This window comes from Chlamydotis macqueenii, chromosome 1 (assembly GCF_036417535.1).
Source record: "Chlamydotis macqueenii isolate bChlMac1 chromosome 1, bChlMac1.mat, whole genome shotgun sequence".
NCBI classification, from domain to species: domain Eukaryota; kingdom Metazoa; phylum Chordata; class Aves; order Otidiformes; family Otididae; genus Chlamydotis; species Chlamydotis macqueenii.
This window is the reverse complement of record NC_141556.1, coordinates 123,735,455-123,807,543: the sequence shown is the minus strand read 5'-3', so window position 1 is coordinate 123,807,543 and position 72,089 is coordinate 123,735,455. Positions and strand designations below refer to the sequence as shown.

The window sequence follows — 72,089 nt, the reverse complement described above, 5'->3', positions numbered from 1 at the left end:
GTTGTTATCACTTTGGAAATATTCATACTCTTTGCTCAAAACGAGGTAGTCCTATTTTTCCAGACTCTGTAGTTAAGCCAATTATCTCCTTTTATATCATTAGGCCCCATTTTACCCAAAAATCTAACTGGACTTTGTCTTCCAGGCTGTTCCTTTCAGTCTTGACAGTGTTGCGAATGCTATTCATACTTTGTTCTCTGAGGAAACTCCTGTGGTCTTGCAGCTGGCCCCCAGTGAGGAAGTGAGTATTGCTTCATTTCTGATTCCAGATGTTCTAAATAGAACACCTCTTTCCACTTGAGCGGCTGGAGCAAAACAAGTTGATTATATGAAATATTTTGCATTGGAGGGAGATTGCAAGTGTGATTGATTATTAATATGTGACTGGAAAAACTAAAAACTAACCTCTATTGTTATTAAACAATGGCTATTCCTGCAGAGAGTGTACATGGTGGGCAAGGCAAACTCTGTATTTGAAGATCTTTCTGTCACACTGCGCCAACTGCGAAACCGCTTATTCCAGGACAACTCCATTCTCAGCTCCCTTCCTCTCAACTCCCTCAGCAGAAACAATGAGGTAAAAAACTTAATGAGTGGGAACTTTTTTCTAATATTCATAGTTAGCTTGTGCTTTTCCTCATTTTTTTCCCCACTTGCTTTGCCTAGCAGAGCCCAATCTTTTAAGTTCCTTTTTAAGTACCTCTATTGAAAGAGTAATTTCCTTCTAGCACGTTCTGACGCTGTAACAGACATAACCTGTTACAAAATACTGAGACTTGCAACAAAATGAGACTTCCCTAACTTTTCATCAAAGGAAATACCTGTTTCTTTCTTCCTGCCTCTTCTTGCAGGTTGACTTGCTTTTTCTGTCAGAGCTACAAGTCCTACATGATATTGCAAGCCTGGTAAGATTTTTTTTTTTTTTTAAACACTTTCCCCGTCTAATATAACAAACTTCAGAGATTTTATTAAAAGGTAGAGAAGCCATAGCCAGGACACTGGGCAACCAGTGATATATATTCAAGTATGTCATCAGTTGGTTGCATCAGTTTTGCATTCTCAAGCCATTTGTGTTGGCCTTGTCACTGATGGAAGAGAATGAGAACCTTAATCTGTAGTTTTTTGGTGGGAATTGTACTAGATGACCTTTATAGGTCCCTTCCAAACCAAACCGTTCTATGATTCTGTGATTCTTTTGTATTTGAGAATGGGGAATTCTGAGCTGCTTTTTCACCATACCCAAAGACATAGGAAGTGCTATTTCCTTATTTTCTTACTTGAGAAGTGTAATGGTAGTTAAGAACATGTTCTTTGCCCTGTCCACCATTTTACTTCAAAATATCACCGTAATATTTTATCTGAAAAGACTGGACTGACTTTTGTAGTGTGAATAGTGGTGGTGATAGAAATGTTCCAATGGAGGGGTGAGCTTTAATTCTGGTCTTTTTAAGCAAAAAGCTTCTTAAGATCTTTTTACTAAGAAGCTACAGTTCTGTTGCTGTAGTTTAGGGTTTGTTTTGGGTTTGGGTTTTTTTTTTTTTTGGGGGGTGGGGGGGGGGTGTTGTCCTTTAAGCTGAAGCCCTCAGCTACTTAAAGTGAAAGAAACAGTCATGAAAAACTTGGAAGTTTGCTTTAGGTGAAGGGCTGGTGGAGAGAAGTGGGGCTTTTGAGGAAATGAGGCGGGACAACTTGGTTTTGTCTTGCAGACTAGAAGTGCTGTAGTTAAAGTAGATGGGAAGATAGGAACATGTTAAGTTCCTTGCTTTCAGAGGCTGTTCTCTTGTGCAAGCAAATGTCAGTGCTGCAGCTTCACACCTGTATAAGTGCAAGAACATCACTACTCTCCTTTGAGATAATTTGGATTATATTGGTTGGATTTTATGGCAATGAGATGATTCTCCTTAAGTAAACTACTTCTGTACATGGACAACAGCAAGGTAGAAGTTACAGCCTACTCAGTGTTGCAAGTGCCAGCTTCAGTGGAGGGAATGGTAGTATCCAAGTATTGTAGTTACGTATTTTTTTCCTCTAAGTTTTATTTCTATGGCAATTGCAGAACAAGGATTCTGATGTGAATAAGTATAATGTTTCTTTTTAGTAGAGCACTCTATTACATGTATATAGCCTCATGTTAGGAATAGATGTTACATGATGGTCGTTTATTTTTTTTTTTCTGTAGAATAAGGAAAAAAAAAAACAATTGTGGACATAATCTAGTTAAGTTGGCAAGAAATTCCACTTCCTCATCAATATGGCATATGACTGTGGAAAGTGAGGCTGGATTAGTTCCAGCAAACTGATTTTGTGAATGTGTTTTCTAAGAAGTAACCTGTGTACGAATTACTTTCTTTCTGCCCTCAATGGTGTGCCAAAGCTGTCTCGACACAAGCACTTAGCCAAAGATCACTCTCCAGACCTGTATTCTCTGGAGCTGGCTGGTTTGGAAGAGGTTGGAAAACGATATGGGGAAGACTCTCAGCAGTACAAGGATGCTTCTCAAATTCTTGTAGACTCATTGCAAAAGGTATGCTTTCTACCTAATAAAACTCACAGGAATACTAAGGAAATAATTTTTTGTGTTAACTACAAAGGAGTTAGTTTATTGACTGTTTTCTACTTTGAATTGTCACTTTGTAAGTGAAGGCTTGAATGCTTGTTTTTGTTTGGTTTTTAAAATGCAGTTGTTCAGTTATAAAAGTGAATGTTACAATTTGTCACTCTGGAAAGTGTTGACGTGATTCTACAATGCGTTAGGTATTTTGCATAAAAGAGTAGGAATATATTGAAACCATATATCAACATGACTTGATATGTTTGTTTTTTCCTAAATAAAAATCTTGCACGTAAAACCACCAATAGGTTTCTCAAAAACTCTCAGAAATGTGAAAATATCCAAGGGTACAGTGGTTAGTTTTCCCTTGCCCACAAAACTCTATAAATCTAAATTTCAGGCCTCTAAAATAATTAAATGCTTTTCATCTATTAATATGCTCAAGAAAGTAATTCTTTAGCAGGCCTTATGTAATGGTTCGATAAAATCTTTATTAAGACCAGACACTTCTGAGAGTTTTAAAAGCATGACGGAAAAGTGTAAAAGCATGAATTTACTAAGCCAAATAACTGTTTTCTCTAAACATTGCTCTTTGACCTCTTTGCAGTTAAGCAAATATATTTGAATACTGGACATATTAGTCTTTGGACCCGACTGAAATATTCAGGTTCATAACTTCCCAGTGGAAGGTTGGGAACCTAAATATTTTGTTGAAAGTGACAGCCATACAACTGGGAAACTGAATGGTGATGGGCTTTTTGTGAAAGGGATGAAAGAATGAGTTTTAGCCCAGAGAACAGTCATTAGCTGCAGTCTGATGAACAGTGGTTGAGGGGTTTTAAAGAGATGTTGTAAACCAGGTGAAAGTTGGCACTTTCTTAGTGGAATTCTAAAACTGTGTAAATTTTTACAACTTTCCATAAGCTGCCTATTCCTAAAGCTGAAATCTTATGGTTTAGTACATCTTGGTAACAAAACTCTGCTTAATTCCTGGCTACAGTGTAGGTTTTGAATTAAATCACTTTTTCTTTTCCAGTTTGCAGATGAGATGTTTAATCTGTATGGCGGGAATGCAGTAGTAGAAGTGGTGGCTGTAAAGGCATTTAATTCTCCCCTCACAAGGAAGACTCGCTCCATTCTCCAGTCTTCACAGGTAGTAGATGCATGTTTTTCTATATATCATTTATTAAAAGTGATCCAAACTGCATCAGTTCTTCACTTGAGCGTAATTTATTTTTTTTAAGGACTAGAATACTGACCATGGTTTAAGCATAGGTGCGACAATGTCAAATTACCTGTCTTGATCTTCACTTAATCATATAGTAATTTAGGTTGAAGAGAGCCTCTGGAGGTCATCTGTTCCAGCCTGCTGCTCAAAGCAGGATTAATTTAGGAGTTAGATCAGGCTGCTCAGGTCCTTGTCCAGCCAAGTTCTTGAAAAGTCCATGACTGGAAGTCCCAGTGCCTTTCTGGACAGCTTGTTCCAAAGTCTTAACCACTGTCACTGTGTAAATTTTTTCCCTTAGGTCTTGTTAAAATTTGCATTTCTGCCGTTTTCTCCCCAGTACAGTAGTGCATGCAAGTCCTGCCTCACGAGTCGGGAAAGAGTAGTTTTCCTTGACTTGCTGCCTACACTCCAGGTGCAGCCCGGGATGTGGTTGCCCTTTGTCACTGCAGGGGCACACTGCTGACTCTTGTTCACCTTGTCCACAAGGACCTCCAGGTCCCTCTCTGCAGAGCTGCTGCCCATACGATCAGTCCGCAGCTGGTCAGTCCCCAGCCCGTGCTGTCACGTGGAGTTATTCTGTCCCAGGCGCAGGACCTTGTGTTCATCCTCATTGAATTTCATGAGGCTCCTGTCAGCCCTTTCTTTTGGATTCCATTGATGTCAGTCACATACTCACTTTTGCATTTTGTGCCCTAGCATCAGAATTGTCTAGACAAAAATGCATCTCTCCTATTCAGGTTGCTTAGATTTTTGATGTAGTCAGAATGTGTTTTCTATGCAAGCTATCTTTGAAGTAATAATACACTTACTTTCTTTGTTACAGAGTGAAACAGAAAATCCATATAACCTTGCCTATCCATATAACTACAACTACTCTGTAATCTTCAACATTATTCTGTGGATGATGATAGGTCTTGCTTTAGCTGTGATAGTTATCTCCTACAACCTCTGGAACATGGATCCTGGGTATGACAGCATTATTTATAGGATGACAAATCAGAAGATAAGAATGGATTGAACCACACTGTATTTCAGCGCGAGGAAATGGTGAAGAGTAAGGTCTCCTTTAAATTGTGCAGGAAACATATTCTGACATGGTTATTTGTGGAATTTTTTTAAAGGTGTATTTATTTCTAAGTTTTTTTTTTTTTTTTTCCCCTCTCAAGCCTATTTTAAATGTTAGTAGTAGCACCAGATGGGATTTAGAAATTGAAATCTGCTTGTTTAAAAAAAAAATCCTGGAAGTAATTGTTATTGGAGTAACATCATTCCATTTTTTTTATCATGTAACATGAATTTTTGAAATGGCCTGTACTGCCTGTGACTGTGTGCAAAACAGAGAAATTGAAATTACGATAGCAAGATGTTGTTTGAAACTTTTACACTGGAAGATTAGAAATAATAGCTAAATTGTTGTGTTGTATATTATGAACCAGTTGTAAATGTCTGATGTAAATATTTGTAATGGCTACATGTTAACTTCAGAGAGGATAGTAATTATTCTTTAGTAAAATATGAAATACAGAAATATTTCTAAAATACTATGATTCTAGTGGCACAAATGGCATTTTGATGTCGTGTTGTTGGCTCAGATGTGAGCTGTAGACAGAAGGATCGGTTACCCAGAAATTTAATGATTTGAAGGTAAATAGCACTAGTGTGCCTGGTCTATATAGTGGAGAGTCTGTAAATATTGAAGTAGCACCAGTCTGATCGTGGTCTAATGCCACATACACTTGAAAGTTCCTGTTATGATGCTTCATATTCCTTCCATTTGTGTTGATGTTATTATAAATAACCTAAATCAGTTCTTTTTGATAAGAGTGGACCAACACTTGATTTAAATATACCTGGATTATAGTCCTGCTTCAGCCATTCAATAAAACAAAGAACAGTTGTCCTGGAATGCATTTATTCTTTGGGACTTCATAGGTGTGGCTACTTCTGTAACCGTTCAGTTTTAACTGTCCTTCAAAAGCAAATGTTGGAAGATCACCTTGTATGGATTAATTTCCCTAAACCAAACAGTGAGTGTTGTTACAAGAAGCTGTAAATCTCTGTCTTGAATCTTTTTTAGAACTAACCACTCTTTAGAAACTCTCATTTGCTCTTGTGGTAAAAGGAATTCTTCTGCACTACTGCAACATGAATGGGAACTGCTTTTATCATCATGTCCTCTAATGTGCTTAACTTTCCATTACAAGAGATGTGTTCCACTTCCAGAAAAGATCTGCTCTGTGAATTAATTTGTTGTTTACTGGGAATGTCAGATTTGGAGGGGTTGAAGTTGTTCATGTCTTGCAGATCCTGGACGATGCTTCATGTTGAATTGAGTAATGTGCTGCACCTTTGGCCAAGCGTAGGAAATCAAGTTTAGTATATTTTACAATCACTTTAAATTACTTTTAATGGCATTTGTTTTTAATCACCCAGATTAAGATCAAGGAAGAGTTGCACTGCCAGATTCTCTGCATAGCTTTGACGTGACAAGAATGTCTAGTCTAATTACTGGGCATTAGCAGTATTTTAATGAGAATCAAATACATCTGATGAAGCTGTACAAAACTTGATTAAGAAGACAATTAAAATACAGCTCTATCATCCTGTTCGATAGGCATGAACCCTAATGTTTTCAGTAAAGTCTATATGATGTTTTAAATTTCTTGACTGTTTTGAGATCACTTAATATGGAAGGCAATACCCCAGAAATTCAGCAGGAAGCGCGATCCATGGCAAGAAAGCAGGCAGTACCTTAGTTGTAGAATCTCTCCAACTAAACCATACCCTAAGAAAAATTACCTTTGTGTCAGGAGGAGGAATGACCAGTGCCAGGTTACTCTCAGGTTGCATGGACCAGTTTGCACTGAAAGGTTAACAAAAACAAAGGTAAGGCAAAGTTAAATGCTCTGAGAATGTTTTGGAGCTTGCATTGTTTTCAGCTGCCTTGGACATAAAGCAGTTGAAATAGTGAGCCACTGTATGGGATTCTGCTTGTCCTAAACAATAGTAAGAGTTTAAAATGTTGAAATACTCTTTAAAAAACAATGCCACCAGTAGGTTCCCTGGTATTGTAAGTCATTTTTTGAAATTTTTAATTTCCCATTTACAGTTTTTAAGTCTTTTTTATGTTAATGCCCTTATTCCTTAAGGAGATGCCTAAGCTCAGTTTCTGAGACTTGTTGCTTGAACATTCTGGTCAGTTGCAACATCTTTGCTACAACGTACAGTGATCACAACATGTGCTAAGGTGACCCTGCATACTATTAGAAATTATGAGTTCAGCTCTGCCGCAAGAGTAAAGCTGCTGTAATTAATTAAAAGTAAATGGGAAGCATTATTGTGACAGACATTTTCTGAAGAACCTTTCAAAGAGATTCTCTCATATGGAAGAATGGTGTCTCTGAGGTAAAAATATACTACATTGTGATTCTGATAGGCCAAGCACTGTAGCTTGATTTCCTCTTTTAGCTGTTGTTATCAGCAATAAGTAACTCAAGGTGAAGCTTTGTAGGGGTGTTTCAGCAAGGCCTTTTAAGGAGGAGGAAAAGAAGAAAAAAAGGGGTAAAATATGTTGTTCGTCTACTATCTAGTACTAGGACTTGCAGTGCTTTTGCAAGATGAGGCTCTCTGGGCTATGGGTTCTTCTTTTTAAACAAAGTGAAGTGTTTGCCTGAAAATTACTCATGCTATAGACTTCCTGGTGAGGATTTACTTTAACTTGAGCTTCTATATTGAATTAATGCATTCCTAGTTTAGTTAATTCAGAGGTTTAATCAGATTAATAGTCCACTTCAGATACCTGTGCAGAGTTGCAGAGGAGCTACTTGTTTAAAGTGTCTGTATAGTTAGTTGTAAAACTTTAACGTCTGCATGCCAGGTGTACCTATGTAGCTATACGGTAATCAGTCTCAAGTTGGCAGTATAGAGTTTGTTTAAATGCTGAACCTGCTGTTGAGGTGGTCATCCTGTCAGCTCTGTTTCAGCTGCTTGCTGCTGCTGTAGGCTCCAACTTTTTTTACAGCTCGTCTTAGACTACTGCCACTTTCCACCATCTGTTTGAAGGGCACAATTTTTCATTCTCCTGTAGGCACCCGGCTGGTACTAAAAGATGCTTTTGAGCACTCTTCTGTGCTAGTACCATTGTGGAGCAGAAGCTGCTTTTTTGAACCACTCTAAAGCCACCGGGCTTTACTTTGGGCTTCGTAAGTGAAACATATTATATTGTACACCAGTACTGGTCCTTAACTGATAATCAAATAGGCAATTGCAATACTCATCCCTGAGCCAGGAATAGCCTTTTTGTATTTAGAATTCGATTAATTAGAATAAAAGTGCTGTCAACACCGTTAGACCTGCTATTGATCATTCTCTTTAATCTTCCCAAGAGTATAAATTGTAAAAAGATTCATGTGATATGGCAGAAATTATAGTGCTGTATCAGGTACAGTGCTCTCTGGAAGATTTAGGATGTAACTGCTGCAAGGAGTGGTGATCTGATCACCAAAGAGAGGTTTTCCTTGGGGAACTTGGTGTCTGGCAAAAAGGGTGAGATACATTTGATTGGGTCTGCTTCAGAGCCTAGTCATGTATTGGCCAGTATTTGGATGGGAGAGGTCAGACAGCTGTTCTCATGGAGTGCTGATATTTCTGAAAAAGGAGAGAATTCTGAGTCAGAATTGAAAGCTGAACATTACTTTTGATATTTAGATTGAAAAGAGAAAATCCGCTGTAAAATAAAGGGTTCCTTCAAGAGTCAGTATGCTGCTTTTTCTAGATAATCCCCCGAAGTCTAAACTTGGCATAAGGGAGGTATAATCTAGGCTTTGCACATGCCTCAACTTCCCAGACTTCTCTGTGGCAGGCATGGCAACTTTCAAAGTACTTCCAGCCAACGCACTGCTGTTGCAACACACAGGCAAGGGAAGCCTAAAGCAGATCTGAAATGTATAAATGTTATGTTCAAGTCTGAGAAAAGTGGAAATGAAGAAACAGTGTTCAAATGCAAATATTGAGCAACCTTGCAAGTCATTGCTGGTATTTATAGGTCAGCCTTAATGGAGGTGACAAGGACACTGCCAGTCTAGCATAAGGAGATAAGCATCTGTCTCAAAACAAAACAAAAAAAAAACCCCACAGTAACAATGACATTTTGAATCCCATACTGACACGTTTTTTTTTGCTATGGTGAAGTGGGTGCTTTGAGCTAAAGTTCTTTAATGTTCTCTAGAAAAAAATGAAATTTCATGCTCAAGTAAGGGTCAGGGACTGTCCTATATTTTAAAATTTTACCTTCTGAAGGCCCTGAACTGTATTCTTAATATTTTTCACCTTTGTAGAGGAGGAGAGGGGATCCACACAAGTATTGCAGGATAGAAAAGGAGGCAGATCAAGGAAGATGGAAGTGGAACTATAGGATTTCAGATCTGGCAGAACAAAAGAAACTGGAATAAAGGGGGAACCCAGAAGTTTATTTCCTTTCCTGTTCTGCCACTAATGCAAGGTATTGCAATGGAGGAGCTACACTTGCAAGGTCCTAAACGATAACGGGCTTCTACAGCTCACGGTGTGAAGGATGGAAGAGACGTGAGTGAAAGCTAGTCAGCGTACACAGAAGCTGTATCCCTGCAGGGGCAGGGCTGGTACGTGGTGTGTCACTGGATCGGAGAACAGAGATGCCGACAACTCCCTTTCTGCAGAGCTAGCACAGACTCTGGCACTGCTTGCAACCACAGACCGCAGCAGGTTGCTCCTGGGCAGGTCTTTGGTCTTGCTGTAAATGACAGCAATCTCCTGGTCCAGTGACAAATTTGTGTCCCTTCGCTTGTGTTCTTTTTTTTGGGGGGAGAAAACATCTCCTGTAGACAGTGGAGCACTAGCAGATAGTACAACACTTCCAATACTTCTCAGAGACTCATGCCTTGGCACAGTGCAGCTGCTGTGAAATCACTGTGCTGTTCTTTCTACTCAGACTTGTGTAACACGTCCTGCCTGACCAATGGTGAGGTACAGAGTACAGAAAGCCCAGGTGACCACTTTCTTCTCAAAGAAACAGAGCAGAAACTGTTGGATGGCATGAAGCCACGCATCCAAAGAGCCTGCTCCAGCGCACTCTCCTACCTGAACTGCTGGAAAACCAACTGCTACAGATGGTGTCTGTCTATGACAGGCAGGAGATGGGTCTGCTGAAAGGCTGGCTAAAACCAGGAATGGACAGGCAATGCTCTGAAACTGCAGAGATTCTGATAGATGTCTACAACAAAATTAACAGGAATTCTTTTCTAGAACAGGTCAAAAAGACATGCTAAACTGCATCTGTACTCAAGAATGGTTGAGGACAACTTTTAGAAGATCAATCCCATCCTTAAATAGGGACTTACCTTGCCAGTGTGCTTTCAGAGTTTAAAGAGATTCTTCTGTTGCTAAAGAACAGCTTCACACTAAAGGACTCTGGCAGTCAAATTTGGTAATGCCATTGATGTCACCCAATATCACCAAAAATACATAGCTAAGCTCTTGGTGTGACTACACATCATAAATTATGTAGAGTGCTTCATGAAGGAAAGAAAATTCATTATTGCACCAAATGTTTTTATAAAGGTGATCAAGTTCCACTTAAATTTTACTCCAGTGCATGAATTTATGATGACAAATTTACATGCCCTTAATCTAGTGAGCATATGCTTTTCATTAGGCAATGGGGATAGAAGTGGAATGGCTAGGATAAATTCACAGTAATTTAGCTGGTAGCTTATAGCCAACGCTGTAAGGCCACGGACTTGAAAGACTTCCGTGCTGCCTACCTACTTATTTGCTTAACCTCTTATTTTAGGTACTTCCTTAAAATGCCATGGTCAAAGTACCCGAGGAATTGATAAAAAAAAGTCTGTCGTAATCCCCGTGTAGTCAATTACAGCATTTGGAACACAGCAGAGCTAAACGGGAGCTCTAACTACATCCTACAGTAGGTTATCAATCAAAATCTTGACTAATGTACAGCATCAGCTTGGAAAGATAAAAGCCTTTAAATGATCAGACAGCTCTCGACTCCGAAGAATCTATTTCTGTCACTCTTAGTCTTTGCTGCAGCAAAAAAAAAGAGGGAAAAAATTACATAAAACCAGCTGTACCACTTATTTTCAATCAACCCATCTCAAATGTTTCAGCGAGTTAACAGAGCCAAGAGGAGGCGGCTCGACTCCACTGCCAGTGCTCCCCATCGCTGAGCCGCCACTTCCACAGCTGCTGGAGCACATCTAACTGGGGCAGCCAGCCCCAAGAAAGTCATCAGCTTTGCCGACAGGTGAGTTCCTTCGTATAACCTAAGCCATGCTGGTGAACGTGCAGCTCTGCCCTCTGGGAGTCTTCAGGTTGGGAGCGGAGAGACTCTGTTTCCTGGCTGAATGTGGTCTTATTTCCAGGGGAAGTAAAGTCAGAATAGCTCTGGGTAACCTGAAAGGAAAATGTGCTGGAAAAAGGAAGAGCAATCAACTGTCAGTCACGCAGAGAAGCGGATGGGGTAAGGAGGCATTAATGGAAAAAGCAAAAACTAAGATAAGCACTCTCTATGCATTGGTCTTGATCTCTTTTGTGCACGTGTGCGTGTACACACACAGAGTTATATTGCTCTACAAATGAGATGTTGAAGAGTTTCCTCTCCCTATTAAAAACATCACTTTTATTTAAAAGTGGAAATATTTTTACATTCTTTCCATATTTTAAAGGAGAATTTTTTTAAAAGTATGCTCAACTTTGTGTAAAAATAAGGATTTATAAACTCAGAAGGCTTATAGGAACACATCCACCTATAAAGATATCCAGTAAAAACATCTGCAGGAAAACTGCGCATACCACTAACATCCCAAAGGTGATGCTGCCTACCAGAAACTGGCTTGACATGTGATACTTCTGGAGAAAAACAAAATAAGCCTACCAAAAATAAGCACAAGTGAATCAGGAAAATGAGCACTCAGGGACACAAATAGCACTGTCAAAGTATAATGGCCTCAGTGTCAACCTGCAGCACAGTGGTTGCTTTAATTTTGCCTTTGTCCCCTAACTAGTGTTTTTTATCCAAGGGACTGGAAGTGTCGGTACTAAAAGGAATACAGAGGGAGTAGGCACAAAACTAAAATGCTATCTTCTGCAGGCAGCCGCTGATGCCGCAGGATACGTGCCAAGCCTGTGGTCGCCAGCCCCCTCCGTCCTCTTTCCAGACTTTTAGGGAGCCCAGGGGCACAAGCTGCCAGCGGCCCCCACAGAGCCCAAGCGCTGCTGAGCACAGGCAGCCCCCAGCCCACTGCCACCTCCTCGCGCTTCCCCACCACCCTGCTGAGAAGCAACTTGTCCCAACAGCAGCGGAAAGCCTGAAACTTTAGAAAAGTCATTTCAGGGCAGTGGTCCCTCGAAGTCTGCCTTCCCTGCCATCTCAGGGCGGAGGCAGAGCCTCCTGTGCCCCGGCGAGGAGCTGGCTGGGCCACAAACCGCTCCATCCCAGGAAACTCGCTTGGGAAAGCAGCCTCTGACGTGTCGCAATAGGAGTTGTGATCATTGTCATGAGACCGGCTTCCTTGTCTTGAACGGACAAAGTCAATTTAAACATCACAAACAACCATCTGCATTTTAGTTCCTCCTCTGCTTTTTTTTTTTTTTTTGGCTTTTTTTTTTTTTTTCTGTTATCCCAGAGGTTCCCAGGAGTTCAGTCATACAGGAATCATCTTTATTTCTTCTTTCCACCCCGTGTTTGGGGTTTGGGGTTTGACCTGATTCTTAACAAATTCCACAGCTGCTGAGCTATTCAGATTGTTGGCAACGGTAAAACAATTCCCGGTTGCTAGTGTTTCCAGCGCTGTCTAGGAGTCATTAGTTACTGTAGCCTAAATGAACTATTTGGCAGAGGGGGGAAAAAAATTCTTAAAACCTTAAGTCTTTAAATTCTATCGCCTGCCAAATTCCATTGCAAATTTCCCTGTAAAATGCAACATAACCTTAGCTAGAAAATAAATACATTTATATTCTTATCTTCATTTTTTTTCCTCCTGAAGCTCTTCTTTTCCAGTCTCTGTTAAAATTTGTTTTCGCTCATGTTTCTGTCTTTCAAAGCTTTGTCGCCTCTGCGCTCCTGTCCTTCAAGAAGTTCTTTATAATCTGCATTTCTTGCAAGCGTTGGAGTAGCACAAATAAAGAAAAATATTCTGATGGAACGAAGCATTACCACATAAAGTACATTATTTTCCTGATATCTGGTGTCTAATGTGAAACTGTGTCTTCTCTAGCCAGAAATAAACATTTCTGATTTTGGACTGTCCCATGAACTGCAAAAACCAACAGTGGTTAAAATGACTTTAAAAGCGCAGGCTACAGGTCGGAGTCGGGATCTGGAAAAGCCCAGGCTACAGGAAACACCTGAAGCAGGGTACGGTGCTGGCAGGTGGTTTAACAACTCCCCGTGTTAAAACCACTCAGGCTGTACCCGGTCAGCTCCGGGACTTTTCCATGTGAACGGATGGGAGGGGACCATGCACAGGGTGGGCATTCTTCCTCAAAGTAGACAAGGAGAACAGAAGCACAAAACCCCTCCAATACGCAATCTTGGTTTTGAAATACTGAAAATATTCCATCTGAAGGGACACTTCTGTGTCCCTACTGAGTATACAGCAGAGCCAGATAGCAAGTAACTGGGATATATTAAATAGTTAAAGGAAAAAAAAAAAAATTTCCATTTTCTTACAGATTCAGGTATGTTGCAAATAACCATGCGCTTGAAAGTACTCATATACATTGAAAACCTACTACAATTTTAATGAAAATACGTGGAACACAGAGAAAGCTAGGCTGAAGGATATTTTTCCCCAGAAAAACCAACACTTCATTTAAAGGAACATTTCTACTGTCATCATAAGAATTGCTGTTTAAAAAACAACAACAAAAAAAACCCCAATAAAAATAACCCACTTGCTAAAGGTAAAATGAGATTTGTTCTATCAAATAATCTGTAGCAGCAGAAGCGTGGAGGAGGACGAAATGCCACGTTTGCTAAAAGCTTTATTTTAACTCCTGCGCTGTGGAGGAAAACAACCGGGAGCTGCGCAGGGAGGAGCGCTGGAGGAAGCTGATAGCCAGACAATAGCAGAGACTGTCAAAACCTGTCTTATTCAGAGCAGGAAAATGGAGTTCTGATAGCACAGGTTTTGTAAGAGCATATCCAAAATTAACGGTCAGAACTTACTAACATGGGCGGTGGTTCACAACTAAACCCCAGCTGTTATTTGCTTTTTGTTCCTAAGGCTCCCATGTCAGCTTCTGCCCAAAGACTTCAACATGCAGGAATGAAGTAGAGGCATTACAGGGGGAAAGAAAAAAAAAGAAAAGATCCAATTTATCTGTGCAAAACATTATCAAAGCAGTCAAATACAGCCAAATTTGAGACGATGCTATGAGGACCAGCAGGTGGGTTCACCTAAAGTAAAAATTGAGGGCATGTGTGTGTGTGTGTGTGTATGTTAAGCATCCTCCCACAGCTGGAAACTGAAGGGTTAAACACACCTCACTTTCAACCAGAGCTACATTTTTATTAAAAAAAAAAGACAAGGAAATATTTCTCACAGTCAAAGTGTTTATGGAGTTCAAAAAGGCTCCATGCCCTCCCGGGTCCAGACCCGTTCTTGCTGAGAGAGGTCTCCTCAGGTGCGCTCCCACGGGTGCCAGCCAGAAGCAGGCTCCTCAGGACACCTCTTGCTCAGGAGAATGATGTGAATTAATGCTCCAAAGCCGGCTTGTTCCTGCACCGCTTGCATGACCTTCGTTTCATCGTCTTTAACTTGCGCTCCGCCAATCCCTGAACCAGGCTAATGCTGCCTATTTTAGCATGCGGGGCACCCTGGCAAAGGTTTGGGATGGGATGGAGTGGGTTACTTTTATTTATTTATTTACTTAAATGCCTGTGCAACTCCAATGGGGAGGACAATTGGGAAAATCAAAGAGAATTGGAGTAAGATTTTGATGTCTTTCCTTAAAAAGTAAGGTGTAAAAAGCAATGAAATAAAACAATGATACAGGCTGGTCAGCCTCGCTTTCTGTTCATTGCTGATTAGCACAATGTTGCTACATTCCAACTTGCGGAAACACAATGATGTTCACATTGAAAAAAATAACCCAAACAACAAAATCCAACCCCAAACCTCCGTACCCCCCACCCCCAGCTGTCTCCATGGGAAGTAGAATTTGCATAAAAATATTAATTTTGTAATAATTCCATTTAAAACATTTTAAATGTTAAAAATTTTAAATTTCTTAACATTTCCCCGAGGTCTTAAATCACACTGTGTAGACATAAATAGGCTGTCAAATAATTACGTTTGCTCCAAAACCCACTAATGACAGGTTGGCTTTATTATTTTTCTAAACTGTTTCCTTGTATAAGCTTTGCTGGCTGAACTCCTCCGGAGCCATAGTGTGATACATGTAAAATCTTGACTGTAGGACAAAAAGCTTCAAGAAACTGTAGGATGGGAAAAACAGCTGAGCAAAATAAATTCCTTTCTGGTTAACGGAGGAGCCCTGCTGCTGGCAGAGGCAGGTAAGAAACGTCTCTGAGCGCTGCATAACTGCATAAAGGAACGAGAGAGCAGCTCCCAAATGCCACCAACGGAGGCAAAGGCGACTGCCTGAGGCGTTCTCTGCAAAATCACCAAGCTGGACCAGAACAAGAGAGTTGTGAGAAGGTGGAGAACATTTCTGATCCCTTTTGGAGGGACTCCAAGTTCATCACATGGCAGCCTAAAAAATCTGCAGGCCTTCGTCAGCAAATACTTCGTTTAAGCTCAAACAGAGAGTCCTACGGAGTGATTTGCTTTTCTGGCCTCTCTAAAGTGATAGACTGAGTTCAACAGGGAGGGACCTTCTCAGATAGCCTCTCCTGCTCTTTTAGCTCCCTTGAAGTCTCTTCTTTATTAATTACTGCTCTATTGTATTTACTTGCATGGAGATCAATCAATCAGCCTCCCATCTCTTCTTCCAATCCACCTCATGGATCTGCCTCCTCCTCCTCATGGACAATCCAATCCAATGATTGAAGCTGTCTGTGGCACGAAGAGGAGAACAGAACAGGCAACGCCAAACCAAGAGAGACGTTCCCGCTCCCTCCTGGTTGCAGGGAGGGATGTCCTGGGGCCTGGGCTGGGGGAGCGGCCATGGGGAAGGGGAAAGAGGGAAGCAGCCAGGTACAGTCCCTCCACGCAGCCCAAGGTGGGTCCTCCCCGGCATGTTGAACAGCCCTGGGCCTGCCCATGCCACACTGCTCCCTCCAACTCCCTGCGCTCCTCCTGAACTTTAAGTGTTTAAAAGAGAGCTGTTGTTTGGGTGGGTTTTGTTTTTGCTGTTCTTACATGAGAACGAATCAAGATGCTTCTAAAATCACAATTTAAGAGCTGCTGCCTGACTGTGCTGCTAACCCTGCCCAAAGGGACTGGAGCTCAGAAATAAGATGGAAAAGGGGCAGTTTTTTCCTTGGACACTTGCAAATATCACCTCATACTCACAGCTTTCTGTGGCTGACATCATCTCTGTAGCGCACCACCGAGCTCAGAGCAGTGAGTTTCTCCAAAAGCCTCCTCAGGGGACACTGGGCGGACTTGTGAGTTTAGGCAAAAGCACGTAACTTCAAGATGGAGCCTGCCAGGTTTATAAACAGCATTTTACAGTGCATTTGCCTGCAATGGATCTGGATTTGGAGACACAGGAGGCCACTGCCAGCCCTGTATTTCTCACTCAATGCAAAGCAGAACCCCTTGTTTTACCTTTTTTTTTGTTTGTTTTTTGTTTTTTTTAGCTGCACAAGCAGTCAGACCTCTGGCACCTTCTGCAATGCACACAGTGAATCTCGGGTCTCTCTTACAAACCCTTTCAGCCAGGAAGAAGAAGAAATTAATTTCTGCAGGGTGCACCAGTTCATTGAGGTTTCTGGTCCCACAAGGAGAAGGTGAAGAGCGGGAGCAGTGCCACTGCAGGGCCATGACCGCACTGCATCCGGCACTGGTACTGCTGCCCCAAATACCCTGCACAGCACAGGGCTGTACAGTAACTACGTATTACGGAGGAAAAGAGGACTCCTTGGAAATGCTCTGGTTGGGATGACCTCTGTGACTTTCTGCTGATGTCTGTCTCTGAGGCAGTTGTAACAGTTAAAAAGATGGAGGAGCACTCCTGTGCCCCATCAAACTGGTCCAAAATCTTTCTTCTGCCCACAAGCTAGGCGAACCCATGCAAAACACCCCACATGGCTGATGGGTCACCTTGGGCCCCAGCTGCGTACTCTGTCCAGCATCAGGACCTGACCAGGAATGCCACTGATGTTTCAAGGTCATGTCTTCTGAGGTAAATGAAGCAAACTGGAATAATCCTCTTCCAGGATGCCCAGAATGTGCTGTTTGCTAGTCAACAGCATGTTTGAATAAAAGGTGGATTCCTCCAGGCTTAAATCTTTCTGTATTTGAGCAGCTGACTCTTCAATAAGAGCTGAATGTGGATGGTACCAAGCTGTGCCAAGCCGTCCAGTGAGCAAAGAGGTGGGGGCTGTGTAGGCAATATTTTTTTTTTTTTTAAGCACTCGTCTGCAACAACACAAACACAGAAAAACAAATGTAGAAGTGTGTAGAGGACAGCAACTTAGAGACCTGATTTCAGGACCAATGAGCATGCTTTCAAATCTAAAACGAATTCAAGTTGACTACGACCAACCATGTAAAGACCTTGTCAATTGGAGCATAGAAAACAATGAATTTCTTTCTAAAGCTTGCCCTGGTTCCCACTTGTGAGATACCACGAAAGGAAAGGCACCACCCAGCACAGCAGTCGCTCCCAAGATAAATTCCAGCCCACAGAAATCCAACGGAATTTAACACTTCTGAGCATCCAGAGCTATCAAACGCACGTTATGCCTGTGCACTGAGCACGGAGCTCTGTGAAGGTGAGGGACTGCACCCAGAGAGGGACAGGACCCAGCCTGGGTCCTTGGGACAAACGGCCCCACTAACTTGCACCCACACTCATCCATACCCACCCTGAGCGAACTCAGCTTGGGGAGAGCTAGCCGGAACCGCCCGGCGCAGAGCTGGGAGGCTTGATAGCCTGTAGGCTCTGCGGGTCAGCACGGCAAGTGTCGAGTTCGCTCCTTCTCCAACTTTTATTTATCAGGGGAAAACACGCTTCAACTGAGCCCACGCTTTGGAAACTCCTGTTAAGCAGAAAATTCAGTAGCGTGACAGCTGCGGGTTCTCAAGAGCTGCCTGGCAAAAGCTGAGGGCTGAGGTTTGGTTCTCCCAGCTGACTGCTGCAGAGGGACAGGGGGAAGAACACAAGAGGTCTTTGTCCATGGCAGCAGCTGCCAGGAGGGTGCTGCCGGGATGGCCGCTCAGCAAATGGCTTCTCATACGGTGTCCTGACACGTTAACTGAGAGCTGAGCTGGAAAACTTGAACTCAAGAGTGCAGAGTGGGTGGAAAGGGTAGAGCCAGGTTCAACTACAGGTTAGGCCTCAGCTGGTGGAAAAGCTGGCAGCTCTCCTCTGGGCACTGAGGTGACAGCTAAGCAGGACTCATGGCTAAGAGGGGCTCAACCAGGCTGCTTCAGTGTGGGGGGAAAGATGTCTTAGTAGTGTTTGAAGTTAAGTTTCAGTTTTCACACAGTAACGTTACTAATGCAGCTGTTTTAACATAGCTAAGTCTTTCAGAAATGGTCTGCTTTGCAGGCTGCCCAAACAGTTAAGGCATACACCCACTTAACCTTTCTTTTACAAGCTCATTGGTGCCACGTGTGGACAAACACTTATTTTCCTTGCAGGTTTTGACAGGAGAAGGGCAGGGAATAGATTTAGTTAAACAAGATCTACCTGTCCTGCCAGCTGATGTCTTAATAGATCGGTAAGTCTAAGTGTTAGCTACTCTTTAATGGCACCAGTCTGTGATAACTGCAATGTCTGTATTGCCGAATTGCTTCTGTGGAAGCGAACAACATGGCTTCTCAGCTGCGTGGGAAAATCACAACGCACTCCTATGATATTACGGCACTTCACGAGCAGAGGCCTGATAACAAGTGTACCTGAGAAGAGCAGCCCTGCAGAAAGGGATCTGGGGGTGCTGGTTGGCAACAGGGTCAGTGTGGGTCAGCAGTGTGCCCTGGCAGCCAAGGGGGCAACTGCATCCTGGGGTGCATCAAACACAGCGTGACCAGCAGGTCAAAAGAGGCCTTTATCCCGCTGTATTTAGTGTTGGTACAGCCTCACCTGGAGTACTGTGTGCAGTTCTGAGCCCCACAATTTCAGAAGGATGGGAAAGTCCTTGAATGCATCCAGAGGAGGGCAACCAAGCTGGTGAAAGGGCTGGAAGGCACGACCTGTGAGCAGCGGCTGAGGACTCTGGGCTTGTCTAGTTTGGAGAAAAGGAGGCTGAGGGGCCACTTCATTGCTCTCTACAGCTTCCTGAAGAGGGGAAGTGGAGAGGGAGGTGCTGAGCTCTTCTCTCTGTGAGAGCTGAGTGACAGGACGCGTGGGAATGGCTCAAAGCCGCCTCAGGATAGGTTCAGACTGGAGATTAGGAAGCATTTCTTTACTGAGACAGTGGTCAAACACTGGAATAGGCTCCCTAGAGAGGTGGTCGATGCCCCAAGCCTGTCAGTGTTTAAGAAGCATTTGTACAATGTCCTTAACAACATGCTCTGACTTGGTCATCCCTGAATTGGTCAGGCAATTGGACTAGACAAGATCCTTGTAGATCCCTTCCAACAGAAACATTCCATTCCATTCCACGTAACCTCAAGGAGCAAGGTGGGATCTCCTGTGCAAAGCAGCACGGGCAGCTCCCAGCCCTGTGCCAGGCTGGCTCCATCCCTGTTTTGCAGGATTGGCATTGCACACATCTGTGCCAAAAGTGCAGCAGGGCCCAGGCTGGCCTGCAGCCGCCCCCTCTCTCCCTCTGCTGCAAAAGCAGCTTCAAGGGGCAGGAGTGATTTTCTCTGCCTCTTTCAAAGGCAACACTTACCATTTGCCTGCTGCTTTGCAAGCTTGCCTGCTGCTTTCAAGGCTTTATTCATCATGGAGGAAGCCTCAAAAATAAAGATGCAGAAAGGAGCACGCTGCTTGATCGATGGGGTCCCTGCCAGCAGGCAGGTGGGGTGGCTGCAAGCAAGAGCTGGGGGTTTGGCGCTGGACTTCCTACCCACACATACCAGGTTACAGCAATATGTAAATTGTAAATGCGAGTGCTTCAAGGCCACAGTGTGGGGTTCCTAAGAATAGGGTAGGACTCCTCATTTATTTTTGATGAGGTGCAGTGACCTTGAGAGGGATTAGATATCGGGGAGGCAGGTGCATTCCCAGGCGCAGCAGAGGACATCTCCTCACCCAGACCCACTCTGCCCTAACACGTGGCAAGGATGTCAGCCAAACCCTTGCCCACCTCAGACTGCCCTATCAGCACACCACTTTTTTTGTAGTTTCTGACAAATTCCCCCTTTGGCCTCTGCTCCCTGTAAGAAAGCCTCAGGTGCAGCTGAAACTCCCCCACTTGGGTATTTGCAGCCTTGATAACAGCCTTTAAAAAGCATGCGTGGTGGTGGGGAATCATAGGAGGAGTAAAACCAGCCAATGAAAAGCCTGAATAGGGTTTTTCGCTCCTATGGGAGCCAGCCCTATTTCACAGAACAGGGGTAATTTTCCCCACAGCACTCTCTTATGCAAGATGGTCCAGGCTGCATGCAGTGGGTCTCCAGCAAAGTGCGAGGGGGATGGTCCTGCTCTGGGGGGGGCTCTGCCTCCAGAGGCCCCTCCTGACTCCATTTCTTGGGGCAGGAATTTGAGCTATCCGGGCTTAAGCTGCCGTAGCTTTCTGTTTCCATGCTGCTCTGCACAGCCCTTCCTCACTCAGCATCTCTTATCTTTCGGAGCAGCAGGCGGACGTTTCCTGTAAAACCTATTACGTGGGGTCATTTCCCAAAGAAGTTAATTACCGTTCTCAAAAAATGTGAAGGGCTGGAAGTACGACGGGAGAGCGTCACGCAGCCACTGCTTCCCGGGCGTGCGATGCTCCTGGAGGCAAAGTAAAGTCTTAAAAACATTCCCAAAAAATTATGATCCACCCCTTGAATGCTGAACCACCAGAAGCTGTTGGAGTGCCTTAGGAAAAGCCCTGCATATCTGAAGTCAAGGTGATTTAGCCTAAATAAGAAACTCTCAATTATATTGCTGTTGCAGGGTTACACAGCAGTCGCAGCTCTGTAACTACAGTCTAGATGCTATGCACGGTTAATACATTTCAGTTACACCTTAATATTTTGAAATACATTCTTACCTTAAAAACATCTGAAATTCTGCCAGTACGTAGAAAATTTGGGCCATGGGAACAACTATATCCGTTTGAGCTAAAATAACCAGCATAGCACAACTTCTGAAGTGACATCTTTGACAGTTCAGTCATAAATCTGATTAAAATGACCCAAATATTCTCCTAGTAGTCTATCTGCTCTTTTTCGTACAGAAGATTTTGCTTTAAAATGCCCACTAACTACAGTAACCTTCAACTAATAGATGAAGCTGAGCACACGCTTAGAGACAAACTACAGCTCTTGAAAGAAAAACAGCTTCTAGTTGTAAGGAGCTTTGTTTTGTTTCAGCTGCTTATTATTAGAACTTGTTTCCTGCAATCTTTGTAAACTCAGTTAAAACATCTGCAGTCTCAACAGCAACCCGCAGGACACTCAAATGTGTAAGGATAGCAAGTAATTTAAACTTAGTTTCAAGCAAAACCCCCTCCAAACCTCACCTTGATTCAGCTCTTTTCTGAGTGTTTGCAGCACTCAAAAAAAGCCTCTCCCCTCTTTTCTGTATTAAGAAAGCCTTTAACACAGCTTGATCAGTATTTGTTATCCGGAAAGTCACAAAAGCTATTGCTTTTTGGCTTTTTGGATAGTTAAAAAGTTCTGTGTTCCCATTTTACACTGGCTAATATTGCTATGCTAAATCTGCAGATCAGAACTGCTATTTTTCTCTAAATAATTCAATTTCTCTCAAGCTTACCCCATGGGAAGTTTATCAGAAACAATCTATGGGTGCCACAGGATGTGGAGTCACTGCAGCGCTTTTAGTGAAATAAATGGACAACCAAATCTCCTGTAAGGTTGAAAATCTACAAATAGTCCCAATGCACTAGGTGGATATAACATCTGGCTATCAGAAAACTAGACTGAACACATGTAAAACAAACTTAAAACTGCACTTGTAACATGACAGATGAAAAAAAAAAAAAAGTGCTCTCTTCCACTAAACTTTGCTTTTGGGACAGAACAGATGTAGCTCCTTACGACTGTAAGAAATGAAGCATTGTTTTAAGTACTGGCTATTTATATAATCAGGAAAATTAACAAACTCTTGTTTTCCTACGACTTGGAACAAATCAAACCCACAGAATAAATAAACAAGGTTTTGTTTTGTTTTTGTTTTAAGTCGGCAGCACATGTGTGTGTGGGGAGATAGTGTGTGTATACAGAGATTGACAAGTAAGTGTGAATACAAGAGAAGTGGCCAGTGGCTATGGTGGAGAGGAACAGTTTAACGATATACAACATCCAGTTTAAGATTTTTTTAATCCAGTTTATTAAATATTGCTTTTTGGGGACATGTTTACAACAAGCCCAAATAAATTGTTTAAGGATTCAAAGCAGTCATATTAAAATACAGCTTCAATATAAAGTTTGTCACAGTTTTACAGTATTCAAAAATGACAGACCTGCCTTAAAAAAAGACTATTACACCAAAACATAAGAAAAACAGAAAAACAAACAAGTTTGGCGTTTTCATATTCTTTATAGTATAAAACAGAATATTAAATCTATTACCAGCAAGCTGATACTTCAATCTATTACCTAGTCTGAAGTGTCTCCCATTAAAACACACTATACAACAGCACTATACAAAAGTCGTGGTGATACTCATTTGATGAAAGTGCATCCCTGAAAAGTTTGCCAGTTTATTATAGTTAGCTCTTAAAAAAAAGGTAAAATTAAAACGTCCTCTTTTAACCGAAGGCTTTTTTTTTTTTTGGGCTTTTTTTTTTTTTTTTTTTTTTTGCTGTTTTGTCTCACTGTCAGCCTTCTTTTAAAAGTGTCTAGGGACGCCCACCAGGGGGCAGCGTAAGATTAACCATCAAATCACGAACGGCTGCAAATATTGTGCATTCACCTGGAACAGGGAAAAGAGACAGGTTAGCATCGCGCCACAGACAGCCCTTCACGCTAACAACCTCGCGAGCCAGCGCGCTACGCCGACTCCACAACCACGCCGGGCACGGCTTGATGGGACGCTGCGACCCGCAAATCCCAGCGACCTCCGAGGACGTTGGGATTTGGGACAATTTTAACTGAAATAGCTCCGGCTTTCTCAACAGGACCTCTCTTGTTGGTCACGAAATTGCAAGAAGCTCTTAATTTTTAATAGCTTTGGAATGTCAGGTTGAATCTATGCTAGAATTTGTCATACGTGCCACTGCGATCCAAATTTTTCTGTATGTTATTAATCAAAAGTACAAAGTCTTATATAAAAACTTTTTCAAGTTCTATTTGTATTGATTAAGAGCAGAAACTGAACATTTCAAGACTCGAGTCTGAAACAGCTGGAAGACATTTTCCATCCTAAGCCCAGTTTTGGAAACATTTCTAATTCCAAGACTGGGCAACAGTCATAAATCTGTTTCTTTCAACCAAATTGCTCTGGCTCTACCCTTGACATCTCAACTGAAAAATAAAATACAGAGCAAATGGACTTTTGTTTCAAACAGCTGAGATTCAATACAGAGAGGAAAAACCAACCACAGCCGTCTCAAGTTTTGAATACCGGCATTTTTTTTGACAAAACACACACACACATTCTGAAATAGCTTTAAAAATGTTAAAACCAACAGAATCAAAAGAGTTTAATCAGAACAACAAAAGGTGAAGTACTAGGCAGCTGTGACTCATCTACTGTTTCCTGATAAGAGAATACAATTAATAGCCACTATTGTACCCTGGTCACTGCAGGTTGAATTTTTCCTGCATATTTCAAGAAACATCAATTAGAAGACATTGAATTTTATTGCTGAAGCAGCAACAGTGTGAGCAAAGAGATAAGAGCAGAGCCTGTTGAGATGCATTAATCCTAACTGCCAAACTAGGGATTCCCAGGATTATTTTGGGCAAGTCATTATCATATCAAGCTACAGATCTGGGCTAAACACCATCCACTGCATCACTGAAAATCAGACACTGAGAAATGCTTAGTCGTGAAGTGCTTTAAGAAATATCACGAGTCCCCTGAGCAACTCTCTCAGGGTCACCACCTTCAGCATCTGTAGACTCTCACTTCCTCATCAGATTGATGTCCACTAAATAATGCAAGTTGTAGACTTACAGCTCAAGTTTAACCCTATTATTCCAGGGCACTGAATCCATCTCTGAATCCATCAGTTCATATAATTATTTCCCCCAAATAAAATATATTTTTTTTCCCATTGGAAGCACAGGTAAAGTGCTCTCAGAAAGATAGTGCACTCAAAATGAGTCAACATTTTACTGTTACACACAGCAGAATGTGTTTGCCCATGGATCTGAAAAGAAAACTCTTCCAAAAGAACTTACTTTTCAGGCACTACCATTTTATTAAGAGGAAAATGAAGCTGAATACAAAATACTTTCTCTCAAAGAGAGAAAGGTAAAAAAGATACAGCCAAAATGAGGCAACACTGATTACGGGTTACAATGAAAGTGCCAGTAATATCATACGTGCATGATGGGAAGCCCTAGTCCTTTCTAACTGAGACGGTGAAAGATTCACTTAACCATGCAAATTGCAATTAGTGCTACAGAAGAGCTAACGCAGGTAGGGAAATCCTGGGTACAGCACAACAGCACCAGAGGAAAAAGGACAGGCATCTGGGATCTCCCCTGTACTGCTGTTGTAAAAAGAATGCTCCCAACTACCTACTTTCAACTGTTAGCTCTCCTATCACCTTTAAATGGCAAAGAAAAGAAAGTAACTTATTCTCTTTTATAATATATAATAATGTAAGCTTTGACAGTAAGAACACAGGAAATTGCATTTCAGGTGTCCTCAGGGATAATCCTGCTTTGGATGGGTGGTGGTGGTGGAAACAAATAAATAAATAATCCATACAGGCTCATTCTTCCTTTTAGAAGTCAGAGGAAAGACTACTAGAAATGTCCTCTGTTCAGCTAGGTACATTCTTCTTTGCCTGGATAAGGTCCTGCTTGGGGTCACAAGCTCTTTTTATATGCATTTTTTTTCCCTGTCTATACTCTGCTCCCTGTACCACATTCCCAAACTACTTCAAAACTTGTGTGACAAAAATTGTCTATCCTGATCTATCTAATGATCATGAGAAGACATCTCACTGGGGATACTCAAGAGCAGCTTTGACAATTACTCCCTATGCTGGAGTATTTTGTAGAGGGTTTACCTTAAAACACAACTCAGTGCACTAACAAACAGCAAAGCAAGTATCTACCCTAGGGGAACACAGTTGGGAAGCACCTTCCAGAAGAAACACCTGAAGTTTAGTTAATGTACCTTGACATGAAAGTGCTATACAAACAACAGTTCTGTACCACACACAGAACTCCTCCTACAGGTAATGCCACATGCCCTCAAGGCTGTTCTCTCTCCTATTTACCTACACTATTACTATATGTTAAACAGAAAATGCATGTTAATTTAAATCTCATCACAACATATGCATATCCACACCAATTTAAGATGAACATTGCTCAGGTTCTAGCAACCGAAATAAACCATCAAGCATAGTTAAAATTACCACATAAGAACGAGATGAATAATTATACAGAATAGAAGTAGAATTCAACCTCTGGATTCACAACCTCAATCTGTTCACTAGGTTACTGGAAAAAGGCTTGTTCTTCAGCATGTAACTACAGCAGAACTGAAAGTTATTTTCTTATGAGCCATCTGTGTACTAGGACCCCAAACAATTGCTTACGGACAACATGCTGCCCAAAGAACCTGCTACTATTGCTCAATGTTTCAGATATTAAAAAAAATAAAAAGCACAACAAACAAGAGGGAAAGCAAAGCACAACGTTGCTCACAGTGCACTACCTACGGGCCAGTGAACATTCAGAACAATCTATTTAGCTCAAACACTTGACAGCACATTTAGTGGACAGAACTGTATGCACCCCTGTTAGTGTACACACTGACAAAGGAGTATACAATCACTCCAATTACTTTTTAGTCATTCACAGAACATGGACAAGTTCTGTTTTTTTTAACATCCCTTTACCGTTAGGCTCAGTAACTTCATAATCAACCAGGAAAACTGACACTTGACCACAGCATATTTCTTGGACTCATTCTGGGCCCATTTATTAAGAAATATGACTCCTACTATACAGCAAGAGTTGGGCCAAGAAGATATGCACTCTATCACTTGGGCAGAACAGCAAAACCCAGCCTGAATCATCAGTGTAACCTTCTGCTGTGTTGTCAGTACTTGCTATTAAGTTATGTACTGCCTGTCATATCAGGAGTTTGTAATCACTAAAGAAGTATGAGAGAAATCAAGAAGAATTCAGACTTAAGAGAGGTTTAGTTTTACACTGGAGATTTGTCACAGATGGCTGGGTGAAGAGAATATATCTACTGGACATGTACAGTACCTGGTCGTGGTGAATTCAGTTCAGCAAACCTCTTTAGAATATTGCTAACCATCATTGGAGCAGCAACAGAAGAGTTCTGCTGCCTGGGAATGTCAGCCTGTTGCGTTGTACCCGAAGCCATATCATAAATAATTGGGACAATAATACTAACAGCTTCCTGTGGAACTGTTGTTTTCTGTGTTAGCTGGAGCTGCGGGTAAAAACAAAAAGTTTGTTAAATCAAACGACCGCATACTTCAGCGCTACTTCCAACACAGTTAAACAATCTAGGCCTAAAACAGCCTGCACTTCCGCTCCTTCAGTTTTCAGACATTCTGTAACAGAGGAGTTAGCAACCAGAAGCAGACTATTTTCTTCTCAAAAGCACCCTACAGTGAGCATTGCCTCTGAGATGACATCAGCACACATTTGTTTTAAATATCTCATTCCTGCTATCCTTTCCCAGTACCACTAATGTGGATATCACTTAATCTAGGTGGTTAGCGTTCTTGTTCAAAGAAGAACAAAATACCCAGAAGCTGAGCGCTTGAAGATAACCACAGCCCAGAGGCCGTGTGAACTTTATATATTGTCAACATCTCTCCAAGAACACAAAACATGAAGAGTTGCTGTGCTTTTATAGGAGGGAGAATAGGCATACTAACTGAACTCATTACAAGAGAAGTATGCAAATCGAGGCTTCCAAACAGCAGAATGTTTTTGGCTATTACAGCTGTCAGAGATAGCATGCTTGTATTTTGCTACTAACCCGTGACGATTTCAAAGACACACAGCCCACAAAATTTTAAACCAAACAGCTCTACTTACAAAAAACAACATTTTAGATTTCAGCACAACAGCAGGTGTTCCTGGAGGCGCAATTGGTGGTGCACTGGGAGGAATTGTTAAACAAAACTGCACGTTCCATTTCAGCTGACTTGCCTGGTCAGGGAACTGTTTAGAAAGAGCAGCACAGAGAAAGAACAGCAAAGGTCTCACGTCAGTGACATACATGGCTATAAACTAGGGAAATGTTAGAAAGTAGAATGTGCCTCTCTAGCTAAACTTGCAGATGATGTCACATTTAGCATATCAGAATAACTCTGAAAGAATTGAGCGTAGGGTAACAAGAATACAATGAGAAAGATTCCAGTCAGTCTATGCATGTGCCTATTTGCACAGTAACGTGCCTGCAGTTTCTCAAAAACATTGGTTTTAAAAGAGCAATTTTGGGAGTTTCCAAGAGAGGTAGTAGTAAAATGAAAATTTCTTTATTAACACTAAATAACACATACATAAATCTAGAGAAAATTATGTGTTTATAAAGACACACCTTTTTAAAAAAATATAACAACCAAAGTTGGGTGAACTAAACAGAATGGTTAACTTACCAGCTCAAGTTTCATGATGTGTACGCAGTCCCTGAGGATATGTGTTGGAGCTCCTAGTAATTTTGTGAAGGCTATTAGGGTGTTCGCTTTAAAAGGCGGTCCTGCAACCTAAAGACAGACGCTATTTAGTACTGCCTATTTAGATAATAGTTATATCATTTAATATGGTAACCAGCATGCACAGCTGTTGTTTTTATATTTTGCAGCCATTATACATGCCAATGAAAGTCAGCAATAACACTCAAAACACCACCAGAGATTAGAAGCAATGCACAAAAATGTAAACATTAATGATCTGAGTACACACCCGCGTTTCAAAGAACTTCTCCAAAACTTGTAACTCCTCCGATTTCCACTGTCCTGTATTTTCAGGCGTTACTTTCAGTTGCAAGGTCTGGTTGGTTTTGGGATTGAGAGCAACCCTGCACTTCAGTGCCTCCGTCTTAAACATAATTACACCTGGTTCATTGGAGTTTATTAACTGTAGCTGCATAAAAAGAAGTATCACATTCAGTCACTCATTAAACAGCACGAACACACACACACGTACGCATTCACTCCCAAGACTGTACTGATCAATCCAGAAAGAAATATGTGGTATTTGCATACAGGTAAAATTGCCTTGAGAATGAAGCTTATTCAAGATTTGGCTTCTTTCTCTGTCACTGAATCAATGCCAAAGAAGTGAAGAGGCACACATTGTCTGTCCCAAACCCTAAAGCAACATTCATGAATGAGTAGCTCAGTTATTGTCAACTTGTAACTAACTTCTTGGGCACTCCTGCCAAGGAGTGGCATCCATAGTAACCCTGTGGCTGTTCTAGCTGACTCCCAATGGACATGCTAAACTCACAGAAGCCACAGCATCTGAAAATCTGGTCATAGTCTTGCTATCATTTCAATTATCAAGTTTCACCTAACCAAACAGGCTTCCCACTTCTAATTTGTGGGGAACATAAGTGGGACTAAATGCTCTTTCTAAATTTTGACACCTTAGACTCCAAGATTCAGAAGTACAGCACAAGTCCAACAGCAAATACTTATTATATTTGAAACATTTCACTTTGTGCCTGCTTTGAAAAACATGGAGTACAGAAGCATGAGAAAGAACAGCTGTGAAGCCATACTTGCAGGTCAATATTGAAACAACCTAAACCATACCGTTTCCTGCTGTATGATCCTCTGAAGATGCCTCCTCATAATCACCGATCCAAGAAATCGCTCAAGAGGGGAGCAAAGATAGCTGCCAGCTAGTCCTGGCACGAGCCCAGGGGTAGGAGAGGGCAACAGTAGAATATTCAAGGCACTGTGGGTGAGGATTGTAGGTATGGATGCAGCCCAAGAGCGCTGAGGTAGTTTACGAGGTGGAGGCATGCTGGTCGGCATTGCTTGGGAACCTATTGATATGGAAAAAGTTCTTGCAGTGAGGAAGGATTTAAACTGAAACCTATGATATCTGTTCACTTTATATGTTGTCACTATACAGGCAATGAGTTCTCTGGACAAAAGCTTAATCTTTCTTATTTAATAATTTGGCTGCCTAGTGATAGGCAACAGACAGACAAAGTAAAAAAATTAAGAGTTTCAACCCTCCACCCATGCAAAGAGTCTCAGTAATGTTAAAATCCTACTCCCTTTTCCTCTTTCTGCAGCATGCCGGCAGATAGCAGGTTTGTACAACAAACTCAGTGCGATGTAAAGATGGCTAAATCAGTCGTGCAAGAGCGGCATTACAACTCTATGTGAAAAGTTAGTATTTCAGAAAGCAAATATGCCTATCATTGCTTTCATTCCAAAAATTTTTCTCTCAGTCATGGAGTTCAATAGTTTAAGACTAATTTCTTCAGTGCAACAAGAGGTATCAATCCTGCTGAGGTTTACACTGTATGACTTAACTTGTTTTCCAATTTGTTATAGAAGATTTAAACTAGGACAGAATAAAGGCTTTATTTCCTTAGGTATTTTACTGTACAAGGGCAGTAAGGACTGTTAGGTTTACACACAAAGCTACCAAAAAGAACAGGACTAGGAATGTTAAACATGAGTGTTTCACAGTCGTAACACTGATAAAGAAGCCTACTTGTTCCAGCTCGTGGGGAATGAGAGGCATCTGGGACAGGTGAATGAAGGGAAGGGTTGGCTGGTGACATTCCAGGCATCCGTGCTGCTGGTGATGGACCAGAGACCTGGGGAGATCCTGGCCAGTTCCCTGCACGCTGACTGGGTGACATCATGGTGTATGGTGAGCTCGGGTCTATGGTACCTACAGATGTTACAAAACCATTATTATTATTATTATTTTTTTTTAAGTACAAGGTTTTCTAATCTAGATATCTAAAAAAGGCTTACCAAAATCTGTAAAGCATGAAAATGCCTGCAAGCTTTTAGACTACATTTTATAACCATATAAAAAACATAAGGGGGGGTGTGTGTGGAAATCAAGATACAGACTTAAGAGTTTTCTGGTTGTATTTTTTAAAAAGTAAAATGAAATTGAACGCTAAGGCAAATTGGCACGTTCAACATGTAATGAGGTCTGAACTAAAGAAAGCACTTGCCCTATAGACTTGGACTTCTACTGTTCCCTTAATAAATGACAGTCTCAGCTAGACTGTTCCTTATCTATACAGTATCTCACAGTTATCTCTGCAAAACTATCTTTGGTTTTATACCCTGCTATACAGACTGAACAGAACAAGCTGCTTAAACAGTCTGTTGTATATCTATCTCACTTTGTTCATCTTGGCAGTTAAACTGGTGTGCTAAAATTATCATCTGAACTGTTCTTTTATTGTGATCTATGGAATGGTTTCCAATGCACTGTGATTACAACAAACAATTGTTTTGGCAGCTTTCAAAAAAAAAGAAAAAAACTTAATAAAGAAAAGAACCAAAATGCATGTTGCTCACATATAGGTATGTCAAACCAGCAAGACCTTGACAATGTTTTCAAATAGCAAGTATTCGAATTTCCAATCTGTTACAGTTATTTTTCCAGGAAATGTAAGCAGTGAATATATAGTAACTAATCTAATGAGAGACAATGCTTGTTAAAAGCTGCAGCCATTGTTCTGCTACAAGACCACATGGAATTTCCCCACATTAGTAAGCAGGAAAGAGTGACTGATAGTCAATTTTTAAAACGTTAGGAACACCTCAACGTGCCATGCAGCTACTTTTTACTACTATTAAAAGCTACACCCACATGGATGAAAACAGCTACTTAAGCCAATTACAAAACACTAATTTTTCTCAATTAACTTAGGTCTGCTCCAGAAGACTTAATTTCATGAAGTACATGTGCTCTTCCTGTCAGTATATACACACCTGCCAGTAAACAACTCACCGTGTGGGCTGGCAAAGTTAGCTGTTTGTCCCATTGTGATTCCAAGAGAGGAAGGTGAAGGAGTTGGACCAAAAGATGCTGGTGATGGTGCTCTTAAAGCCCCGCTGGGTGAGCTCGCAGCATGCAAATTTCCTAATCAAAGACAATATATCGCTCAATGTACATGTCCCATTTTTTTTTGTTAAAATTTTTCCTATCAACTGCTACAGCTATCTCCTTTTTAGGGAGACAGCAAACAAAACTAATGAGAATTTGCTTTTGCACTCAAAGGTTGTATTTTGTACATGCATGAACTTTATATTTTCCAGACTGATTCACCACACAGAGGAAACTTTCCAAGATATTTGACTTGAAGAATGGCATTTCCCCCCTGCCCAGCCTTTCCTCAAATTTAAATATTTTCAGCTGTTGTGCTCTAACAGCTGGGAGCAGAAAGCAGAGCTTTGGTGATGAAAAGCTTTTCTGAAGAAGCAGGTATTTAAAATTAACAGGTTTTGATCTGAGCAAGTTGTAAGCTGTAAGAATGAAACAGTCCCAAATACTACACGGCTAAAGACGACAGTTTCACAGATTTTTCTTTTTTTTTTTTAGCATCAAAATGTACTTTCCAGAAGTACATGCATGGCAGGACTTTGCTTTGCTATTTTTCCACAATGCACCTTGCATTCTCTTGGCTAACTTGGAGCTAAATATAGTTCAAGTAACAGAAAAAGCATGCACGCACAAAGAGCTGTGTGTATACTTCAGCACATGATCAGCACACAAACTCTCAGCCATCTTACCTGGTGACTGTGTGTGCATCATAGACGGAGATGGTGTCACTGTGTTGTGATAGGAGGTGGGTGGGGAAGTAAGAGGATATGCTCCTGATGCTCCTGTCTGTTTTGCAAATGGCTGAAATTGTCAATACAGGACAATGAAAATGCTTCATGATTTTGTACTAAAACTAAAGTTAAGTATGTGCAGGAGAACGGTAATGAGAGCTTGATCCCCACCTATGAGATCTTACAGATCCATCAACATAGCTGTTTGATTCTCTATCTCACTTTGTTCAGTGCTCACTATTTTTTTCAGTGACTTTTTGCAGTTTCTCCTCAAGACATAATACCTCTGCACCTCATTCCTTTTTATCTGCCACCCTATAACAGCAAAGGCTCCTGACTCTCCCTCCCATCTTTTATCTCAAACAGTCGTTTTCTCTCCCTCAGTCCTTCCCTTCCAAGGCAGCAGGTCTTGTGTGACCTTCCAAAGCTGCTGTTCATATGCTATGGGCTGTTTACACTGGAATGAGAAATGGTAAAATAAATTAATGTTTTGCCCCAGGGGGAATTGTACAGCAGAGCAGTTTTATAGCCTCCCTTTCCATTTTTTATTGCTAATCCTTTTAGAACGTAAGTTCTTAGAAACCTACAGTTGTGGAAAACAATAAACATATCTTATTTTGCCTGGAGGGTACCTGTTGTTGCTGCGGTGGCTGCTGGGGTTGAAGCTGTGATATCAAAGAATCCATCATGTCTCCTCCAATAGGAGAAGGTGGGTTATCGTCTTCATTTACAGATCGTCTTCGTGCATCCTGATTGCTGTCAACAAACATATTCAGGAATGTCTGTGGAAAAATCAGTTTTGTGAGCAATTTATTAAATGTTATTACACAAATGAGCACTGTATTTGCTGAGCTTTAATACTATCTTTATCAGTTACAGCACATAAGAAACAGGCAGGTCTCTAGAACTACCTACTAGTGGGCATTCATTACATACAGTATGAATAGTTTGCAAAATACATCAATTCAGAGCTTCTCAGTGGATAGTTAAGCTTAATTCCCATTTTCTTTTTTTTTTTTTAAAAAAAAGGAGTCTTGCATCGCCACCAAACAAGAAACCTTGTTCATTAACATGAAATATCTCTAGTTAATTGAAATACCAACATTTTTATTTTTTCCTTAAAAATAAGGAAAAGCCTATACGTGGAAATAGTGGTTCCAGAACAATTCTTCAGCATCCAGAACCTACTGGGCTGTTGTATCACACCTACAACAGCCCTGTTTGGGTGAGAACGCCCAGGTCACCTCCTTCATAGCATTCTCTTGTAGCCAGATGAATTTGACAGCCCTCTCGAATTACTTCCTCCTCTACCTTCCCAACTTAATTCTTTTATATTTTCCACTGGTATCTACAATTCCCTTCCTCTTCCCATTAGCCTTCTACTTGGAATTTGTGAAATAGGTAGATGTTTAGGATCAGCTAAATGCAGAAGCAGAGAATCAGTGCTCAGTTGCAACTGTCAGAAGAAAAAGAATAGCAAACTATCCTGTTTCACAATGGGTGCCACTTTCCAATATTTCAGTATAAGTAGCACTGGTACAAGCTGCCTTCAAGCTAAGGTATTCTGTCAGTGTGCACAGATTCACTTTTCAGGAAGAGCGAACCACCACCATATTCAGAAACAAAGCCACAGGCTCCTGCCACATGCTGATGGAAACTATTTTAAAAGAGAAGTTTGAATCTTGGAGCATCTCCTCATCTGCAATGTATGAGCACTGTCCTGCCACACAACAGTATGTGAGGAGCAGTTGTTGTTAATCCTGAGAGAATATACCTAGCCTAGCCACAAAGCTTCAGCAAGTTTTAACAAAAGGATGCCTGAAGTAGCCTCTACATTATTTTATTACACAGGTAAGAAAAAAAAAAAAAAAAACAAAAAAAACCCCACAACCCTGACACTTGATGCTAGTTTTCTTAAAGGAAATGTTTTAATTCAAACTATTAACAAATCTACTGATAAATCAGAAAATTCCTTCTGTGCTCACAATTTTGGAAGGACAAAAAAAAGCTCCTCACAAAACAAAGTGTCACAAAGCTCTTCACATCAGATCCCTACTTCACGTTAGAAGCTCATTTATTTACAGCATGCCAGAAAACACAGAAACGGTCACCTTTAATCCAGGTGCAGGGTAAAAGCCTTCAACTATTTTGCTGTTGTCAAAGAGACTGTACGCCCCATCACGTATCGCTACAACACCACGACTCCGGCAGTAGATGTCAATGCAGTACATATTCCTAAAAGCCAGCCTGATATGCGTGGGTGACTGTGGCAGAATTGAGAAACATTGATAGGCAGTGTTCGTGCGTTGAGTCAGACCCAGCATGGGCACAGTTGGAAGTTTGTTGATGGCATTTAAAGGAGCCTGAGTGTCAAACAAAACCTGAGAGAGAACAGATATGGAGAGATCAGGTAGCTTACCTTTAAGTAGAGGTCAGGGAAAACGGGGCATAGAGGGGAGACAATCTTCCCCAAGCCACTTTCTGCCAGTGAGATCCATAAACAATCACAACACATACATGCAATTTTTAAGAGAAGAGTTTAATCAGAATTCAGCTCTTAATTATCTTGCACTTTTCTTCAGAGAAGTTTTAAAAACGTTACCTGTAACAACTGCACCACGTTTGGTGTTTTATTAAACATCTCCTGGAGCTGGTGCAGAATTGTGTTGTGACAGTTACTGCAACCTGAGTTTGGGCCAACAGTTCCCAGTGAAATGTGGAACTTCTGGAGTATGGAGTTCCACTGAATGCTGATCTGCAATGTCAATAACATAAAATGGTCTTGGAAACTAGAAAAACTATGAGGTTATAAGAAGAAAGCTGGTCTACTTCAATTTTTTCCCCATTTTTCATCAAACCTCAACAGATTCCTAACTCATCTTCCCAAAAAGTTGCTGTGGTTGTGACACTTTAAAAAGTGGTTAGCTTTAACATACTTGTAGCTAGCTGGATTGCTAGCAACCACAAAACTGAGGAATTATTTTAGCAAATCAACCAAAAAGAAAGTAAGCCTTTTCTGCCAAAGGTGAGAAAGAAAATTAAACTTGAGAGATTCACGCAGCAGAGAACTATTAATGAGTTGCTGGAGACGGACTGTTTTTCTCAGTCGTATCACACAAAAACAAGAACTGGACATGCTAATATGTAAGGAAGTGACATGCAAAACCCACGCTGCTACTCTTGCTACTTATTAACTGTCCCAATAAAATGCACATAGAAATACTCCTAAAAAATTCAGCTTAGAACATGAACACAAAAACCTTCTAGGAAGCAAATTTCAAGTGCATTAGCTACTTTGCATCACTTGCACATAAAATCATATTCTTAGTCTGTAATAAACATGCAGTTACTTCCTCCTCTACCTTGCATTTCAGGCAAGGGTGTGAGGAAGTACTCAGTCAGTTATCAAAGTAATTAATAAGCTGTACATTCAAATACTACAGAATAAGCTAGAGTTCTGAACAAGGGACCAGCACTGCTACAAAATAATTAGGACCACCTAATTTGAAAGCACAATACTACATTTAAAACTTGGTTAAAGTCCTTTCTTCTACAGCAGAATTAAGCACTCTGCTTATATCCTAGCACAGCAGTGACCAGAAGCAACACTTCCCATATTGTCAGAAAAAAGGCTGCCACACCTGCTTTCATCATTCAGGAGCACACAACTCCTTCCCACAATTTAAAGCACCTTAAACAATTCTCAAAAATTCTGACCACCTCACAACTTAGCAATCTGGTATCCTCTATTTCTCTCTTTTCTACGTTAAGCAATATTAATTCTACAATAATGTAATACAAGGAAATATTTTGTAGCACAATTCTGAGAACTCTAAGCCTACCCATTCTGTTTTCAAATACACATTTTAAGTGCACTTTGGAGTTACTTACTGAGCTCCCCTTGGTAGTTCCATAACAAATGATAAGTTTTCGGTAATTGTAGATACGAACTTCTGAAAAAACGTTTAAGTGGTTGGGTATGTCTTTGAAGAGAGGAAGGAAAAGAGTCAGAGTGAGAAAACCATAGTAATCTGTAAACATGTAATTTTAATGAAAAGCAGGTGATTTCTGTACCTGGTAAGGATCGTGCAAACTCCAGGACACATTCATACAGCCGAGCGATACTGCTCCAGTCATTAAGGAACATGTCAACAACTTTGCGACCTCCAACTGGCTCAGATAACTGGTTTTCATATGTCAGGTAAACATGACGGGTTGGTCCTGCAGTGTCAGGCAATGGTAAATATTGATTAAACTGCAGTTCACAGACTACAAGTGAACTGTAGCAAGCGACCAGGAAGTGTATTTAAATAATAAAAGTGCATAATCTCAGCAGTCAAAGTTTTGATGCAGGTACATTGTGGTTTATTAGAAATCTTAAGAGCAGATACTTGTCCAACAACACCAAAACATTAGAACTACTGGAACAGACAATGTAAACCACAAAGAAACAAAATGTACCAGTCTTCCTAAATAAAACTCACCTTGCTCCCTGGATGAAGTGCTATTAAGCGGACAGTTTGCAAACACCAGCTCAGCCACCCACGTGCGATTATTTCTACCTTGTAATCGGAAAGTGCAATCAAGAAGAGATCGGTCCAGAGCCTTCTGCGTTTCCTCATTTACACCTTTACAGGGAGGAACTCTATTCATGAAGAAAAAAGGATCTCAATTATACACAGTAGTTCCAAAACTAAAAGTACTACCCTTTTAACATTTCCTGAAGGACTTCCAGCCTAGGCACGAAAGAAAGAACAAATCAACAGCAAAGATAGCTGGATGGCACAGTGAGATATTCTATTCCTCTTCAAGAACTAAAAAGCACTTTGAGGTCAGACCAATTTTTATATGGATTCAACATCTAAAAACTACAAACTGTTAAGGAATCAATTGAATCGCCCTGATCTCCTAGTGGAAGTAAGAGCACACTGATACAAAGCTTTTATACAGAGAAACAAGCCAAAAAAAGATGAAAGTAAGTTCTGTGGCAACCTGAATTAATAAAACAGTTCGCCTTCTAGAACAAGCTCACTCTAAATGCAATGAACAACCTGGCAGTTATCTTAGTACCCACTAATTTATTCATAGCCCAACATCAGAATTGAGCTCAGGGGACAGACTAAAAGCTTAAGTAAAAACATGCCAAACTCTTTCAAATCCTTGACAGTCTATCCAGAAATTTCATGTACCACCGTTAACTTCATTTCACAAGTTCTCACTATTTCTTTGCTAATGTGCGAAGTTAGAAAGGTAGGTCCTGACGCATTTAGAGACTGATGTCTTTATATCACTGTACATTTCTGCACCACAAAAGAAGTTAAGAAGGTTTTACTCTAGAATTTGTCTTTTTTTTTTTTTTTTTAATGTTTAAAAGTGATATACTCTATTTTAGTTCATGACACAATCCAAAGCTTAACTGGTGAGGCTTGAAGTAGACTACCAAGAATTGTGAAAAACTGGATGGACTGCCAGGTAGGAAGCACTGTTGTCAAGAGTAGGTCCAATTAGTGGCTGGTTGTGGCTCTCATTCCTCGGGCTTAACACAGATGCCAATACTATTTAACAATTTCAATAACCTATGTGATGCAAGGGAATAGCAAGTTTGTAGATGACACCAAACTGAAGGGAGCCCTTAAAATGCTGGAGGACAGGGCTGCCACTCAGAGAGATCTCAGCTGGCTGGAGAAATGAGTTAACAGGAACCACATGAAGCTCAATGAAAACAAATTTAAAGTCCTGCACTTGGGCCTAAATAACGAGAAGCAACAGCACAGTGTGGGGACTGCCTGGCTGGGTAACAGCTCTGCAGAAAAAGAACTTGGGGGCTTGGGAGAAAGACTGAACAGGAGCCAGCAGCGTGCCCTTGTAGCAATGATGGATTGCTGCATCTTGGGCTGTATTAGCCAGGCAACTGAGTGACTACTTCTCTCTAGCCAGCATTTGAGACTGCTGCACTCAGGGAGGGCAGAAAAAACATTGCAGACCGGAACATGCAGCTGATCAGCCCCTGGACCAGATGACCTCCACAGGTCCCTTCCACTCTTAAATTACTGTATGATTCTCAGATGTTTCCTCTACAAGTTTTTTACCATGTAATTCTCTCTTATGGGATTCCTTGCATTTTCCTCTGGAGTACCACATACTGGTAATTGTCAAATAACACAGAGAGTATGTACGCCTCTGATCCGATCTAAAACTGCAATTACATGTCACGAATCATCATCATACCTTCCTTAGCACTGTCTGGCTTTTAGGATTGAGGACTGTCAGACTGTTTCTAGGGGTCCCTGGTTTAGGCTAATGAAGGAAACTAATTATAGCCAGCTCTGTGTCTACTCTTATTTTCCTCTTTCTCCAGCACTGCTTCACATGAGAGTGCAAGATACATAATAATTAAAAAACACAAACAAAAAACCCAAACCCAAAAATCCTCCCCCCACCAAATATTTTTAGTGTTACTCTCCAAACAATCCTTTTTTTCCTCTCAAGCATATGTACAGTAGTAAAATGAAACACAGGAGCATATCTTCTTACTTTAATAAACGTATTGCATGGCTGAAGCCATCTCCTTCTACTTGTACTCCTTGGTGAGGAATGTCCATATTAGATAACTAGGAATGAACAAGAAAAACGTTATCCCAAGCAAAATATCTGTAAATTTTTCAAGGATTTTTTTTTCTTCCCCCTAAGGGTGACAGATGTTTCACATCCTCAAGCACTGGAAAGCCAAAAAACAGTGTGCAAATCTGGTATAAAGTTGTTTCCCACCCCCTCCCACAAGTACATCTTTCACCCTCTCCTTTTCCCTTTTCCCTCAGCTTTTCAAGCTTTTTACAGCACTTGGTACTAGAGAACCAGCTCTAACAAGACTAGAGCAACCCAGTGTAGAACACCAGTCACCCAGGCTCAGCTGGCTGGGGAACTTCAAAGTGAACACATGACCACAAGTTTGCCAAACAGTCACATCTAGAGAAGAAAATCAGGGGTAGTAGAGGGGAAAAAGGAAACAAAATATTTTTTAATACATACCTCCATACGAAGCCCTATAAACGGCATATTTGTATCACACATGGCTACAATATGAGCTAGCACTTTATTGAAGGCACACATTTCTCCCGACCGTTTTGGTTTCTTAGGTTCTATGGAACATGGATCACCAGATAACTAGAATCAAAATAAAGACAAATGTACTTGCACGAAAAGATGTCAGAGAATAATCCCATTCATCCAAGTTTTAAATGAATCACACCCTCAGCACAAACTGCTGAAAGGATCTGGTCCACTTCAGGACTGAAGTAATTCAGTTAAAGTAATTTTATAATCGCCTCCTTCCTTAAAACCGTATTTACATATCACTAAGCCATGTCAGCCTGATTTAAAGAAGTAACTCCTATCAGCCCCTGTGCAAGTCTTTCAAAGACCGCATCTACATGGCACAAAGCATGTTACGCAGATACAAGTGCTCTGCATATACAAGCCACTCGAGCTACCTCAGGCCAGCACTCTGCATTGGCTCTTTGGAACAGCTGAGAAAGCCTGGCATGAATTAAAAGACAACTGTTGCAAAACAGTTTCCCAGTATCTCCCTAGGGAAGCAGTCCAGAGAACCAAGCCACAATGCAAGTAAGATGTCAGCCGCAGAAACTTTTGAAACGGTACTACTAAAGCTGGTGTTGATGCTCAGAACACGTGTTTCACTTTCACACTCTTAACTACCCAATGATTTTTGAAGCACATACCTTGCGCTTGACACCACTTTTCATCTGTTTCCCACTTTTTGTGTCTAGTACCAACTCTTCAATGTTTGGTTTGAACTGCTGTAGTAAAAGTGCAGTAGCAGGGCTGTCATCTCCTTCAGCATAGCTCACAGAGAGGAAATGGTACTTGTACTCTAGTTCTGTGGGGTTGCCAGGAACGTCAAACATCTCTACAACCTATGTTTAAACAAAGCAACAAATTGAGAAGATCCTCAAGCTAAGAGTATGTCTACATCAGTTCCTATCCTCTCCTCCTCAAAGAAAAGACATTAGTCTTTTTCAATATCTTAATACTGTGGCTAGGAAAGGGATTCAAGAAGAGAAGGAAGACTAAACTTTCAGGAAACATAGAGAGAATGGGAAAGTTGCTAAGTAATCAACTTTTATGTCCCCTCCTCTCCACAAGCCTGACTGCTTAACCAACCCACTGAATGAGAGGGGAAAGTCAAGGATTACATCAATCGCTTGGTTCCTAATGTCAGACTGAACAGTACAACAAACTGTCTAGTATATCCGTGACTGGGAGCAAAAGCAGAAGCATTTTTCAATTACTTACAATGTAGTACTGTGGAAGGCGAGTGAGTTTGATAAACAATTTGTGTTTGGAAAGGTTTCCCACTGGATGGCTAGCATAATTAGCTAGTTGAAGAGTTTCACTGCTCACTGTAGGCAGATGTTTTATAGACTGTTTGCAACGCTGCTGTCCAAGCCAGAACCTTGCATTGAAATAAAGGTATTAGTACCCTGCGACTGTTTTACATTATTCTAGTACAGTGCTGTTTAGAGTATTAGTGTCAAATTAAGTTAGTCATATTCTAAGGCAATATTTAACATTGCTGCACAAGTTATATACAGAAAATCACACAGAAAATGTTCTAAGTTTGTATTTTCTTATTACTATCTTTTCATATTGTCTTCAGTTTGAGTAACAGACAGATGTTAATTTAAGAAAAGCCCTGAAATTATTCACTGAAGGAATACATAAATAAATGTTTATACAGCACAGTACGAAATGACGATACAAAAAAGAATGGGCAAATTAAAAAAAACATGCAGATCACAGTTCTTTTACAATTTGGAATACTTTATATACTATATACTTATATAGAAAATAAAATATTTGTTCCCATGTGCTGGTAAGCAATACAGTAAGAAAAGTTACCAAAGCTGGACATCACTCTGGATTATATTATAAACAAACTCATTCACCTGAATAAGTTTGGACATGAAGAATCACATGCAAGATATTAAATTTATTCTAATATTTGGAATTAAACTTTGCCCTACGCCAATGGATTTTGGCTATAGTGGCAAGGCCAGAAAGCCTAGCTAGGCTTGAAATGCGTGGCTGGGTTTTTCAGTCAAAATTCCACTGAAAATAGCAATGGAAAGTGTGGGTGCTCAGCATCTCTCCATCATGACACACCACGTTTATTCTCATAGATACATGTTAGATATAGCTGTCTTAAAAGACATTTTCTGGGACTGCTTAGCTTCCTCAAAAACTGCAGCACTACTCAAGCCATTATCCCAAGTACATTATTCATAACAAAGGGAGGTTGATTAGTTTCTCCAGGGTGCCAGTGCTTCATGCGTCATCGTGCTTCTTTTAGAAGCAACATTGCTCAAATAGAGGTTTCACCCTGCAATTAGCTCAGAGTACTGGGAATTTCCAAAACGACAGAGCAGGTGGAACTTAGTTTTCATGCAGATACAAACTGCATTTGTATTATTTGCTACAACCTCTTATGGGAGCCAAACATATCTTGTGCTTAAATCTCAGGGCTTTATAGAAGGATGATTAGAGATTTACACCAGCAAGGGCTGAACTGTCAGAAGATAAACAGACATTATTTAAATCATCCTAGGCCCCTTCCTGGTTTTTCCTCTGTATTATGAGAAGGGAGATTGTTCTTGCTGAGAAACAAGTAGAGTTCAGCTGTAGAAAGAGAGTGGAATAAAGAAGATAGAAAATGAACATGAACACAAAATAAGATCCTCAAGAAGCAAGTGGTCTGCTACCGACAAAGTGAAAAGACTTCAAGCAGAGTGTGTGCACAGCAATGCACGAGGCTACGTGTAAGGGGGCAGACTAAAGGAGGACTATGGAATCAACTCCAAGCAAAAGCATAATTGCCTCCACCCATTTAGAAGAGATGGCAAATACTCAAGGCTGCTTAGAACAGCGAGAAAGTACATCCCCTACTGTGGCAGAACACAAAGCCATAAAAGTGTGATCATCCGAAATACAAATACGGTGATTCACTCTATGCAAGCTAAGTGAATAATTCAAGTCACTTACTTAAGCTGCTGGAGCCAAGGAATGATACGCTTCATATCATCATTAACAGACTTCTCTATGTCATCGAGTGTCAGTTGATCTGCAAGAACATTAGGTGAGTGAATAGTCTTAACATCTGCTCTTCAAACAAAATTTTGACCTTTTAATGAAAGCGTCTCATCTAATTTAACAGACAATGAATCACAGAATCATAGAACAGCCCAGGTTGGAAGGGACTTCAAAAGATCATCTGGTCCAACCTTTCGTAGGAAAGGGAGCTTGATGAGATTATCTACCCGATCGCATCTTGAAAACCTCCAGTGATGGGGACTCCACTACGTTCCTGGGGAGGTTGTTCCAGTGATTGATTGTTTTCATTGTAAAAAACTTCTTTCTTACATTGACATGAAACCTCTCCTGGTGCAATATGTAATTGTTGCCCCTTGCCTTCTCCATGTGGCTCATTGTGAAGAGAGATTAAAATACACAACAAATGATCCACAATGCTTGTTAAACCACAGCAGTATGCCATTAGGCAAATAAACTAAAAGAACTTGCTTCCCTTCTTTTCCTAAGTTATCAGAAATTTGAAGTTAAGACTTGAACAGTAACTCAAGATGTATAGAGTCACATAACACAATTCTCAATCAGGTCCATATGAAATGACTGCATACATTAACAGCACAACCCAGGAATCATGAGTCATAAATACGCATTGTGATGGTGCCTAACAATATTTAGTCTGTTGTCCTCTTAAAATATACCTAACTGAACTGCAGCTCTTAAACACAAAGATCCATTTCTTCGTTCCTCAAACTCAAACACCTAGATGGTGACTCAGGTGCAGTGTTTATTTGCATTACTCTTACTTATTTACAGAACTTAGCAGATTTGACAATTGTTCGCACAAAATTACCTCATAATGCAGGATTCATGCGAGTTATTAAATACAATCTGGTTTTGCACCTACTTACCAACACCATACAGCATCAGTTGAAACATTCCAGAGTGGAGATCAACAAACACATGCAGGCACTCTGATCGACCACATGGTTCCAAAATTGGAATTACAAGAGTTGGAAGAGCCGTCTCAATGAATGCTAAACAAAAATTGGTGTTAATAATTTGACACAAAATTCAAGCTCATCATATTAAAACTTACCCCTTTATCATCACAAAACCTGTTTGTTTTTATAGAAGCAATCTTCACTTGCGTATTATTGCACTCTTAACATAAACAGGGAACTGAATATAAGAACTTCTCTGTGAAAATAGTGCTAGTAACAAACCAATGAGAAAAGACAGAGCAAATGTGAAGGAGATTATTAACCCCTGAATATCTTTTATCTCATTGTTTCATGATTATAAACTAAACCCAGATCCCAATAGTTTCAAAAACAGTTTAAGCAAAGTCTCATCCAAAGCTAGCTCAAGACAGTGAAGGATTTGCTTTCAATGCTAAACATGTACAAGTTTCACAGCAGACAACTTGTAACCTCTCAATCCAGACTATAATGCTCTACCAGCTTAATCTATCATACTGCACTTAGAGGCATGAGTATTTTACAATTATCAATGCATAATAATATAAAGCTAAGTCTTTTTAATTCTGAACACATCTCCCTTTATTTTTTCATAGTTTTTATTTAAATTAATGAAAACAAAAAACATCAGGGAAAAAGGAAAACATTCCTAGGCACAAATGAAAATTAACTTGAAACAAACTTCAGTAGAAAACACATACAATTGTCATTAACGTTGTAGCTCTTAAGAATGGCTTTCAGCTCCTGGAGTTTTTGATGAGATCTTGCATGGACACTGTCTATTAGGAGTTTTTCTATTGACAGGTGGTCAATCTGTGAAAAAGGAATGTACTTCAGCAAGTTCAAACTTCATATGTAAACTTTACGCATTAGCACACTGGAACAAAACTACTTAACTTAGAGAAACAATCACTTCATAAATAATTTGCTTAGAACTGCGATGAAGCAAGTAAACTATTAACTTGAGTATTTGGATAAAATAAAACAAACTAACACAAGATTCTGTCTGTGCAGCAGACAGTGGGAAGGTTTTGAGAGAAGACTAGAAGAAAATATAAAAGAAGTTTCACAAACTATGCTGTTACCACTCCCTGAGCAGACCTACATGCTCTGGATCAAGGCTGGAGTACTTTCCAGCTTAGCATTCATCCATTTAGAACTAGCTTAAGCTAAGGGGAAAAAAAAAAAAAATCAAAACCAACCACAAAGAAACCACAAAACCCCCCAAAACAACACTCTATTAGAATATGGTTGCCTCCACACAAATATGTATGTAGCTGTAGCATGAAATACAACACGCTAGTTTTAGTCCTGCTACGGGCTCACAATGCAGCGAAGCTGCAGTGGCAGACACTGAATATGAGTAACCCTACTGAATCCAGGAGTATCTAGAAGCTTGCATCTAGAGGCTGTTGTACTGCCAGTACTGAAGCTTATGCCACTACTTATATTCACTGTACCTTACATCTGCCATCTAAATTAAAGCATTTGCATTCATATCTGTTCACATTACAGTAATATTTTGCATAAGCAAAGCTACAGATCACTGCAAAACCTTTTTCTAGTTAACCTCACATTGCTTTGAAAACTGTTCAAGGTGAATCAAACTCAAATTTTATTCTAGCATAAAAGATAAATGCAGAAGAGGTTTACAGCAGAATGGAATTATACAGAAGTTCAGTATATGCCTTCATATAAACCAGAAGGACCTTCCCCTAAAGACTAGCTTTCCAAGACAAGGCCTTAAAAATAAAGTATTTATTCATCCACAAGAGCATTAACTCATAGCAGCTGCTGAGTTGAAAATCTTCCTCACAAACAAGTGACTACAGGTTCTAGACCTACATCCAATTTTCAGTAGGTTAATGTATAATAACCTGCTTAGACAAATGTATTTGTTCTTGCCAGTGTTCTATATAGTAACTTAAATAAAGAGAAACACATTGTGCTATCTACGTCATTACAGCTGAGCTCATTATTCAAACACTAGAACAGCAGTGTACATACCATAACTGATAATTTTTTTTAAACTCAGAGCAAGTAGTTATAAAGGGAGCCAGTGTTAACTTTGATAAATCTCAAATTTACAGTGGCCTCCTATCTTAACGTACAGTCTGCAGACTTGATTCAGTGAGCTTAGATTGCATCAGCTCCAGTGGAACTTCAGCAGATGTTCTAGGTAAAGCACATTTTCCCAGTTTTAGGAATTAATACAGCATCTTAACTAAATTAACTGTATATTTAGTAGCCTAAATATGCTAATTCAGGCTATTGAATGAGTAAATTTAGTATACATTTACTAGACTAATAGTAGAATTGCTACTCTGGAAGTGAAGTAGAAGGCTGCTATGCTCCACCAAATTTCCCACATTCCTCTGGAGCCCAACCATATGAAGTTCTTGACATTCACCATATGGAGGCTTATCTGTCAGACTTGGTAAACAAGAGGCTCGAATACAAAGTATGTACAATAGGTGAAGGCTATCATCAGTAGAAAGTTCTGTATGACAGGTAAAGAATCTGAGCTGAGGAGTTTTTCCCCTGTGGAAAAACTGTACTGAAAGTTTGAAAACACCACCATTCACTCCAGTTTATTAACTCTCTTAAAAAAAAACAAAACACTGTAAGAAATAATGACAAACACACATCCTGATATATCACAGCCAGACTTGCTGAGGACCTTACAGAAGACTTATTATAAAACTTAGAACACAGTTCCTCTTACATATCACTAAGATCTAGACTTATCACCAGAGAAGCCTTATCCAAGCAGGAAGTTGACTGTAGTTACTCATTTTGGACCATTCTAACAATAGCATCTTTAACATATAGGAAACTGAACAATACAAAGGCACATTCAAATAGGCCACATGACATAATCTGGTTAGTGATAATGTACAACCAAGCTTCACTAAACATTTGTTAATGTTAACCAGTAAGCCTCATTAGCTCTTTTGCACAAGATTTCCAAATCATAATGTGAGATTTTCTAAAGTGAATAGCACTGCTGCGTAGCCAAACTCAAGCGACAGGAGAAAGCTGATTTTCAGAGGAAGTTTACACAGCATCTCCAAGATAGGAAAGTGAAGAACTGACTCTCTATTACACGTTTCAAGCCAAATGCTAACCTTAACTGAAATTTTGCTGTTGTTTCCCCCAAGCCTCAGCGTTGTGTCTCATGAGTAGTATGCGATGCACTTACAGTGAAGTAGGTGTAATTTTTTAAGATGAAGCCATGGTCAATAATTTGTAACAACAATTTTAGGTCCCAACAGAAACACAACACAAGCTAGAGTAAGTGCTGACTAATAATCTTAGAAACAGCTCTTTAAATGGAATCAAAGTGAAACAAACTGACAATGCAAGCCATTTTAAAGTTTTTGATTTACAAAACTAGATGCCTACTGCAAAGCAACCTTTACCTTCATGGCTCTTTCCATCAGTTTGGAATCACAGGCTGGCAGCGGAGGCTCGTGAGATATTTGTAAGGGTTTTGAGACATCAGTCTCATCAATCTTAATAGTGACCTTATGAACAGATGCGGTCCCTGTTTTCCTGCCAAGCACCTGTTGACTTAAAATAAAGAGAATAATTAAACCATGTAGCCGGAATAGCAGAAAATATGCTTTTCAGCAGCTAATGCTTGATTCTGAGACTTCTGGTTAAAAATAAGATTATGTCAGCTGAAACTGAAAAAAAACATTTGTTTCTCATTTTAATGCAGGAACTGTTGGTAAACTATAACTACATAAATAAGTTTTAGATGGCTGCAAGTTCAACACAATCAGAAAAGCATTTGGATTGGTTTTTTAAATTTTATCTAGTGCAAGTCAAGCAATGAATACAGTAAAAGACTGACAATGAACTAATTAATTTATTTAGATATCTGCATAAATATGAACTGATTTATAACTGTATCTATTATTCTCCTGTACGTTTATGCACATCCTTCATTTCTTTGCAAGTTAAGCAACATGTTTAGGTAATTAATTACAAGAATTTAGGAGTCTCACATCATAAAGAAAATACAATTCTGAAAAATCAGATCAACTTCAGTAAATAAAACAACTCCTATTAATTTAATTTGTTTGCTAACAGCCCTTTTAAAATGAACTTACTTCCAAACAGAGAGTGAGAGACATTTCCCTGCATGATATCGCTCCACTTGCACAAGGTCACCCCAGCGCTCTCGTATCAGCATTAGTGTTTGTGAATGCAAGACTTCCAACTGAAGTGCTAAGCAGAAGGAGTCTAACAAATGGAGTTAAGAAAACATAAGACCTCCAAAAAGCGTGTACACTACATAAATCCATTCTTCACAAAAGTCAGACAAGATGCTGCCTGAAAACACACTAACATATGAATCCAGAGATAAAGACATATAAACAGTATCAAATATTTCTTCAAGTTTTTTTTGCCTTTTTTTTAACAAACTTTTATCTAGGGCGGAGTGTTAGACAAGATGTTACAATAACTTTGTTTCACAGATTTTAACTCTGATAGTCTTTTATGGAAAAGAAGATTACCAAAGAAATTCAATTCACCCTACATTTACCACTAACCACATCACCCATGGTCACCCTAAAATAACACGATTCTGTTTGTTTCTGCAGAAACTGTTTCACTGAAAACTGTTTCACACCACAAAGCAGTTTGCCTTTTGCATGTAGAAAATCACTGCACTGCTTCCTGGACATGCTGTATCTCATTTTATTATTCACACAGGTGCCCCATCATCACCTTACTGCAGTTCTCGGTAGCAAGAATTGTCAGTTCCCATACCTTCCAATTCAGCACCGTATTCTATCTCTGACATTAGCACGGGCAGCCAGCTGCTGCTGCACTGACTTATCACACAACCTGCTGTCTTGAGTATCTCACCTTTACCTTTGCTGATTAAGTGTGTAAAATCAAATTTTACATGCTGGCACCTGAGAATAACTGTTTCCAAGGCCATCATTTTTACTCTATGTCCAGACACTTCCCCCTAGCTTAACAGGGAATCCATCTTTCTTGACCTCCAGCTACTAGGAAGAGCAAACCTACATTGAACAGCTTATAGAACACTGGAACAGGTTGTCCAGAGAGGTGGTGGAAGCCCCATCCCTGGAAACGTTCAAGGCCAGGTTGGATGAGGCTCTGAGCAACCTGATCTGGTTGGAGATGTTCCTGCTTCTTGCAGGGGGGTTGGACTAGATGACCTTTGAAGGTCCCTTCCAACCCTAACCGTTCTATGATTTTATGATTCAGAAGCAACTTTCAGAAGGATACGCAGGCAGTTGTACATGTCCTGAAGTGGCTTTTCATCAGCAAACAGCCGTGATTGTACCAACTGATGGATGAAGTTGATCTGCATGCTGTGAACCAAGGCTCGACCATCTTTTACGAATTAAAAATAATTCACATTAGACATCAGGAAACTAGGTATTTAAAATAAAGTAATAAATGAAAAAGAAAAAAATATACAACTGTATTGAGCAATTTCCATACCAGAATTTCTAACAAAATAACAAACTCCTTGGTTTACTCTGGAAATTTCAGTCAGCCTACTACACTGTCACATTTTACCATTGTTGAGGTATTAAAAGCATATAGAGCAAAGTGAAAACAGGACAAGTATATAGAGCTTTGTTAGCTTAAGTTGTGATATGCAAAAGATCCAGTATAAACAAGAGTTATATAGTAGCAGAGATGAACACCATGTTAAAAACAAAGTGTAAAGGTTTGATTATTTTTTTTACCACCAGTTTCCTTGTCTTCAACCAAAATTTCCAGTTTCAGAAGGCGCCAGGGGATGTCAGGGTCATCACCCATCACTGTCAAGGTGGCCTCAAACTCACCCTCAACTCGGAACTTCACACGGCCATTGGCTAAGGAAGAAAGGAAAAATAAAAAAAAAAAAAAGGAAGTATTAATTTCACTCAGACTCCAAAGATGCCTCAAAATATCAGTGTGGTAGCTTCTGCCACTCACAATGGATTACTGCCCTATGGTTTCTGCTCTGTTGCATATGTTTCTGTGCAACTCTGAAGGTTTCACAGTTGCTTCTGCAACAGAACCAGTGTCAATAAGCATTATGGACTGATGTATCAAACTGTCCTGAACAGCAGTACTTCAGTCACGTCAACTTGTTAACACTTGTGCTAGTATAATACAGAGTAACATTGAGCTGACTACCAGCCTGACAAGTTACACAAACAAAGTGTCTGGCTTAATTTTTCCAATTCTTTGCTATATCAACAACGAATATTTTAAGCAATAGTCAAAAGAGGTTCAGAACACGATCTCAGCCCAGGCTGAAATCCAGCCCTGGAAACACATGCCACTGCAAACCATTTATTTAACACTAAAATACTATAACTCCATTTTCATGTGAGGAAGATGATCTTTTGCATAATTTATATATATGCACACAAGTAAAGATTATGTACATTATTTATCTAATTGACATATATATCTTCACACCTTTGTGAACACTGCTATCAGTTTCAAGAACTGGGAACAAAGACTATGTAAGCAAGGTCATAAAGAGAATGAGTGGCAGAGCAAACAATTTAGTACAAGTCCTTACTATAACCTGTGGGTCAACTTTCTTCTCAATCACTTAACAAAATATGCCACGTACCTTTACAATTATAGACATACAGAAATATTCCTGTAGAAATTTCAACCATTTTAACCCACAAAGTTTAATTTTCAAAAACATCCCAGACATGCTCTTAAAACAAAGCAAATCCCAAACCAGAAACTAATAGTCACTGAAAAGTTTAGTTAACTGAAAAATCTCAAGAGCTCAGACACATATTCATTTACACTTCTGTTAAACAAAAAATGGCTCCAATATTGACATTGCAAACATTCACGTACGGACCAGTGAAAAGATTTTTCAGAAACACCTTTGATCTAGGTCTGTGGGGTATGGTTTACACATGGCTAGCCCTGTCTTAGTTAAATGCATGGACTAGATCCATTCCAGCCCTATTCTCTGCAATTCTACAACAACTTAGTCCAGCTTATAGCCATCTTTCCTTGTAAAAAATGTCATCCTAATGTGACACTACTTGGGCTAAATGAAAACAGAGATCTGAAAATAGATTAAGAGATCTGGCACTGCAGTGAACCACAAAACAAAAGGCATGCATAAATATGAACAAATTCTATGCATGAAGATGAATATCAAAACAGATTAAAAAAGCAACATTAGAGTAACTTGTTTAAGCTAAAGTTCAAAGAGTTTCTATAGAAAGATCTAACAGTTTAATTAAAATGCATTTTAAAATTAACTTAACATAAAGCAGTTACATTGTTAGGCTTAAGACTCTTTCATAACACATTTGCTGAAAGAGCAAGACAATGTCTACAATCTTTTGCCAGTACCTGCACAGGATTTCTTCTTTAAAGTAAATAATATTTCAGCAATATTATCAGTGGTCTCATTTTTCAAAAGGGGAAAACACACATTTTGATGTCATACAGACAGGATGAAGTATGCCTAATGGTCTCACTTAAGCGATCTTTTAGCTTTGCTTTAGCATCAAAGCAACAACTTTAAATCAGCCTGCAATAATGTATTCTTCAAAAAGTAATTCCAGTTCTTACCAACTGTAAGATTTGCCAGCTGTGGAGGAAGATCTGTAGTCACTAATCGATGTCGAAGAATCTGGTTTAGCTGATGAAGCGTGGTTTGCTTCTCACTCTTTGTTATTGGGTCAGGAGGGATTATTTTATCCTGTTAAAATAAACACAAACAAGACTACATATCTCAAACATGTATAATACATTGACAGTAGCAATGCTGAAAACTAACCAGACTAGAAGTCTGAAAATATAAATACTACAGGCCATTACATGAGTGAAGGCTTTTTTATATCTTACACTCAGATTTGTTTTCTATTTGATTACATTTTACCTGAGACTGACCACTGAATACAATTGTCCAAATATTGACAAAATCTCTAAGAACAACAGATGTCAGTATCTCCTTTTCATGCTTCATTTTTCTAGGATAGTGGCTTAGCACGTACAAATACTTAAAAAACCAAGGAACAAGAGTTCCTACTATACTGATCCTAGAGCAGAACTAGTTTAAACAGAGAGAATATTTTACTGGGAAAGCACAACTTGTTCAAACAGAAAGTGCCCTGCACGAGAAACTGATACTGCAGAGACTTGGCACTAGGCCTGTATTAAACTACAATTCCATTTGCACAGACAATTAGTTTAATGAGCATGCATTTAATACTGTACAGGGGATATTCCCCCCCCTCCCCCCCGCCGCAAGACATATGGTAGCATTATTTACCCTAATGCAGGTAGGCAGACGTGGGTATGATCCAGTGGTCAGAACATCAATAGCATACGGGATAGCAAAACTAGGTAGACGAGCATGAACCAAAGCATCTCTAGCTAGCGATGCCAGACGATCAGCAGTGTCCACAAAAAGAATGGCTTGCTGATCTAAAAAACTTGATATCATCTGCAGAGGACAAGGAAGACAGGGAAGAAGAGAAAAGAGAGGAGGAAAAAAAAAAAAAAAAAAAAGGTATGTGTCCAAAAATGCACAAATCAATGCCCCTTTATAGTGAATGAGTTAATCTAGTGCATATGACTGAGATTATTTTATCTGTCACTTCCAATTCAAGTAATTACATCTATAAAACGATGAATATTCTGGCATTTCTTAAGTTTGTATGCAAGGACACTTTAAATCTGCACGCCTTTTCTGAGGCTGTGGAGGATCCATAAAGCCTCACAGCTCTTTATCTGATAATTGCTACTGGAATGCAACCATACTTGTTTGTAATCACTCTGGGCTTTTTTTTTGCAACATTCTGGACTTTATTCTTATTCAGTCAAGAGCAGGAAGAAAGTGATAACATGAACTAACACACTGAGATCACCATCTTCCCTGTCACCTCATCCCAAAACAGTCCAGTAACTATGTACCGACAAGCCTTTCAGTTTTTGCCACTGATGAGTTTTTGAGAACATGAACTGTTAAAAGAGAAGATTATACAATTTCTAAGTAGGAAGAAATTGGTCATAATTTAATATTAATTTGCCTATGAAATAGGTGCTTTTAAAAACTTCTATAGTAAGGAAAAGTTAGGGTGTATTAAAAGCCTGTATCACTTAGGGATTATTTCATACCAAACTCTGTTCCTAACTTACCGCACATTTTTCCACCTTTCCAGCATTATTAGCCCATTTGACTAGGGCTAACAAGCGAACAAAGAGTTGACGAGTCCGACTTGCGAACTGTACTATTTCTATTTTTCTGGAAAAAAACAAATGTACATTAAGCCAGTGCTCAGATATATAATAAAGTTGCAATTCAACTCTGTGCCAATAAAAAAAAAGCTGTAATGATAACTTTTAATTGTGTTAATGGAGGCATCACTAATATATGGCTTGTTTGATCAGAATATGGGGAAAAAACGCTCACTGTTCTGAATACTTAAATGCTAAAAACATAGAAGGATTTTAATCAACCAAGACGGTCCGGGGAAACAAAAAAGCATACTCATATGAATTAATCACGAATTTAAAGAGAAACAATTCTATAGTGAACTCAAATTATTTTCATACTTTTTACAGGATTACCCCAGGGCTTACGATTAAGTTCAAAGTAGGCAAGGCAACACACCTAACGGTTACAGGACCTAGCAGTAACATTACACTGATATTCACTAAAAAAAAAATTAAATAAATCACATACCAAACAAGATATCACTCTATTAATTTTAAGACATCTTTACACAGTATGTTACAATATGCTACCACTTTGCCAGAAAATGAGGTGGTGGTGCAGAAGACCACAAAAAAACCCCATCCTTTTACTTTCCATTCTTGCTTTGCAAAGAAACTGGGATAAGGAGAAATTACTGATAGTCAATATTCCTCCTACCATGCCTTGTATGAGACAGACAGTCAAAATGAGGCAGTGTATGTTTGTGTATCTTACATATTATTTTTCATAAAAGAGAACGTAATAAGGGCATACTCAGATTTCCCCCTTCATCACGGATCTACATTGCGGATGCATTAGATGAGACACACCGATCTATAATGTAGATTTGTTATACCATATACTCCGAAGTACTATTCCATCTACTGTTTGTAGAGCTTTTCCTCCCTTTCTACATGTTCAATTCACTATGGTTTTCTAGTTACTTTGAAAAAAAAAAAAACAAAAAATAAATCGTGATACAGTTTTCTAAAGTAACAAAAGCATTTGGACTAAAAGAACATTAAATACTGCAACAAATATTGGCCTCTCCCAAACAGAAGTTGCATCTCCTTCTGATCCTAATCTGCAAAACATACTGATAATACAGACAGAGTCTGTTTTTGCCGAAGGTGTAATGAGGTTAACTCTTTTGTGCAATAAGTAAAGCATAATCTGCTTGTAGCAGATGAACATTTAGGCTAGAAGCACAACTAAGACCATCTGGTCCAGTTTCTTGCATTACATACTACAAACTCCATCCAAGAGCTTGGGCATGAAGCCAATAACTTCTCTGCGTTCTAGAGCATATGTTTTAGAATGGCATTCAGCCTGATATTAAGATTTCAAGTGGCGGACAAGTTGCTATACGTACATACTGCTCTAGTAGTAACCACACTATGAAAACAAGATGTTGAGAATTTTGAAAGATTCAGAAAAACTTTCTGGGATTTGAAAGATGTTCGCAGTGAGACTTTAGAAAGCCAGGAATCTCTCAGACAAACCCCATATAGAAGTTGCTAAAATCTAGTAGTTATGTCAATTAAACTTCTCTGGTGAAAACAGCACAACAGAAAGACGACTTCAACCTGATGTTCTGTGACCGAAAAATCAAAAGGTAGACACCTTCCCCCATGCCCCCAACAGAAAAAAACCCACAGTAGTTTAATACAAAAATTATTGCTAAAACTAGACACAGTATTCCAGTAACTAATCCATTTATACCACGTGTATGACGTTACAGAAGACTGATTACTTTTACTTGACAGAATCCTGCTTCCAGAACCACCACCATTATCCCTGAATGACAACTGTGTTGGGAATTCACATCCATCTACTTCTCTACTAAGAGCCCAAAATCTTTCAATTTTACTGTTTCTTTGTCCTTCGTTATAGATATAGGACCTTACACTGAGCTGCATAAAAAAAAAAAAATTGTTCAAAGAAGATGAAACTTAAGGAAAGAGTACATTTACAAGGCATAAAAAAGCAAAGCACAGCACATTAAAAAAGCTTTCTAACGACCACAATACTCAGTGCGTTCTTTACCTTGGTCTTTACTGGTAAGTTCTGATCTCAGGGGTTTCAGATCCTTCAGACCAGTGCCTCAGTCTAGGGGAGTGAAGCATTAGCTAGAAGAACATCAAGTTAAGGACCACTTAAGCAAGCTTGACATACAGAAGTCCACTGGAATGGATGAGATGCATCCAAGGGTGCTGAGGGAGCTGACTTGTGCCACTGTAAAGTTGCTCTCTATCATTTTCAAAAGGCCATAGTGATCCAAGGTCTTGATAACTGGAAAAAGGCAAACATCATGCCCTTCCTCAAGAAGGCCAAGAAGGAGCTAGGGACCTATAGGCTGGTTGGCCTAAGCTCAGTTAAGAAAAAAATTAATAGGACAAATGCTTCCATAAGCTACAACCAGATGAATAACGAACACGAAAGTAGCCCGGGAACAGCCAGCACAGCCTTGCCAAGGGCAAATCACCCCTGGTCAATACAACTGCCTTCTACAGCATGGACACCTCTGTGATCAAGGGGAGAACAGAAAACGCATTTACATTGACTTTTGCACAGCTTTTGACAAGATGTCCCATAGTATCCTTGTAGCCAAGCTAGCGAGATACAGCATGGGTAAGTGGACTAGAAGGTAGGTGGAAAACCGTACGGACTGCCAGGAATAAAAGTCTGTGACTGGCTACCAGTAGCATTTCTTTAACACTGGTGTTCCTTAAGGGCCAATACAATTTAACACCTCCATCAACAAACTGCATGATGTGAAGGAATGCACTCTTTGGAAGTTTACAGGTGATGCCAAACTGGTAGGAGAAAACAGAGGGACCTCAGCTGGCTGGAGGAACTGGTTGACAAGCAACCTCGTGAAGTTCAGCAAAACCACATGCATCAATCTCAGGTAACAGCACAGGCTGAGTACTAAGCAACAGCTGGGCAGCAGCTCTGCAGAAATGGACCTGGGGGTCCTGTCGGACAGATGAACAGGCACCAGCAATCTGTCCTTGTAACAATGACAGGCTGTATCAGCACCAGTGCAGGGTCAAGGATGGTAACTATGCAGCTTGAGTCAGCATTTGAGAGACTACATCTGAAGCACTGTATCAGTTTTATACTCTCTAACCAAGAAAGATACTGTCATACAGAAGTGGGTTAGGGGCTGGAACATACAACATACAAGGAGGGGAAGAAGCTGTGTTTGCTCCTGCTTAAGACGCGAAGGCTATGGTGACACACTCCTGCAGTCCTCAAATATCTAAAGGGGTGTTTCAGAGTAGATGGAATGAGACTTCTTGAAAGTGCAAAAGGCTGAGGGACAACAGCCACAAACAGTGAAAAATTAGTTAGACATTAGGAAAACAAAGAAATTCGTAGTGAGGCGGTCAAAGACTGAAGTTGCCCAGAAAGGTTGCAGGATTTCCATCTCTGAATATATTTAAAACTCAATGAGATATGACCCTCAGCAACCTGAAGCAACTTTGAAACTTCAAGCACAGGGTTGGACTAGGTATCTCCAAAGTACCATTCCAATCAAAATTATTATCCATGTGTATGAAAGGAGGGAAATAACAGTCATTTTGTCATTAGAAAAGAATGGAACTCAATGCTTCACAAAAATTAGGTGTGTAATTGTACTGTTGTTGAACTCATGAATAACACGTTTCTAAGACAGTTCTGAATGCGTGTTTTATTAAATCTTGTGATTAGATGATAGAGCCTTTGCTGCAAGTTTGAGAAGTAACAGTCTTGTTCATGAACTACTGCAAAACCAGTAGGAAAACTGCCTGTTTTTAGGAAAATAGTATGTTCATCTAGTTCTTGGTATTTTAACAAGAAGTTCTTTTTTAAAGTTCTTTAGTATTTTAACAACACTTCTCAGCAGGAACTGTACATTCAGGAATGCAGGTGTAAGGTTTTGCCTTCCATTTACCCACAACAGAAGACAGGACCTTGCAAAGTCATTATAATCCAAGTTCCAGTTAAATCTTATACAGTCATTACTGTATCTAGATAAAAGTTTCCCACAGATTACACTACTAGAGGACAAAAAGGTAAGATAAAGAATAACGAACAAAAAAAGGTCTCAGTTATCGAGAAGCAAGCCCTTGGATTTCCCCCAGAACTCAGCACTATTAATTTTACAACACAGGACTAATGTTTTTCTAATCCAACCACCTCTTTCTTGTTGCAGGAGTTATTTATTCCTATCATTAACAACTAATAAACGATTCCTTCCAAAGAAAAGCTGTATTATACTATGATGCATAATTTACTATCAGTTTTTCTTATCACAGCATCTTTTAGTTAGGCACTGTAGTAATCAACTTAGATTTGATGCGAACTTTATTAGAGGATAATTCCATCACATCTTCACCAAAGTGTGTATGCCATGTCACCAGACTAGCTTCTAGAAATAGAGCTTGAAGCCCAACTACTGCTGCCATTATACCTCTCAAAGTTATGAAAAATAGAATAATGTGAATAATTAACTACATTCCTTACACAGTTCCTCCAAGAGCTGGTAAGCTACTTCAGCAAGAAGAGTTGTAAGGCAAAGCAAACAAGGATGTGAACATTAAATTTCAAGACATTTTCAACTGCAGGACATTCTTTTTAACCATTGAAGGCTGTCTTACTTTCTTTTATCTGTAATCCGTTAGGACTTAAGATGTTGCTCCAGACCTGTGTGCCCCACAAAGTAGATTCCAGCTTTACCAAGAAATGCTAAACACATAGATGGGAGAAGGCCCCCTGCCTCAGTACAAGGGAGTCTGAATCTAAGTTCAATGTAATTTCCTCAGGAAACAGAGTGAGAATTTAAAAACAAACAAACAAAACAAAAACTAAAACCCAACCTTGAACAAAAAAAAAAAAAAAAACCACAACAAAACCAGGATTGTTTCTCTTAATAAAATATTACCCATAAGGAAAAGGGGCTCAAAATCATCCTAGGTTATGATTCCCCAAAAATGGGATTAACTCCACATCATGTTATGAGAGTTTTGGAAGATTTGAGATAACTGAATTAATGATCACCCTAGTACACAGAATTCTTTATTAACATTCTTAGGAATATCATAGCTGGTATACATGTCCAAAGAAAATTAGTCAATTAGTATGTCAACACAAATAAAGGAAACAATTTCCTGACAACTTCCATAAAATTTATTCAAAGAAACAGAAAAGTAAATCAAGTATTTTCATCTTGGCGATGGGGTAAAGAGGCCTGTTCTGGTCTCTTACATTTGCTCTCTAATAATCTTCACACTTCAAAACCGCATAGAACAGAAAACAGTGCTCTTGATACGAAAGATCAGGTAACATGGAAAAAAGCAGAAAATAAGTTTTTGCCTTGTTTTCATTGCTGAACTGCCTCTTCTGAACAAAATGTTCCTTTATCATACTAACTAGAATCCATTTAGGTTCTCCGGTTCCCTTTCACATCAACTTTACTGTCACTTCATTGCTTCAAGATTCATGAAGATGAAAATGTCCTTGACAGAGTTCACCTACTGTAACAGCAACAGTATGTTACTGAAAAGTGCAACCAAAAAAAAAAAAAAAAAAAAAAAAAAAAGCCCAAACAGCAACAAACCCAAAACTCGACAAAAAATAATATTGCCATTGATGCTGAGAAAAATCTTGACAGCAAGACAGATACGGCTTATTTTCTTGCATAAAACTTAAAATTAGGAGGAGATTTTATGTAAATAGTTCTATATTAGTCTTAATAGCCTAAACAAAGTTCTGTATTTTAACACGCATTACAGATTGTCTTATTGTAACTCACCTTTCCATATCTGTTTTTCTTGGTAATCTGTATTTAAAAAGAAAGGAAAGAAATGTGTATTATATAATGTTCTATTACACTTCAGACTACCAGAAATTTTGTTAGTAACCTTCAAACCAAGTACAAGAAGAACTTCTACACACCTACAAAAGCATTTCAAAACTCCTACTATTGTAAATGTTTCCTAAATACAACAAAATTACATGTTTGATAAAAGAAGTAGCTTGACAGCTCCAGAAAGCAGCCCAGTTAAGGAGAGAAAAATAAATAAAATCAGGTGCATAAGAGCACCTCAGAGCACCCGACACTACTCTGTACCAGGTAACCTGAAAATGGTCAAATTAATTTAAAAGCTTGACGAAGGGTGCTGATATCCCAAGTTTTCTGCTAATCTAGTGAGCCACGTAGTATTACTGCCCATGCTTTGTAACTGATGAGTCTCACTAAACATCCATGACTGGAGTTAATTAACTCATAGTAGCAATCCTAGAACATCCGTAGCAGGTATTAAAATTGGCTGTTTCCTGACTTGCCCAAAATGAGTTCCTCTTCCCTTTTTAATCAATCTAAAATGAGAAATGCCATATTCCAAAACTTTATCAACAACCTGTATGACGGATACTACTGCAGAGAGGGGACTGTATTTCTGTAATGTTCTACAGGTACCACAGGTATCTCATTTTAAGGGGTTTTTTATTATTATTATTATAGGACTAGGCTGGCACAGGTGAAAGAATAAGAAATCATTTTGTCGGAGGGAAAGAGGAGAATACTTTCCAGCTCAGCTTTCTACTAGCGAAACCCATACTTTATGGGGAAATTAAATGGAAAAATGTAGCTCACTCTGCTTTTGGAGGGGATATCACATAGTTTATAAACTACTTAGTGAATAAAAGTGTCCAAAGCATTCCTCATGTGTTGGTCACACCGCTCATTTTATTTTGTACCTTAATTGTGTACTCAACTCAAAAGGACTTGTTCTACACCTTAAAACAAGAATAAAAGACATCACAGCCACATGTCCTACAAAAACACATACAGTATCAATTACTGTCTACACATACCATAAGCATGCAGGAAAGACTTCTTGATTGACATTTTGAAAATTCTCCCAAAGCAAATTAAATTCTAAAACTCCTCACCCTTTCCAGAGTTTGAACACTCTGAACCCCAGTCAAGCAAAACTCTGTTTGTGTACTTATTCGATATGGTATTTTACAAGAACTATACCCATTTTTTGTATTTGTTCTCTATGTCAATTCTTAAAACATACAGGTTCCCCACAAGAACCTCTAAGGGTAAACAAACTAAAAGAGAAACATGTTTATTCAGAGTCCTAACGCTTTCAGGGAAGTTTTTCTTGGCCCAAAAACATTCCTTTGTTTCACCAAACACAGTGTCAGCGCAGCAGGTTGTAGAATAAGCGTAAGGAACTTATCTTCTTTCCCCAAAATAATCATATGGCATTTTAAGAAGTACACAGATAACTCAAGGAGTAGCAGCATCTGAAAATATCTCAGTTTCACATGTTTCAGTTTCATATACAGTACAAACATTATAGTCGGGTCTACAGTTGGGTTTTTTGACAGTAACTTGGGGGCAAACTTAAGCAGTTAAGCAGACAACCTGCATTCAGCTGCTCCGCATTCCTCACAAGCATTTTCTCTGACAAGTCAGCCAGCAGCTTTCGGAAGGCCCCTGGACACAGCCCGACGCAGAGGCAAACCTGCTCGAACAGGGCATTTCCCCCGGCTGGGAGACGGGGAAGGAGCAACCACCTCCCCCCCTCTCCAGCCCCGGCCGGGCTCCGGGACACATCCCTGGCCAGGCCTCCTCATCCTCCCGGGATGCTGGAAGGTGGCACTGCTAGGCCTGGCAGCGGGGGCGCACAGGGCTGCGGGGGGTCGGAATTTGGGGCACTCACAGGTCGGCCAGCACGGTGAGCTCGGCGTAGGTCCGGTGCAGGAGAAAGTCGATGAGGGTGCTGAGCCGGTAGCCGGGGCTGGCGGCGGCTGTCACGGCCCCGGGGGCCGGTGGGGCCGGGGCTGACGCGGGGCCCCCGCCGGCCGGCACCAGCTGGTTGCTCTCCAGCTGCACCGGCGCCATGGCGGCGGCGGCAGCGCCTCAACCCCGGGCAGGAACCGCTCGGCAGCCCGGGGCGGCCGGCGCTCCCGGCGGCACCGGCACCCGGCCCGACTCGCCCCGCACGGAGGAAGCGCGGAGGCCAGCGGCAGAGGCGGGCCCGGGCCCCAGCGCTGGGGCGAGACGGCGGCGGCACCGAGGGGGTCTCCGCAGCGCTCAGAGCCCGCTCGGCGCAGGGGCCGCCGCCATGTTGGGGGCACGGAACCGGAAGCGAACAGCTGTAAGAGCACCGGAAAGAGAACCTTTCCGGGAAAGCCTCACTGGGGGAGGGAGGGGGCGGGTGGGGCCGGTGGCGGAGCCGTTGGGTCGCGGCACGTTGCGTGTGGGGCCGGTGCGGCGGGCGGGAGCGGTGGCGGGCTGGCGCCTCGCCCGGCCCTCTCCCGTCCCTCTTTCCTGAGGCGCGGGAAGGGGAAGGTGGCCCTGGCCCTGGGCCGTGCGGGGGAGCCCGGCTTTCCGCGTCGTGCACCGGTCTGGTGGTGGGGAGCCGGCCTGGCTCGTCGTGAGGGGCGGGGGGGTGGGAGGGAAATGGCGCCGCCGCTCGGGAAAAGGGCTGGAGCCGGCTGCTTTCCCTGAAGTGCTTCCCTGCAGCGCGGCGATTGAAACGTCTGTACAAGAGGATGGTGATGAGGGGGGGAAGCAGGATGGCTCTCCCGTCGTGTCTGCCCGCGTTAATGAAATACGAGGTGAAGGAGGACCAGGTTACCGAGGTGGCCTCTCAGAGGCCCTTTGATGCGGTTCTTCAGGCTGTCAGGGAAACAAGGCTCTGCCTTAGGCGCTGGCTAATCCCTTTCTAATGACTTGGGGAACGTGAAGCGTTTGTGAAGAGCGCAGAGCGATGCCGGGTGATGGAGGCTGGAGGTCGCTGGCCGTACAGCCCGCTTTAACCGCGCCGGTGAAGCTCAGAAAGGGAGCAGCGAGCAGCGGCGTGGTCGGTGGGATCTGGTGGTAAAACACAAAACTATAGGAACTTTGGCCTCTTTCCGACTTCCAGATGAACTGGCACTTCTGAAGGGAGACGGGGAGAGGGAAGGTCTGTAGACAACCGAACACAGATTCTTTTTTTTTTTTTTTTTTTTTTGTGTACTGGTTACCAAAGTGGGCTGTCTAAAGAAAGGAACAGTGTAAATCCTGCGTGTTTTTATCGCGATTCACTCAAGTGTTAAATCATAAATTCTTGCCTTATGTTTACAAAGAAATCCCCAAAATAGGCATGTTGTAGGCAATAAATACCCAAACTTCTCAAAGTTTAATAAGTAGAAAAAAAGGTCCTGCTTGCTTTGTATTAAATGTAGACTTTTAAAAGACTCTTCTCTTACTTATCTCTTTCCAAGGGGAAAGTAAGCAAGAAAAGGAAACATTTTGTTCAACGTGAGAAATATGCAATCCACGGTTTAATTAAAAAAAAAAAAAGGGAGCATCTATGCCAGCAACAAGAATAGTCAGTTATGTTCCTATGGGAAGCATATTTATTGCTCCAGGTTACGAGCCGGTTGCCAGCTGACAAGGAGCAGCTTTGCTGGCAGGCAAGCTTTCCCACAACCTCTGTGGAGCGTAACGCGGTGTCTGGAGCAACATGGACTGTTAACTTGACGCTGGCACGCCAACTCCCACGTTGCTGTACGGATTGCCAGCCGATGCCTCAGCTCTAAGGAGAGAAAAGGCACTTGTAGTGGAGTACTGTGCCTAACCCATCTGTGTAGGAAGGGGCAGGGTTGCTGCAGCTGTGAGCCATGCCAGCCCAGAGTTTTGCAGGCTTCTTCAGCGGCAGTGAGATGAACCTGTGAGCCTTAGAGCAGGGGGTGGGATGCTGACAGTAGTTTGCAAATTTTTTGCTCCTAAAATCACTAAAATGTGTTTAGACCTAAGTTATGCATTTTTTTTTTTAGGTTAATTGAAAGTTTTTCACTAAAGATTAAAAAAATGTCTACTTTACACTGTTTAAAAACATGAATCTATAAATCTATAAAGGATGGAATGACAAATATTCCCTGGATCATATTTTGCTGCAAACAAGTTATTCATGTAGTGTATTGTAAGTTCTTGCTTTCCCATTGCAAAGATGCATTTTTCCAAATGTCTGAAAATAATTTGCTTTATATGCATGAATAAATGCAATGTACCCATTTTATGGCCAACTAGGTGCACTGTTGAAAGACATGCTGACTTACATGCACTGGGATGTTATTAGGCTATCTATGAGAACTGTAACTTAGAACTGTCTTTTTTATTGTTCTTTTCACTTCTTCCTATCTCTCTTCTTCCAATTTAGTCCATAATAAAATTCCCATTGATTTCAGTAGCACAGGCTCAGACTTAGTTGATGAAAGGCAGGTGGGAAATTGTTGTGATGTGATTTGACTTTGCCCCACTTAGAGCTCTTCTTGCTTGGAGAAGCTCTGGTCCTCCTGAATTTTTCAGCCTTGGCTGGGGAGTGGGGGACATCCTCAGCTTGGCTGCCTTTCTGCACTTCTCTTGGAGAGGAGAGGTTAACCAGAGCTGCGGCAGCAATCAGGCTGAGCTCTCCTCTCATGTGGCTGCATAGGAAAGAAGCTCTTGATACTGTTTGCAAAGAAAGGAGGAACAGAGACATTTCAGAAGCTCAAGGCTTACACTTGTGTGCACACAACAATCATGCTATTGGGAGACTTGGCAAGATTAGTTGTTTTAACAGTAACCTGGAGATGAGTATTAGGAGATCAAAAATCAAGTGACTGGCCTACATAAGACTCCTGTAAAAAGAAATCTATACATTTATTCCTTATTGTTGCATTTCTGAGGTTGGCAGCGCTACCACTCTTTGATAGAAGCGCTTCTAAGGATGAGTGTTGTGTCTAAATTCAAAACCCCAGCTTGCAGGAATTGGAAATAGGTTTCAGAAGTCTATTGGGGTGGCAAAGGCAAAACTACGGGAGGAAGAAAGCTGGGGCAGTGTGGTTGCTGAAAAGCGTAACAGGACTTTCAGGAGAGAGAGGGCTCCCTGCACAGTGCTTTCATGCAGAGCTGATGAATTGCACAGTTGTTAGGTATACTATAGATAACCCACGTATAACGTGTTATTTTCACGAAGGGTGACTAACAGTGTTGGATTTTTTAGGCTATCAAAAAGGATGATGAAGCTTCAGTTCCAATTGGGGCTGGTGGTTCCTGCAACCTTGGAGGCCCTCAATTTCTTAACATTTAAGTGCATGGATGGAAAATGGTGTATCTGATTGTGATTGCAGGTCAAGCCTGCAGTCATTATATAGGCAAAATTGTTGCACATAGATAACAAAATGTCTTAATACTTCAAGGTAAATAGCACTCTCTAGATGCAATTTTCCAAATAACAAAATGGACTCCAGGTACAGTACAGTGGTGCATTTCAGCAGAATCATCAAGCAGAAGCAATGAATAATGCTGAAACTTAATCCAAATCATTATTTTATACGTAGTGTGCGTCACTAAATTATATGCCCTAGGAGATTCATTGTGAATTTTGCAGTTTGCAAGGGTAAAAGGTTAATTCGGCATAAAATATTACCTGATTTTATTTGACAGGTGCGGTTTATTTTTCTGTTTATAGTTGATCTGCTATAGCTAATCTGTTTCTATACTGCCTAGGTACTGGGATTATGATATTGGTAGAAAGGATATGATAATGGGAAGAGAACAGGCCTTGACTCTTGCCTCAGGCTTTCTTGCAAACAAGCAATACCTCACACGCACATGCAGTGTGGCATTGGGAGCCCTGTCCAGCTGACTGACCTGATGTGCAGGGGCATGGTTGGCCCATACATTTAGCTTGATGACTGGCTCTACCTGGCTCATCTTGTCAGGGAGCACCGGCAAGGTCTTAGAGCTGCAGGGGAACCGGGGAAGCGCCTGGCAGGAAGACCCGTTAGGTACACAGGGGAATTGGGGTGATACCTTCATTGCAGCCTGTCTCTGAACATCAGCCTAGCCAGCTCCTGCCACGTACATTGTGTTCTCGGCTGTGTGGTAGATGTCTGTCAGGTTGCACAAGCAGCATGGTAGTCCGCTATGTTAGGAGTGTACTGCTGGTGTAGTGGACTGCTTAATCTGGCTTAAAGGAGGTTTGCGCTCAAGAAAGGCTTGGGCATTCCCAGCCCAGGAGTACTGCCAAATCTTTCCAGTGCAGGTGGTGCTGAGGAATCAGAACATCAGCTTCTTTTTCCAACAATGTTATTAATATACTTTATCACTCCAGGCAAGCCATTTCTTTTCCATGCCTCAGCTTCCCCACTTGTGGAGAACAAGTGAAATGGCTACAGTAGTGATTGCAGCCCTCTGTACATAAATATTTAACGAAGCAAGCAGCCAAATATTTTAAATTGACTCCTCTCTGTTACCATAATGGAGAGCCTAGAAGCCTAACTTCAGGTAGGGATTTGTTGGTCGATCAAAACCTGTTGATATTTAGCCGGAGAGCTAACAGTGTTATAGAGCTAATGGGAAGGACAGCAGATGACTTTCTATTTCCAGATAAGTTAAACATTTGCTGTTCTTTGGAGCTGTGGGACAAATGTTCAGTGGGAGGGAGGTAGACTGTATCGCACCCTACGAGACAGCTTCTTACCTATCCTGCGTTTGTGTGTTTTAGAGCTTGGTCATTCTGTTTCTCTGTCGGTCTTTTTTTTTTTTTTTTCTGTCAGAGAACTGTTTAATCACACAGGCACCACCTGGACTTGACCTTTAAGCATTCTTTTAATGATAAAAAATAATAGCACATAAGTATAGTGCAAAGATTTCTTGTTAATCACTTGATTTATAAAGTGTGGCAACATTTCACAATGTTATATCCAAATGCCTGTATAAATTATGAGTAATAAGACTTTGATGTCTTTCATCCTTTTCAGAAGATATCAGAGAATCAGATATGATGTGGGAGAGTTCCCATACGTAGTATCAGTTACTTGAATGCTGCATATTATGACTTTACAAAACTCCAACCTTGTATTTAATAAAAGTTAAGAATTTACTTAACTTTTTACTTAAGAAGTTTAAATAAGAATTTACTTGAATTCTAATGAGATGTCATACATCACTATAACTCAAACACATACCAATAACCAAAAAATATTTAGGCTTTTCGATTGTAGCACTTGTATGAACATAAGACATTTTCTATGGTGTTATGATAAAAACCCAGTTGAAAAATATCAATGACTTTAATAAAATTATTTTATGGCCTATATCTTAATTAGTGATTACATTATTCATTGACACTTCATGGCACAAATCGCTTGTTTGTGAATTGTACGTGGCTGCTGTACCTACAGTAGAGTATTCTTTGCAAAAGTGTGTGTGTGTGTGTGTGTTAGAGGAAAGGAGTTTGTAGCTGGCTACTGCACAACTGCTTTGCTTTTTTTTCTGTTTATTAAAAGGGATACTGAGGGAACTGACTTAAAAAAAACAAAACAAGTAACATATAAGTTTTAAAATGGTAAGTTACGTATCTTTTTGATCTACTTTGTTCATAGGATTAAGTTTGGCAACTATTTTTTTTTTTTTGAATGGTAGAAAGGATATAGTAACAGATTGAGAGTTCTCTCTCAGTCACTCATAGTTTGCGAGACAGCGTGGCACTGTGAGACAGAGCATCTCTTGTGCAGCTTGTAGTAAACTAAACTACAGTTCTAATTATACGTTGTGAACCACTTAAGAAAAGAAACATTCTCCAAGTCCTAAAATAGAATCTTTGATTTTATTTGAATTTACAAAAGTCCCCTTTCTTATAATAATGCAAAATAGATTATTTTTCAAATGCTGAACATAGTAGTATTAGTGTGAACTTCTTTTGGGGCTTCTTTATTAACAATGTTGATATCCACTGTATATTTTAAATTGCTTTATCTTTGTCAGGCTGGAACTAGAGCTAGTTAAAGGCCTTGCTATCCTCAAAAGAGTGTATTTTCATTATTATTGTAATTAAGTTAATTACAACTCAGTTTACTATTTCAGCCATACAAGCTGCATTTTTTTCTGTGGGTAAAAAAATGCTTTGTTCACAAGTAATTCTGAAATAGGAGGAAAACAGTAGCATCCTTTCTGGACCCCACATCTCTGAAAAGCTAACAAAGGACAAAGAACCCCTGATCTAGCGCATAGCAGTGAAGTGATGAATTGCACTGCTCAATCATTGACTTGAACAACTTGACAATATCATCCATAACCTGTGATTTCTCCCTGTCTAGCACTCCTTGAGTGTTACAGAATTTGAAAAAATACATGTATGCTGGAAAAATACAAAACGAGCACTTATTTCAACATGAAAGTACTTTTGGCCAAAAGGATTTATCTGTACAAACACCTAAAGAGATGGAGAGAATATCAGGGAAGCAGATCTGATTAGTCATACCCAGTGGGAGAAGGACTGCAGCTGTGAAGTATTCTGTCCTAAACTTAGAAGTAGACAGCTCGATTGTATTTAACTGCTGCTGGCTAATACATTCAGACAGCGCAAACTCTCACGCTCTTCTAAAGATAAGGGTGGGTACCAGAACATGCTTAATTGCCAACGCTTTGTGGATCTGCAGCTGTGGTCAGATAATGTTTAAATGCTGACCCTCGCTCTCAGAAGTAAGGACACATAGAATTATGTCTGAGCTGCCATTCTCCACCCAGACTTTGGATGTGAAGGAAGTTTTTGGGCTAAGATGCTAACCAAGAATTATCCTTCTTGCACAGCTTCTAGAATGGGATATTTTTTATTCTCAGAGCAGACAAACCAGCACTTTTTGTAGTAGTTAGGAGAAACTTATCTAAGCTCTACCTATGTCACAAAGCTCCAAGATGTCAGCTTTGGCAAAAGGGGATGCCGGTACAGGTTTGGCTCTGGGTGTGGAAGAGCCGATTACATGTTCAGCTGTGTGACTGCAAACTTGGTTGACTTGGTGAGCTCCAGTGACTATTCACTGACAACTACAATTTAAAGAAAAAAGTACAGTGAAAAAGCAGAATGCCAGATCTGTAGCAATGCAGGAATACTGGTCCTCTGGTGGGTTATAGGATGTTTTGCTTATGGGCAACAGAAGCAGATTGCTCTCAGATGCCGTAGGGGCATGCACACGGGCAGCAATTCTGGCCAGTTTTGGAAGATCAGACAGTGTAGGTTGAGAGTGGAATCACCTCTGTGCAAGGATTCTAGTTCTGGAAAAACAAATTTCTTATACCTAACTAAATATAGCCTGTTGTGCCAGAGGGATATGCAGCACTTTGTGTGGGGTCAGGCAGCACCTGGCTGAGCAGATTTTTGTGCGGCACAGACCACACCCTGAGATCTGCATATAGCCCACAATCCATGCAACTTCCATTTTAGCTTAGAAGAAAGAGGTTCCCAGCCCTACTGATTGGTAATTTACAGCCTGTGGCTTATTGCAGTGCTGTCCGAGTCTGCAAAATGCTAAATATTGTAACCTTTCTGCACAGCTGTAGAATGCAGAAGACAGAGTAGAAACTCGTAAATCCTAGCGACATTTTATTTTAAGTTGAGGTTCAGCTGGGAAAACTGTAGCCCCTTCTGTCTTTTGTTTGTTTTCTAGAAAATGATCTGGTCCCAAAAACGGGCATTTCTTGGGAAAATGCCTTCTCAACAGAAAATACAGCACTGTACAATGGCACCGTAGTGCACATTGAATAAATCATATGGGAAGATGACTGGGCTTCACCTCTGTACGTCACTTATTACAATTGGTTCCTTCAGTCTTGAGAGCATGGTTGGAACGAAAAGCAATAGCAAAGCTATCTCTCTCCCTCTAGTCCCTACAGAGCCAGACTTTTCAGAGTGTGACAGCTCAAAGTAAGACTGAAAGAGATGCAAAAAATAAAATAAATAAATGTCTTTCTGCAATGTATTTAGGACAAGCAAAAGCACATTCATAGCTAATTTTAAGCAGCCTTCAGAATGCAGTATAACCCCTTATTAACTCACTTGTACTTAATCCTTGTATTCTGGTATTTTTAGAAGCCATCGTGCAATTCAGCAGCACTTCCAGCCCATATCTCCCTTGTAATGGATGACACCGCTCCATTTCTTGTTTTAATTTAGAATTCACTTTCTGACAATAAGCCTTGCTCACCCCCCAAAGTTATACTGACTTAGCTAAATTAATTTAGAAATTGAATTAGTTAAACATGCATAGTGTTCCTTCTCCTCCCTTCAATATGGCCTTAATTTGGCTGAAGAGTGCCCTTTGTGGCAATCTAGGTGGAAGTGGTAAAGGCCTGCCTTCACCGCTTGCCCCTGTCTGGTCCTCTGCAATGGGATGGGAGTTTGGTGTGGTTGAATCTCTTGTAATCTGCAACTCTACGAGGGTAAAGTCACCTTCATAGATTTAGGGCTCTTTACCAGAGGGCTACCTCCCTTGACCGGTTTTGTAGAGCAAGTACTGGATCATAGGAATTTGAATTGATAAGGTTTGAGGCTTTTGAAGACAGCGCCTCTTCCTTCGGTGGCTTATTATTTTTGGATCACATGGGAAGCCAGGGTTCAGCTGTATCAAGAGTAAACAGTCCTATTTTGTCTGCGCCTGGTTTTATCTTGATCCAGTATCTCCCAGCCAGGAGGCTTAAGTTAGCTTTGGGCTGCCTTTAATAAGCTGCAAATGAAAACAAAGTCCTTTAAACTATGGTTTCTCCCTGTTATGTATTATCTAATCAGGGCTCTCCGGAACAGGCCTTTGGAAACCTGTTCTCTGCACAAACATACCAACTGGACTTATCAGGTAGTTTGCGTTAAGGCAAACTCCCTGGAGCAGGGAGAAACTTCCAGAGGTCTTTTTGACAATTTTTTTTCTCAATGTATAATGTGCTTACTTACAGAGACATACACAAACCCCCCACTCTTTCTCTCCCTAGTGTCTTGTAGAGCACTAGTCACAGGTACATTACATAAAATACCAGTACAGCAAGAGGTAAGAATTAGGAACAAGGGACAGTAATGCCCCACTGAACATTTTCTGGAGGAAAACAAGGCAAACAAACCAAAACCAATTCCTCTTCTTTCAGCTTGCTAGAATGTAGGTAAAAAGAAAACTTAACATTTCTAGGAATGGGTTTGTGTACACAGGACAGCTGCTGGGAAAACAATGAACATAGATGCTTAAAACATGATTATTCTACATCTTTCCCTGCATAGCTTCTTTCATTCTGTCTGAAGAGTGTCTTGCAGTTTAGCTTAATCTGTTTCTAAAAGGTGAAAGAAAAGAGACTACATGGTTCTCTAGTGCAGAACATCTGCTGTAGAATAGCTGGTCAGACCCATTTATCTATGCACAGAAGTTCTGGGTTAATTGCAGTTAATCCAGTCAGAAAAGAGCAACAAATCTCTATGCATAAGAGGTATTTATCAGTCTAAAATGTGACAAGAAAACAATGAAAATTTCCCCGGAGAGTGCTGAGTCTGAGCCCTCATCTGGAGCTCTCCATTTTACCCCAAAGTTTGTCTGTTAAAGAGATTCACAACTTAGGTTTGTATTATATCACTGCTTTGTAGTATTATATTACATGAGGAAGTTGTTACTAGGACTTCACTGTGCTGGTAATTGTATACCCACCTCTTGGAACGGGAGACAAAAGGACAAGTGAACGACATTGCCAGCGTTTATCAGTTGTAAGTATCTTACGTGGGTGCTTGAGTACGGGAGAACTTTGACTGTTCACGTGCTCTGAGCCGCAGCTGACCAACGGAGCTGAGGTGAGCACTGCTCCTCTGCACACACGCAGATAGAGGTGGCGGAGGTGTGCGTCTGTGTACACAACACATAGCAGCAGGGAGGGCTGAACCTGACCAGGGCTGTTCTTCTCTCCTATGGTAAGAATCTTAAATCACAATGTGCAAAAAGTGCAGAAGTAGCAAAGAGCACTGAAGATGGGTGCTGTCATCCTCCCTGCAAAAGCAAGAAAGCCTGTCTTCTAGCCCAGAACTGTTTAATTCAATGGTCTGTTTAGTCCCTCCCTTCAGAGCACCTTCAGAACACAAAACTCTCTAACTACCTTGAACTGCTTAACTCCCCTAAGCAGAGCAACCTGCAAATGGTCTTTCCCCCAACTCACTTCAGAGGTTCAGTGTCTCAGAAGGCACTTTTGTACTCTCCTTATTTTTTAAGGAGTCATCTGAGCCCTTTCTCTCAATGACTGATAATCTTCTACAACCCACAAATAACTGTTCTTAAAATGGGTCCATCTCTGAACAGATGTGGTTTGCCTTAACATGGGTGATGCTGCAACAGGAAACCAACCAGCTACAGAACCAGACTCACTGTTTACAGTAGCCCTGCACCATGGGTAGAAACTTGTGACAAATTTTAACTCAGAAAAAAAAAATGCATTAGTCATAGAAAAAAGGAAGAAAGTTGGAGAAATGAAGAAACTGGAGGAAGCCAGAGGAAGCCAGACTGCTTTTAAATCAAGGCAGAAAAAATGTGGTCCATAACTTGTCATAAATGATGAGAATGAGAGCTAACGAGGATACTGATTAGGCCACTGGAGGACTCTGGTTTAAGGAGTCTTACAAAAAGGTGCCTTTTATCGAACCTATTGCGAGGGCAGGCACCTACCACTTTAATACCTGTAGTTCAGACTATATTTTTTTCCATGCATTCTGAATGTAAAAAGTTATAGCAAAGATAGCAAATGAATGTATTTCTGCTTAACCCATGAAGAGAGGCTGAGAGCCTTGTTGAATTAAAGTATCTTCCACAAATTTTGCAATCAGAACAGAGATTAAATTTTGAGGGACTCAAAGTCTCCACTTAGTATGTAATCTTGCACCCTTTGGAGTATGTACTCCGCATCTGCTTCCATCACAGCCTGAGCATGAAGGGCTGGGCAGAGCACATAATTTCTTACTGTCATGGGAGAAGCAGAAATGAAAAAAAGCATTTCCAGTGCATTGCTAGGAGAATGCTAAGATGCCACATGCACATTTAAAAATTACTCTTCTAAATAGAGAGAGGACCTGCAATTTCTGTAATTGCTGGTCCGCTGTTTGTATCCACGGATCGAAAGAAAGGGAGATGTCTTCCTGTTAGGTAAGGGAGGATGGTGTAGTAGGGACAAACTACTAATCCAATGTGAAATGCATAGGGAGAAGTCGTCTTTGTTTTGGAAGATCAATAGGAATTGGTTGTTTTCATTACCTGAAAAGTCTTCCTCTAGTCTCTTTTTATTTGTTTGTGTAATCTGTGCTTTACAGATTTACGGAGTATAAGATTATCTCCTTTGACCTCACCTATATCACGGGCCCTTCAGTTTCACTGAACTAACCCTGTTACTGAGCATAACGTGCTCAATGAAGTGTACCTTGTCTTTGACATAGTGTAGCTTCAAGAAAGCGTCCAGTCTTGGTCTGAAGATAGGAAAAGATGTAGCAGCCAGGGTTTTATTTCAGAGAGGAATCACCTTCACAGTTTGACAACTGTGCTGCTCTTAGCTCTGCTTACGTGCTCCTCCACCAGACTCCGTAACAGTTAACACTTAATAGTTTTCAGTGTTTCTCATACTTACTGACACATCCCGAGTGACACATTTTCCTAGAGGTATAGAGATGCTGTGCTTGAAGAGGGTCTCTAAAACACTCTAATGCTCCGAATCATGGCAGAACATGCCAGCTGAGTACAGAAGGGAAAGAAAATGAAATATAAATTCATTACCGCATAGCTAGAACAGCGAGGATAAATTCCCTCTATTTCCAGGCATCTATATTATATTCCCAACCAGGGAAACCATTAGTGGAGACAAACTGAGCTCTTTTGACCACTTTCTGCTGTGAAAAGGGTCAATCTTTGCTCTTCACACTCCCTCCTAC

General features: G+C 40.5%; 2 protein-coding genes across 3 annotated transcripts in view; one reads left to right on the top strand and one right to left on the bottom strand.

Annotated features, from left to right (window-relative positions):
• ATP6AP2 (ATPase H+ transporting accessory protein 2) overlaps positions 1-5,676 on the top strand; it is a 12,807-nt gene extending 7,131 nt beyond the window's left edge. Inside the window, exons 4-9 of the mRNA XM_086766475.1 lie at positions 146-241; positions 440-577; positions 852-905; positions 2,375-2,524; positions 3,588-3,704; positions 4,603-5,676. Of these exons, the coding sequence (XP_086622601.1) occupies positions 146-241; positions 440-577; positions 852-905; positions 2,375-2,524; positions 3,588-3,704; positions 4,603-4,797 (750 nt within the window). The 3' untranslated portion in view covers positions 4,798-5,676. The remainder of the gene's footprint in view (positions 1-145; positions 242-439; positions 578-851; positions 906-2,374; positions 2,525-3,587; positions 3,705-4,602) is intronic.
• Positions 5,677-22,244: 16,568 nt separating this feature from the next.
• On the bottom strand, positions 22,245-60,449 carry MED14 (mediator complex subunit 14). Of its 2 annotated transcripts, XM_010121156.2 has the most exons (31): positions 60,066-60,449; positions 58,142-58,168; positions 52,284-52,389; positions 51,415-51,588; positions 50,712-50,841; positions 48,854-48,982; positions 48,384-48,491; positions 47,231-47,363; positions 46,535-46,685; positions 43,814-43,925; positions 43,044-43,169; positions 42,091-42,169; positions 40,345-40,504; positions 39,771-39,965; positions 39,061-39,195; positions 38,566-38,642; positions 36,516-36,676; positions 36,106-36,252; positions 35,923-36,014; positions 34,634-34,786; positions 34,143-34,412; positions 32,664-32,813; positions 31,990-32,101; positions 31,208-31,339; positions 29,942-30,124; positions 29,023-29,258; positions 28,169-28,348; positions 27,862-27,969; positions 27,299-27,424; positions 26,492-26,681; positions 22,245-23,003 (listed from the first exon to the last, which is right to left on the bottom strand). In XM_010121156.2, the coding sequence occupies exons 1-31, from the start codon at positions 60,245-60,247 to the stop codon at positions 22,930-22,932; spliced, it is 4,338 nt and encodes a 1,445-aa protein (XP_010119458.2). In that variant the 5' UTR covers positions 60,248-60,449; the 3' UTR covers positions 22,245-22,929. The 2 variants fall into 2 exon arrangements, with proteins under 2 accessions (XP_010119458.2, XP_086622595.1); XM_086766469.1 differs by lacking the exon at positions 29,942-30,124.
• Between the last annotated feature and the right edge of the window lie 11,640 nt (positions 60,450-72,089).

Coding starts and splice junctions, on each gene's coding strand:
- MED14 (XM_010121156.2), bottom strand. CDS start 60,247: ATGGCGCCGGTGCAGCTGGAGAGCAACCAGCTGGTGCCGGCCGGCGGG. Junction 40,505..42,090: donor CCTTGGCTCCAGCAGCTTAA/GTAAGTGACTTG, acceptor TTTCAATGCAAG/GTTCTGGCTTGGACAGCAGC. Junction 38,643..39,060: donor TTATAGGGCTTCGTATGGAG/GTATGTATTAAA, acceptor GTTCATTCCTAG/TTATCTAATATGGACATTCC.